At 37.6% G+C, this 72,089-nt stretch overlaps 3 protein-coding genes across 4 annotated transcripts; 1 reads left to right on the forward strand and 2 right to left on the reverse strand.

The window, feature by feature from the left end:
• Positions 1-27,645: 27,645 nt before the first annotated feature.
• LOC109241755 (classical arabinogalactan protein 5-like) lies at positions 27,646-28,408 on the reverse strand. Its single transcript, XM_019408528.1, has one exon. The coding sequence runs from the start codon at positions 28,272-28,274 to the stop codon at positions 27,876-27,878; it is 399 nt and encodes a 132-aa protein (XP_019264073.1). The 5' UTR covers positions 28,275-28,408; the 3' UTR covers positions 27,646-27,875.
• A 10,690-nt stretch (positions 28,409-39,098) lies between these two features.
• LOC109241756 (protein FAM91A1) lies at positions 39,099-54,949 on the reverse strand. Of its 2 annotated transcripts, XM_019408529.1 has the most exons (12): positions 54,685-54,949; positions 54,371-54,535; positions 52,702-52,819; positions 51,475-51,571; positions 50,209-50,315; positions 48,746-48,868; positions 48,498-48,651; positions 47,496-47,556; positions 47,018-47,400; positions 43,825-45,394; positions 40,883-41,291; positions 39,099-39,542 (listed from the first exon to the last, which is right to left on the reverse strand). In XM_019408529.1, exons 2-11 carry the CDS (start codon positions 54,496-54,498, stop codon positions 41,045-41,047), a joined length of 2,988 nt encoding a protein of 995 aa, XP_019264074.1. In that variant the 5' UTR covers positions 54,499-54,535; positions 54,685-54,949; the 3' UTR covers positions 39,099-39,542; positions 40,883-41,044. The 2 variants fall into 2 exon arrangements, with proteins under 2 accessions (XP_019264074.1, XP_019264075.1); XM_019408530.1 differs by lacking the exons at positions 54,371-54,535; positions 54,685-54,949 and having other exon boundaries at positions 52,749-52,820.
• Positions 54,950-60,407: 5,458 nt separating this feature from the next.
• On the forward strand, positions 60,408-69,872 carry LOC109241757 (queuine tRNA-ribosyltransferase catalytic subunit 1-like). Its single transcript, XM_019408532.1, has 16 exons — positions 60,408-60,563; positions 60,828-60,883; positions 61,568-61,661; positions 62,459-62,643; positions 62,918-62,968; positions 63,055-63,111; positions 63,482-63,602; positions 64,824-64,890; positions 64,980-65,021; positions 67,185-67,290; positions 67,408-67,518; positions 68,165-68,236; positions 68,322-68,423; positions 68,505-68,551; positions 68,679-68,706; positions 69,155-69,872. Exons 2-16 carry the CDS (start codon positions 60,866-60,868, stop codon positions 69,473-69,475), a joined length of 1,422 nt encoding a protein of 473 aa, XP_019264077.1. The 5' UTR covers positions 60,408-60,563; positions 60,828-60,865; the 3' UTR covers positions 69,476-69,872.
• The last annotated feature ends 2,217 nt before the right edge of the window (positions 69,873-72,089 follow it).

Below are 72,089 nucleotides of genomic sequence, written 5' to 3' on the forward strand. Positions count from 1 at the left end.
AGGGGCTAGATACATATATGAGTGATACTTTTCCCGAGGAGCTTGTTTTTATGAAATTACTATTTTCACTCTTCTTTGTACTGAGCCTCTATTGGGAAAATGTTGAAGAAATGGTTTTAACAACTTTCATTGAAACTAGAGTTTTTACTAGATGTTCAGAATTTGATTACTGATTGATCTTACTATTTCCACTGAGGTTCTTAGGTTATGATATGTATATGATTTAAATGCTCGTCACTGCACTCAGACTTTATTTATAATTGTTACTTACTGAGTTGGCGTACTCACGTTACTCCGTACACCTTGTGTGCAGATCCAGGTGCCAAAGCATCCGAGTGAGAGTCGTCCTTTGCCTTCAGAGCATTTCGGAGATCACAAGGTAGCTGCACGGAGTCCGCAGCCCTGCCTTTCTCCTTCCTATCTTCTAGTGTTTTTATTTATCAGACTCATTTTGTATTGAGTAGACGGTGTTGGATTGTATTCTAGTGGCATATGACTAGTGACACCGAGATCGGGCAGTGTTTGATATTTTTGCTTATTTGTTTCCGCTTCTTTTGAGATATTAAAACGACTGATTTGTGGTCATTTTTTATTAGTAAATGGATTAAGAAAAAGACCTTTATGTTATAAGTGTTGAATCGGCTGGCCTAGTACTGCGATAGGCGCCGTCACGACCGGGGTGGTTTGGGGTCGTGACAGGAACTCTGTCATTCTTGAACCATATAGTCCACATAGATTCAGCCGTCAATTTGGATTTTATCAGACCAGTCCTGGTATTTTGGAAAATGACCTTCGTAGAGCCTCATTTGAAGCAGGACTCTTATTTTGATGAATTTGTGTGTCACATAATTCCACCAACGCGAGGGAAACCTTTCCCCCAGCTATATCTACGGAAAAAAAGCTATTTTCGTCAGTGTACAGATCATGGTGGACAAGAGTACATGGGAAATTTCTTGAAGATCATTTAGAATCTTTGGTTACTTTTGTTGGGCCAATCACTGCTACGCCTTGAGATATCATACCTCAAGAGCATAACAAGGGGGACAAACCCCCTACTGTGAAACCCAAAGTGGTTGCACCACGAGACGTTAAGGGATCTTCATATAAAGAAGTTCTAAAAAGGAAGGGACCTTCTGAGGCTCACCAAGTGCATGAGGGTTCCTTTTCATTAGGCACTGTTGTCCCTACCTCCAACAAATGCCCATCCCAAAATGAGAGTGATAGTATTTATGGCGATCAAAACTTCAAGCGGGTGAAGCTAAATTCAAACAAACAAGGAGACACTGACTTGGGTGTTGTCGAGATTACCGACGGTATTAGCAGTGCTTCAAGGACCTTGACAGTCATTAAAGAGGTAATGCTTAAAACTTACATATTGTCTTATAACATATAGGTACTTCACTAACCGTCTATCTTTTTTCTTTATATGCAGCCAAACGGTGATCAGATTTCGATAGTGTCAAACCAATTCAAGCTAGAGGGTAGTAGTGAATCTGTGGCGAATCTGGACTCGAGGAAATCACATCCGATATCTAAGTCAGACCTAGAGGCTACTTCCATTCCTGATCTTGGAGCAAATCGGGGCCTAATTTTCACCAACGACATCTATATTTGACGGAAGAAAGGTTGTCTTGACTCTTCGCAAGGATTTCATCTTGAATGTTGTCACGACCCAAACCGATGGGCCGCGACGGGTGCCCGAATCCTACATGTCAAACATCCTTAAACATGCGTTTAAGACATAAACATTAATAACATATGTGAGGGAAACCTATCCAAAAGACATATGTACATATACATGCGGAATACAGTGGGCGAGTCGGCAAGGCTGCTATAGACAACTATATACCTAAAATTGGAAGCAGACAAGGCCACATACTATCCAACTATACATAACTGTCTACAGACCTCTAACAGAATATACAACTGTACAAGGACAGGACTGGGCCATGTCATACCCATATATGTATACAAGCATATCGTACCAAAACTTAAAGCAGCTCCGGATCAAGTGGAGCACGCCAACTCTCGCTGATCAAGGTTCCTAAGAAGGGGGACCGTCAGCTTGCCTACCTGCACCTGTGGGCATGAAACGCAGGCCCCGGGAAATAGGGCGTCAGTACGAAAAATGTACTGAGTATGTAAGGCATAAAAATCAGTACATAAGAGACACAGATGAAACATGGAATAAGGAATTCCGCCTGTAAGTCTAAATAACTTTGCAAATCCTGAAACAGTTATAATATTATGCACGTGCGTGTTAATGTGGTGTCATGAATAGGTATAGGTGTACATAACATCATCAAGCCTCTGAGGGCATCTCATCATATCATCTCGGCCACTGTGGGCAAAATCATCAACATATACCAACTTATCAGGTGGTGGTACGTATATAACGTCGTAACCTTTTCCTATATCCCATATACATATATATATATATACATATAAATACGCGTATATAACACTATCTGGTCATCGGTCAATGTACATGTATAAATGAATGAGATGCATGAAAATAGGTTAATAATATCAATATTCCATTCGGATAAACTATATCAACTGTGTATTATACAAAGACCCATGAATAGAAGATATAATAATACGTCACATGGGGAATAAAGAACATACCCCTAGTATTTCTATGAATAGAGCCGTTTATGAAAATCGTGCATTTGCTCGTTTCTTTTTGTATCATTTGGATCATGCCAAAAAGAAAGAAGGGATAGCCTTAACATGCCTTAGTTGTTCCTAAGAGCTCGAGAAAGTTGTAGATGAATCATTCAAACTTGGATAATTTTTGGCATGAATTCCGAAAGAACTATTCTTAACTAAGGTGTTGCACGCTTGTTAACTCATTCTCCATAACAAATGAAAAGAGAATGTTTATAGCCTTTCTATGAATGAGACCACACCAAATTAAAGGGGAATGTTATAATAGCCTTCAAGAATGAGAGCACAAGGTCATTTAAATGTTTGACTTCCACCTGGCCATGTATTGGCGGTGGAAGTCCTACATTTATAACATGTAGTGCTTACTAAGACAAAGGATATCTACCACATGCTTATCCCCACATTTAAGTACTTAATTTATATAAAATTTTGTTTACTTTATTATCCCATATTTAACCAATTAGCCACATAACAATTTCTACATCTCATTCCACTTAAATACTAGTATACTTCATATACCTTACTATTATGGTTATGTGGTATAGCACTAATCCCTAAATACGGGGTATTATAGCTTGGACCGTATTCTATCTCAAATTGACCGCCTTCAATGGAACTCATTTTCTTTGATATGTTTACACTTTCACCTTCACAAATTTACTTATCACTTGTTATAAATAGCATAAATGCTTATAAACTCAATATAATCTCATCCCCGAGTCTACATCGATTGATTGAAGACGAAACTTTAACGTGCGAAAACGCGAGACGTAACAAATGCCTGGACTAAACACCAAACTCTCTGACCTTACTACAGACAATGCTTCTTCTATTCAATTAAAGATCCAAGTGATTCTAGAGGAGATGGATGAAAAGGGTGTGGATATTTCTCCTCTAGAAGACCTATTGACGTCTTTATTTAAGCTTACCAATTCATATGACTAGGCACGAACAACTCTTTCTAATAAGGTTGGGGACGTTGAAAAAACAGAGCCATATTTAAATGCCAAGGAACATCTTGATCTTTTCTTAACTGAAAAGGGGAGAAGGTCGAGGAATTGTATGTCACTAGTCGATCTCTCAAAGAGGCCAAGGAGAAGGTGAAACAGTTAAGAGCTCTCCGAGATTCTGCCAAAAAAGAGGTCGAAGAGATTGAATCTAGAGTCTCATCTGCTAAAGAGGAGTACCGTAGATGTACTGAGGTTTCCTTGGCGACTGCTGATGACTTCGCCAATGTGGAGATGAAGAAACAACACTTACAGGCCACCCTTAAAGATTTGGACCATTGCAAGTTGTGTTTAGATTATCCTATATTGAGTATTTTATTTGCCTCTTTTTTTTCTTGCAATTAGTTAACTAGCGACTATCCCTGAAACTGAAAACTCCATCTGTTTTACTTTACATTGCGCGTTTCTATTAATATTCCGCCCTCTTTTTTTTTGGTCAGTATATATAGTTGCTTGCTTAGCATGATGCATTGACGTCTACGTAATAAATCTTGACTTTCCTTTAAACATCATTGCCTTTCATGTCTCGGGGTTCTCTATATTTGAAGATACATCCTTATTGTTCATCACCTTTGTAGCTTTGCGGTGGGAAGTACATATCTCAATGTGAGAACGTCAAAAATATGAGTCATTTGATTTCGTGGGAATTAAATTTTAAAATCTAACACATATTCGATATGAGCAATCAAGCATGTGCCGAATCGTCTTGGACAATATTTTGAAACCAACTTTATAATGCACCGCGCTGTCAATTCCAAATTTGCGCAGTCTCGCCAAAAAATTCATATCTTGGTGTAGAAACGTCGAAATTACGAACCGTTTAATTTCCTGAAAAATAGACTTCCAAATCCAGAACATATCCAAAATTATCAATCAAACAACTTCAAAATCATCCCAGATAATATTTTGAAATCAACTTTATATTGTGCCATGCTATCAATTTTAGAAATGTCAAAATTGCGAACCGTTTGATTTCTTAAAAATTAGACTTCAAAATCTAGAACATATCAAAAATTCTTAATCAAACAACTTCAGAAACGTTCCAGATAATATTTTGAAATTAACTTTATATTGCACCACGCTATCAATTTCAGCGCAGTCTCACCAAAACATTCATATCTTGGTGTAGAAATATCGAAATTGTGAACCGTTTGATTTATTGAAAACTAGACTTCGAAATCTCGAACGTATCTAAAATTCTCAATCAAACAACTTCAGAATCATCTCAGATAATATTTTGAAATCAACTTTATATTGCACCATGCTGTCAATTCTAGATTTGCGCAGTCTCACCAAAAAATTTATTTCTTGGTGTTGAAACGTTGAAATCACGAACTGTTTGATTTTTTGGAGACCAAACTTCAAACTTTAAACCATATCCAACATGTAAAATTTAATACATTAAGGATAGTTTCAGATAATATTTCAAAGTCAACGTAAAATTCTGACACGCTGACGATTTTAGATTTGTGCGACTTCGCCAAAACTTTTGTATCTTGATGTAGGAACATCGAAATTACGAACCATTTGATTTTTTTAAAACTAAACTTCAAAAACTAAAACATATCCAAAATATAAAATTTAATGCCTTAAGGACAGTTTCAGATAATATTTCAAAATTGACTTTAGTTGCAATAAATCGAAATTCAAGAGCTACATTCTCACAAATATCTTGGGTTCAAGTCTAACCGAGTACAAAGAATCCCTGGACTTCAATACAAATACTTCGCATCCTCCTAAAATCGTCCCATTGAAGGTACCAATTTACCATGGAGGGTTGCCCCCTTTAAATCAAATGAGATCCAAAGTTCAACAGGAGGATGGTGTTTCAGCTTGATTTTGCATTCCTTCATACTTCACTCGGACGATAATTGGGGCACTATGTATCTTTTGAAATCATGCGACTGAAATTAAAATGAAACTCTAAGCTGCCTATGTACCTCGGTGAAGAGGATCAAGTCATACCATAGTTCAAAATGGATAATATTTTTTTTGTGGGCCGTACACAGTTTAGACTCATGCGGGCCAGGAGTGTAGGAACATGCAGTTTAGGCTCATGCACCAAGGAGCATTGTAACTTCAAGGATAATACTTCTTCAAAAACTTTCCATTGATAGGGCCGATTATCATGCCATCTGCATCAACCAGCTTGTAAGCCACACTTGAGTAAGCTTCTTGTACAACATATGGCCCATCCCATTTTGAAGTGAACTTCCCTATAGGTTTATGGGAACTAATAATGGGTCTTTGTACAGCAAGGACTTGATCTCCTACTTGAAAGGATCTCGGGCGAACTCTTTTATTGAAGGCGCAAGACAATCGAGCTTGATAACATTCAAGACTCTGTTGAGCTTCCAACCTCTTATCATCAAGAGCCTCCAACTCTGCTATTCGAAGTCGAGCATTTTCTTCATCAGTGATCCCTTCTTGAATAGCTAATCGTAATGAAGGTATTTGACGCTCGAGTGGCAAGACGGCTTCGACTCCATAGACGAGTGAATAAGGGGTCGATTGCATTGGCGTGCGGTGAATTGTCCTATATGCCCACAGAGCTTCTTCCATATGGTCATGCCAATCTCGTTTGGATTTGGAGACGACTTTCTTTAACAAGTTTCATAGAGTCTTGGTGAAGGCCTCAGCTAGACCATTGGCGGCAGCATTGTACATAGAAGGTTACGTTGCTTGAAGCCAAAGAAATCACAAATCTTGTTCATCAACCTGTTGTCTAATGGCTTGCCATTATCCGTTATTATGTAACAAGGAATGCCAAAGCGATAAATTATGTTTACTCGGATGAAACTTGTAACATTTTCCTTCTTTACTTCCTTAAGAGCAACAACTTCTGCCTATTTTGAGAAGTAGTCAGTTGCAGCCAAGATGTATAGGTGCCTACCAGAGGACCTTGGCAGTTGTCCAACAACATCCAATCTCCAAGCGTCAAACGGCCAGGATGCAACACTTCAGGAGGATCATGGATAAAATTCGCATGGAATTGGCAAGCCTTGCATCTTCTAGCGTAGTCCAAGCAATCTTTTACCATCGTTGGCTAATAATATCAAATCCTTTTTATATGAAAGTGGAGCTTTGGTCCAGACTGGTGTGACCCACATACCCAGAATGTGCTTCTTCCAAAGCTTGGAGTGCTTCATCTTTTCCCAAGAATCGCAAGAGTACTCCTTAGAATGACCTTCTATATAGAGTATCTTTGTAGTAAAGGAAGCGAGGTGCACGATGATGAATTTCAGCCCTTCTCCTCGGATTTTCTGGAAGTATCCTATAGCTTAAGTAGTCGATGATGGGTTGTCCCCATTCTTCCTTCTCAGCTTCAGAAACGGCCACAAGATGCTCGAGTTCATTTTTTTCACTTTCACCCTCATTTGGCGGCGGTACTACCCATTTTTGGCAGATAGTAACTTGCGCTTGATTAGGCAGGGTTAGCAATGAAGCCAGGGCACCTAGAACATCAACCATCTTATTTTTTTCCTGGGCACATGTTGAAATCACATCCCCAGTCCATCTCATCAATTTCTTAGCATAATTATGATAAGGGCGTAGTTCATGTTTCTTTACCTCGTAACTACCTAAAAGTTGATTAACCAATAACTGAAAGTTAACCAAGTCCGACCTAAAGCGCCTTTGAGCTTGTTTAACAGGATGGGCGCCATTCTTGACTGAATGGTGATGGACTGCAACTTTAGGGTCCAAGCCAGGCATTTCTTTGTAACTCCAGGCAAAGACATCCCTAAACTCCTTGAGTAACTTAATATAAGTGCTTTTTTCATCAACTTCTAGTAAAGCACTTAGGTAGGTGGGTCTTGGTTCTTCATTAGTGCCAAGGTTAACTTCTTTTAAGGCATCAATCATTGCCTTCACCCCTTCTTCAAGTTTCAGCGGAGCATCTTTCGCATCTTCATCTTCTTGATGGTCCCGACCGTTAAAGTATATGTGATAACACAGTGAAACATCCTCCAATTTCTCGTCATCCTCCATTAGAGATGAAACACCGTGCTCACCTTGTACGGTAACATGATATGAAGAACCCACACTTTCTTCATCTTCATCACGTTCTTTAGTATAGACCATAGTGTATGACTTCACCTTTAGTACCTCATCACATGAAACCATGACTTTTGTTTGTCACCTCATTCTAGAAGGAACCAAACTTTGGAAATCCTTAGAGATCTTCTGAATTTTAGGCCAAGCGGGTGTTCTTGTATTTTGATAATTTCTCTAGAACTTATTCCCTTTCATTAATGGACCCAATTTCTCAAACACGCAAGTCCTCACAGTTGATTTTCCAAGTCGATCAAAGCTAGAAGGCTTTTTAGAAGTGGAAGATTCATCTTCTTTAGTAATATAATTGCTGCTCGCCCTTCTTATGGAGATGCGCATTGGTGTCGGTTGCTTGTATCCCAAATCTTCACGTGGTTGCCTCGTCGCAGCTTCTGATGGGAGCTTCCCTAACTTTGACGACTCATTGGGATTGTATCCAGTTTTTACAAATAGCCTGTAAGCGTTAGGATCAAAACCTTCATTTATTCGCTTTGTAAGGAGTGTCACATTCTGTAAACGATTTAGGGCCACAAACCCTGCAAGTGGCTTTGAGGAAAACATCATTGCCTCAATTCATATTAGTGGGAGAGTTAACTCCTTTAGCATGTTAGTTTAGAGATTAGGTTATTCACCTTCATCTTTCTTCCTTTTAGGGACATATTGGAGTGCAGGAGTTACTTTCTTGCCATAAGATGCAATATCCTCTCTATAACATTTATTCGAGTTAGGTTGTACCTCCTCAGTAACAGCTTTGACTCTACCGGCAGTCACCTCAGCTCTTTTAGTTATGGGCTCGTCATTCTTGCTTTTTATGACATCATCAGCTTTTAGCTCATTCACGATGTGCTTATTCAAGTAGAACTTTGCATCGGCGAAGTGTGACTCAGCCTCGGTGAATGGCTCATCAGCAGCAACTATCTTCTTCTCGACTTCACCCTCATAGTATTTCAAAAATTAATGGTAGGTAGATGGAACCACTTTATTCTTTTGTATCCAAGGTTTTCCAAGTAAGACATTGTATAAAGTCTTTGCATCGATCACATGCAGCCATGCACTGGATTGCATATCTTTAATAGTGATTCCCAGCCTGATTGCACCTATGGCTCTTTGCCTCCCTTAGTTGAATACTTGGATCATCACACGACTTTCCGAGAGTTCGTTCATAGGAATACCAAGTTCTTTCACAATGCGAATTGGCAAGATGTTGACTGATGATCCTCCATCAACCGAAATTCGATTTACCCTTTCATCATGCATATAGCCAACCAGGTACAACAGGCGGTTATGAAGAGTGTCACCTAGTAGAAGGTCGTCATTTGTGAACGTAACTTTTTCCTCGCATGCGTTAACTTCTTGAGGAATAGACTCGATGAGCTTTTCTGAAGATGGTGCCAATGATAGGTCATCACTCTTTTCTTCCCCTTTATCAGCATTGCAACAAGAGGCCTCAATACCAACACGGGAAATATTCATGCGGAACCAACATGGCAAGAAATCCTCCAAGGTCACTGGATGTCGTGGCTTTTGAGGGTGGTGCATCTCCACTTTTTCTTTCTTCAAACGCCTAACTGGATCCTGTTTCGTTGGTCTTTTTACCTAGATCTTCCTTATTGGTTGTTCTATTGATTCTTTTCGTGAGCTCCTTTTGTGGCGCCTACGACGAGTCACCAACGTCCAACCTTCATCATTATCAGGTTGATCGTCTTCAACTTTGTTGATCTCCAGTAATTCTTCATCTTTACATTCATTAAAACTACATAATTAATTTGGACTGAATGAGCCAAATGTGATAGAGACTTGGTTTGCGCTTGCTTTCTCATATCAAGCACGATCTTCTTTTTACGAGCCAAGTCCATAACATTGTCCTTGAAGACAAAGCACTTCTCCAGAGGGTGGCTCACAAGTTGATGATATTTGCAGTAATTTGGGTCATCAGTTTTCCCAGCTTCATTTGATCGCTTCATCTTCGGAAGCTCAATGAGTTTAACTCGAGAAGTTCTTCAAAAATGGCTGGCACATCAGAATCCAGAAATGGGTACTCTTTCTCTTGCATTTCTTTTAGAGTCAACTTTCCACTTGGCTTATCTTGAAAAGAAGTGGATTTCATACTTTGCTTCTTGCTCACCTTCATCGTGAACTTCACAGGTGATGTGTTGACATTCATAGATTCTTTGTTTTCGGACTTGGGTATGAACTTGCCCCATTTCCAGACTTCTTGCTTGTCGTTCCCTTTGCGAGGTTCATAGATGGGCAGCCTTTTATTTCTAGTGGAGACCATGCTCAATTCCATGTCATGGGCACGAGTTGCAAGTTTTTCAAATGTGCTAGGCTTGATACCCTGCAAGACGTAGCGCAATCCCCAATGCATTCCTTGGATGCACATCTCTATGCTAGAAGCTTCACTAAGCTTGTCTTTATAGTTGAGGCTTGCATTCCTCCAACGATTGATAAAGTTGATAACTAGTTCACTCTTCTGTTGACGCGTATTTGTGAGTTATACCATGCTCACAGTGCGCCTTGTGCTATAAAAACTATTGAGGAACTCTTGCTCTAGTTGATCCCAGATACCAATGGATCCCGGCTCGAGGTCTGTATACCAATCAAAAGCATTACCTATTAGCAAACGGATAAACTGCTTGACGAGGTAATCTCCATAAGTCCCAGCGTTGTTGCATGTCTCAACGAAGTGCACCACATGTTGCTTTGGATTGCCTTTTCCATCAAACTATTGGAACTTTGGAGGTTGATAGCCAGCAGGCATCTTCAACCTATCGATGAAGTGTACAGCTTTGCGTATGTAAGGGAGGACTTGGCAGCGACTTCATACGTATTCTTAATAGTTCCTTCAATGAACTCTTTCAGTTGATCGATGGGAATCATCCCTTTAGATGAGACAGGGATAGCCTTAGCGGATGCTACTCGTCTTGGGGGAGAATCAAACTATGGAACTTCTGGGAGCTTGCCAGGTGCATGGGTGGATTCTTCTTCCATCAAGATTCCCACCCTGTCTGTTAGCTTGTCAATTCTAACATCTTGATTTTGCATGCACTTGGTCAAGCCAGCAATTGCTTCCGTCAAGTTTGTCAACTGCTCTTCTACAAATGGAGTGTTTGTCACCATGGCTTGCTTGATTGTTCTAGATGATGGGGAGTAGCATGGATTGTCACATAGATTGATTCTCCAATAGCGTTGTGCGGTGTAAGTGGGGAGGATCCATCACTTGAAGCATCATCATCTTCCTTCACAACATAGCACTTGGATATGAAGAGGTCAAGTAGACCAAGAGTTTTCTTGATCTTTTCAGCAACATCGCTTCCTCCTTCGGGTGCGTTTGTGGAAGATCTTGCTCCTTTTAAGGATGAAGATCCGAAAATATGGGTTGATGCGGACGGCACTTGGAGTGCTTGTTGTCCTAAAGAGCTTGCCTTGCTCCTTGTAACTGGTCTAAAGCTTCCAAAGGTAACATCGAGAATGCTTTCCACATCAGCATAGAACCTGGAATTAGCAACCTTGGTAGAAGTTGATCCGAAGTTAATCTTTGGTGATTGAAAAGTTGAGATGAGAGGTAGAGATTGTCCCACTGGGCGTGCCAGAATTTGTAGACAATAAATTGCGTCGAGAAAATAAAATCAAGACCGAAAAATATCGCAACAATCGTAGTATTTGATTTCAAGTAATATGAGTGTATAATCTCTATGATTCCTCTAATTCTACTTTTTCAGTATAAATTCAAGGGCCTTTGAGCTTGATCTTGAATTTGAATTTGATTTATCCGTTGCGAACACTTCGATTGTTGCCACGAATTGTATCACGAACAAGTAGCCTTGATACTGAACACCTTGTATTTAATTTGACTTCGTTCTTGATCTTGAATACTTGAAATGTGTGTTTCAGTGCTTGAATGCTTGAACACTTGCAGTTTGAGAGAATTGTGGCCTTTGATCCACGAGCTCCCTTGTGTCTTCTTGTTATAATGTCTGGTGTCTTTTTTGAGTTATGAAGACCCCTATTTTTAGTTGTGGAAGGGAAGAGTTTATGATAAGAACAAACTCTTTCCGACCAATCAAATTGAAGTGTGACAAGGCCGCATTTGATTGGCCAGAACATGTCACTTGAGCACGTGGCGCGATTTCATTGGCCTTTTAATTTGTTTTGGCATTGCTTGTCATTTTGACATTGTGGCATGATCCTATTGGCTCTTTCATTTGACTTGGCGTGCCACATCATTTGACACGTGTCACCAAACTGGCATCTAGGAAGATGGCATATTGGGCCTAATGAAGTGGGCTCATCATTTGCAGCCCAACTAAATGGACTAGCCCGGTCAATATATGGGACTTAATTAATTAATCCAATTATATTAGCCCATAATGTTTATTTGGATTCAAAATATATTTAATTTGAGATTTAATCCAAATTTCTTATGGATTTTCATTCTAATTAAATTTTCATCGTCTACAAATATATATATATATATATATATATATATATATATATATATATATATATATATATATATATATATATATATATGTATATATATTGTATATTAATGTATGATATACATATAATGTTAAAATTTTATCGGCTATTTTTTTTTTTGGAATAGTTATATCGTGTAACTTTTTCCTAGTTTTTATATATTTGTCTAGCGAATATAATTATTTTTTACCGTCTGATTAAATTTGTAACTTACCAAAGAAAATAGGCTAAAATGTTGGGACAAAATCCGTAAATCGCATAGGTTCAATTATATATTTTGAGACTTCATTTCAATTTTGGCAACTGAAGTTTCAGTAATGGTGTGGTTCATGAAAAGCATGGGTTTGTTGCAAAAGATGGAGTAGAAATGACATCAGGTGACCACTCTAAAGGGGTGCTATTTAGGAACTAGCCAGTGCTTCCTAAATTTTAGTTTTTCAGTTCAAATTTTTAAGACAAAAATATCCTAAATTATCTTGAAGTTAAGATCTTTATTTTAAAATTTCAAGAAAAAAATAAGTATTGACTAATCTAAATAGTATCCCTGAGAATGGCTATATGTGCCCTTGCCTCAGAGATGGAGGACAGTGGCAGCTATGGATATGAAAGGGTGGTTTTGAAGGAAATAGAATAGGAGAATTGTAGAAAATTTTATGTGTATTACTTTCTTTGCAAGAAACTGTATATATACAAGTATATATCACTGAATATGAAAAATCTGATGTAAATAACTATAAAAGAAAATGATAAATCCTATACACTTGCTCTATTTCTATTGGCTAACTAATAACCTACAAAATAGAATAAGATTCTTCTACAGTGATATATCACACGTATGAAGCATGTGAATATCAGCTACACTTATTGATCTAGACGGCTCAGAATTGATCCATCAATTAAATCATCAACGTTCAAGATTGAGCCACCTGTTATGTATCTCATTCTTGTAAACTCCGAACTTAAGTTGTCTTTGTCGGAGACCCTAGAATAGTCATCTTCTTCATTGAGCTTTCTTCTTCATTCTTCTTCAGACTTTCTTCTTTAATCTTCTTCTGGGATGAAACATGAGAGTCTATTATCTCAACATCCACCCTCAAGTTGGAGGGGACGGAAGTAACACCCAACTTGCGAAGAGTAGAAATATCAGTTGGTCCTGAGAGAGATTTGGTGAAAAGATCGGCGAGCTGTGATGAGGAAGGAACATGTGAGAGTGAAATTAGACCGGAAAGGTACTGTTGCCGGACAAAATGACAATCTAATTCCACGTGCTTTGTCCTTTCGTGGAATACTGGATTTCGGGCAATATGAATCGCCGATTTGCTATCAGAGAGAACAGGAACATGTAAAGATGGAGGTACAGACAAATCCTCAAGTAATCGAGTTGACCATGTCAACTCAGCAACAACTTGGCGCATGGATCGATATTCTACTTCAGTGGAGGACAAAGAAATTGAGGCTTGTTTCTTGGATTTCCAGGAGATGAGTGATCTCCCTAGAGTGATATAGAAGCCACTGACAGAGCTTCGGGATTCAGGATAAGAAGCCCAGACGGCAAGTAACAAGCTTTAGAGATGGATCTGAGTTTAAAATGATCCCTTGTCCGGGATCTGAACGGAGGTACCTCAGAACTCGAATAGCTGCCATATAATGAGAAAGTCGGGGACTTTGGCTGAGCTTAAGGACAGCACAGGACAAGTCGGGCCATGTGAGAGTCAAGTAATTCAGCATCCCAACGAGATGCCGGTACACATTGGGATTGGAGACCAGAGGTCCTTCATCAGCACAGAGCTTTAAAGATGGTTCAAGAGGAGAAGAAACACAAGATGAAATGGAAACATCAAATTCACGCAATAAATCCAAGGTAAATTTCCTTTGACATACAATGATCACTTATGCTTCCCTGAGAATTTCCATTCCTAGGATATAATGCAGATTTCCCAAATCTCTGACTTTGAATTTTAAACTAAGGAAAGACTTAAGCGCTGAGATTTCTTGAGAATCATTACCACTAATGAGAATGTCGTCTACATACGCTGCGACAATAAAGGTCAGATTCTCAGTATGTCTAAAAAATAAGGAGTAGTCATTCATGGAGGAAGAATAACCTTTGAAACTTAATGCACCTGCAAGCCGATCATACCACTGCCGTGAAGCTTGCTTTAAGCCATAGAGAGACTTTCTGAGTAGCCAAACATGGTTAGGACTCCGGGAAGACATTCCAGAAGGAAATCTCATGTAGACTTCCTCTTGTAAGTCTCCATGTAGAAAAGCATTGCTCACATCTAATTGATAGATTGGACAGTCCTTCTTTGCTGCTATTGCCATTAAACATCTGATAGTGGTCATTTTGACCACTGGTGAAATTGTGTCTGTATAATCTATTCCTTCCATTTGAATGTCCCCCTAACTTATAATCTATCCTTGAGCCTCTCTATTGAGCCATCTAACTTGTGCTTGACTTTGTAAACCCATTTTCAAGGCAATGCCTTCTTCCCTTTAGGTAATAGCACCACATCCCAAGTATGGTTCTCTTGTAGAGCTGCAATTTCTAAGTCCATGGCCTTTTGCCAACCAGGATGCATAGAGTCTTGAGAATAACTTACAGGCTCTTGTACTTCTGAAATGGACTACATCATGTGTTGATTATGTGTTGATAAGGCCCCAAAAGAATAAACATTAGGTTTAGCAGGTTGTGCTAGACAAGAATCAGTAAACTGAGTGAGGAAGATGTCATTACAAATGTAATCCTTGAAATGGCTTGGCCATTGAGTTTCTCTACCAGATCTCCTAGGTACAGGTGGTGTCAAATCATGATCAGGAGAATTGCTCCTAGGTGAATGAGGGCTAGATGTAGAACTGTTTCTAGATGAATGTCCAATGTGAGGTGAATGGAAACTAGCTGGGATTGCAGAAGAAGGGAAACTCTGACTGTTGCTGCTAGAATTAGGTGACCTGAAGTTATGGGGTGAGTGATCACTAGTAGGAATTGGAGAGTCAAGAGAGTTTGCATTTAGTGAAGGGGAAATTGGTGGAGATATAGGACAAGTGGTATCTGTTGTAGAAGTGATGGGGAATATAGAATCTGAAGAGGAGGAAGTAGGATTAGAAGCAAAAGGATACTTATCCTCAAAGAAGTGAACTTCTCTAGATACTACAACCTTCCTAGTGTCTAATTCCAGCAGTTTGTATCCCTTTTGTCCTAGAGGATAACCCAAAAACACACAAGCTTTTGCTCTTGCGTCAAAGTTACTTCTTCCATTAGACAGGGTAGACACATAACATAAACAACCAAAACTCTTGAGATGATTATAGGATGTAGGTTGGTTAAACAACACAGAAAGGTGTCTTGCCTTTGAGAACTTTGGAAGGTAACCTGTTAATCAAATAAGTAGCTAAACATTCTCCCCAATAGGCAATAGGAACATGTGACTGAAACAATAGAGCTCTAGCAATTTCCAAAAGATGCATGTGTTTCCTTTCAACCACTCCATTTGTTGAGGGGTTGCTACACAACTTGTTTGATGAAGAATCCCCTGTGAGGAAAGGAAGGCAAATTCTCGACTGCCTCTTCCAAGCTCAAATGCATTGTCTGTTCTTAGCTTTTGTATTTTGACTCCAAACTGCCTTTCAATCATGACCAAGAAGTTTTTCAAAACCCCAAACGCATTGCTCTTTGTGCTTAATAGAAATGTCCAAGTTCCTCTGTTGTAATCATCCACAACAGTTAAAAAATACTTACACCCATTATAAGTAGGGACCTTGTAGGGACCCCAAACATCAATATGTATTAATTCAAATGCTCTTTTTGTTTTGATTTGACTTAAAGGAAATGGAGATCTAGTTTGTCTATCTTTAGGACAAACATCACAAAAACATGTAAAATTGGAGGAAAAAGAGATAACACTGAAGTATTTCATTGATGAAAAAGGCAGATGCCCCAATCTAATGTGCCAAAGGTTTACACCAGAGATAGCATTTGCAGAAAAAAGAAAGGGTACTGAAAATTGAACAGAATCACTATGCTTAAGAGATGAAAATATTTTCTTAAGTACTATTCCTAGAGTTGATAGCAGTAGGTTCCAATAGATATAATCCCTCTCTTGCTTCACCAAAAACTTGAGCACTCTTCATTAAAGAGGCCTGCAATAGATATTGATTAGAAGAGAATAAGATAATGCAAAGAAACCGTGAACAAAACCTATTAACAGATAACAAATTGTATCTGAAAGTAGGTACATAAAGAACTTTCTCCAGAACATAGTTAGGAAGAATGGATATCTTTCCTATGTGAGTGATTGTTATCCTAGAGGAATCAGAAAGGTTAATGTGTAGAGACACCGGGAGAGGGGTAAGTGAATAAAAGCAATTGAATCAAAAAACATATGTTCAGAGGCACCTGAATCTATTATCCAAGTGCTGGAATTAAAGACTGAAAAGCAAGATGCAGAGTATTTCACAATTGTACCAGCAACTGCATTTGCATTTACTTCTGAATTTGAACTCCCTAAATCTGAAACTTTGACCTGCTTGATTAAATGCATTAGTTGAGAGAACTGGTCCTTAGACAAATGTTGTTCCAATGCTTCATTGTAATTGTTGTTGGCGTCTTTTCCTTGTTCCTCTGAAAAAGCCCCATTACTCCTGATAGATCCTTGACCTGTCTTGCCATTTGTGAACTCAAAATTTTCAGGAAAGCCTATAATTATGTAGCAATATGCCACTGAGTGCCCTATTTTCTTACAGTAGGAGCAGGATACATTGGGATTAAACTTTGATTTCTTTGCCTTAGCAGTAGGTAGTTTTGGATTTTGATTCCCAGAACTCTGAAAACCATTTTGGTTCTTTTGAAACTGTGTTGTGAGTTTTTGCTTTCCATTTCTTTGTGGAAAACTATTTTTATTTGGAAAATTCCGTTGGTTTCCTACCATGAAAGCTGAAGAATTAGAAGATATCATAGGATTAGCATATATCTCTCTCTGATTCTCATCTTGAAGAATGAGTGAATAGGCATGGTTGATATTTGACAGAGGATTCATCAATAAGATGTTTCCTCAAGCATGACTATAGGCTTCATTCAATCCCATGAGGAATTGAATCAACCTTTCATCCTCTTGTGATTTTTCCAACAATTGCTTTCCATCACACACACAAGTGCAATTACATTTCATGTTTGATTTCAATGAATCCAGTTCATCCCATAGGCGTTTGAGTTTGGTGAAATAAGTTGCTGTGTCATTTGTTCCCTGTGATAATCCATGTAACTCCTTCTATAGGTGATATAATTTTGCACCATTGGACTGCCCAAATCTGTGTTCAAGACTAGTCCTCAGATCCATTGCAGATGTGGAATAAATGACACTATCTCCAATGTCTTTGGACAGTGAGTTGAGTAACCATGAGGTGACCATGTCATTACACCTACTCCATGGCTGATGGTCCTTCGAGGTTGCAGCAGGGCAACTTCCATTGATGAATCCCAGCTTATTCTTTGCTGAGAGAGCTATTAACACAGATCTCCTCCCGCCTTGGAAACCTCTGCCATCGAAGACTGCATTCACTAGACTTCCAGGTGCATCTGAGGAATCAAGGAAGTAGGGGTGATTTGGGTCAAGATTGACACCATTTCCTGCAGTAGCTGGAACTACTGAGGTTTCAGCAGTATCATGCATGGTTAAGCAGATGAATTAGTGACAGAAATTCAAGAAAAGAAGACTAAATTTTCCGGAATCGAGCTATTGCTCTGAAACCATGGAGGAAATGGAATAGGAGAATTGTAGATTTTTCTGTGTATTACTTTCTTTGCAAGACACTGTATATATACAAGTATGTACCACTGAATATCTAAAATCTGATGTAAATAAGCTATAAAAGAAAATGATAAATCCTATACACTTGTTCTATTTCTATTGGCTAACTAATAACCTACAAAACAGAAAAAGATTCTTCTACAGCGATATATCACACGTATGAAGCATGTGAATATCAGCTACACTTATTGATCTAGACGGCTCAGAATTGATCCATCAATTAAATTATCAACATTCAAGATTGAGCCACGTGTTATGTATCCCATTCTTGTAAACTCCGAACTTAAGTTGTCTTTATCGGAGACCCTAGAATTGTCATCTTCTTCATTGAGCTTTCTTCTTCATTCTTCTTCAAACTTTCTTCTTTAATCTTCTTCTGAGATGAACCATGAGAGTCTATTATCTCAATAGGTTCATGAAAGATAGACGGAGATAATGAAGTATGGTGGTGGCTATCACGGTGGTGAATTGAAGAAGACAAACATTAGGTGGTGAACGATAGCGGTCGTTATGAAACGAAGACGGCGAATGTTTTTAAAGTTATTTTCCATGTTTCAGTTATTAATTCATTTCTTGGTGTGAGAATCATGCACTTCATTTAATTGACACACTTTTAACTATATTCAAGTGTTTAATAGGTAAAGTTCTTAGATAAAGTGTCTAAGTGGAAAATCCAAACAAGTTGAAGGGCTAATAATTTTTTTTAATCTGCCCATTCATTTCAGTATAATACGTTATTAGCTTATACACTAACTGACTATTTCGCTCCTTTTTCTCCTCGAAAAAAAATTATTTTTTCATAGATAAGTCTGCTATATAAATTTAAAAAAGTTATAATTTTAAGGGAGTGAAAAAAAAAAAGACAGCTTGTTAATGTAAGAGGTCGTTTGGTAGAGTGCATTAGAGAAAATAACGCATGCATTAGCTTTGTGCATCGGTATTACCTTGTTTGGTATACTTTCTCAACCTATGTATAAATAATACAAGCATTAGCTATACACCCTATTTTATCCTATGTATAGCTAATACATAGCAAACCATGGTATTAGCAATACCAAGGGTATTAATGCATGCATTAGCATGATTAAAGATAAAATTATCCTCAACGTCCCTTAAAGCTAAAGAATATGGAGGCATATTTGTAAATAACTAATTTTCTTAAAAGTTATGCAATGCATTTTAATTTTTAATATACCACACCAAATAATAGATAAGAAATAATCTATGCATAACTAATGCTTGCATTACTAACCCATAAATTACTAATCTTTATATTACTAATACACCTTATTCAACACTATTTTTATACACCCTACCGAACGACCCCTTAGGTAAATTGGCAGGGAGAGTGTCAATACTTTAAAATTCAGGAGAAATTTTAATTTTTAAAATAAAATTAAAACGTGTAAAGGATTTTCACCCTAAACTAATACGGACTACGGAGTAGTATCAATATCATGTTAAGCATGGGACCACTTCCCCGCCCAAAGTCCGAGTTCGGAATCAAAATATGGTTCTTTTGGACTTAAAGAACAAAAATATGTGGAAAAAAATAGTGACCAAAATATATATATAGCGTCTTAACAAAAGACGCAATATTTATAATATAGATCGTCTTCTTCCTTCCCCCAAAACAGAATCGTAAACCCCCCCCCCCCTCCAATTTTAAAATCCAAGCGGTCACCCCCTCCATTTTCAATCAAAAAAAACTTGAGTGGAGCCCACCCGTCCCACAAAAAGTAAAGATTCTCGGTCCCACGTGCTAGCTAAGGCATTATCTCGGACATTGTTGCTTGTTTCGGTTCCAAATCACAAAATCTTCAACTTTCTAAAACCTTAAATCGAGGTATTCTGACTTAGTTTTTGTTAAAACTTGTATTAAAAATGAATATTGGTTATTTTTTATGTGCTCTATGTTATTTTGTGATTGTTTTGCGAGTTAACTAATTTGTTATTTTTTATCTAGACTATAGTATTAGTGTGCTAAAAATTCGTAAAATAGAGAAATTGTTATTAGTTGTTAAAAAAAATATTAATTAGTTACTTTTCAATGTGGTATATGTATTTTCGTGATTGTTTTCTGATTAAATTGATTTATTATTTTTATCCGGTTTAGATTATTTATTTGCTAAAAGACTAGTAAACTAGATAAATTGTTACTTTAGTTCCCTGTAGTGGTATCTTGTGGCCTAATGTGGTGCTCGTATTTGTAATGTAGTGACAATTTAGCATAGTAAAACGTAGTGCCCTTTAGCGTAGTATCCTTGTAGTTATAGAAATTAATCATTTAAGTATCTTTTATTCCCAAAAGTACGTCAAAAAGTTGGTAGTTCAAACACAAACTATCTCCAACTATAGTCAACAAACGTAAGAACATAAGAATTCAAGATACATTGGTGCTACTGGGCCTCAAATATTGTGTCCGGAACCAAAATATAAATATTTAATTTTTAAGTCTTGTATAGTTATAAAAATTAATTATTTAATTTTAGTATAGTAAAAAAATAAGTCAGTAACAAACAAACAAACATATAAAATAATAAAACTAATATATTAAATAATAAAACTAACATATACAATAATAAACTAACATATAAAATAACAGACCTGTTGAGTGATAAATCGAAAAAAAATTCTCATCATGAACATAAGAATTCAGGATATATTGGTGCTACTGGGCCTCAAATATTATGTCCGGAACCAAAATGTGAATATTTAATAATTAAATCTTGTATAGTTACGAAAATTGATTATTTAATTTTATTATAGTAAAAAAATAGGTGAATAACTAACAAACAAACATATAAAATAATAAACTAACATATAAAATAATAAAACTAACATATTAAAGCAACATATAAAAAATAAAATTATAATATTGAAAATGTATCGGCCTAATTAACAATATAGTAAAAATATCGAAAAAAATTTAATATTAAAGGTATTGCAATATATTTAAGCAATGATAAAGAAAAGTAATGTAATTAATTTTGTTCAATTTACAGTAGTCGTCATGGAGGTCCCGCCTTTGCATCCCGGACCTGCCTCGCTAGAGCTACTAATGCTACAGGCCGAGCATAGATCTTCCTACATATGGGATGGGCAGTTATTGGCCCAGACTTTTCGTGCTAGGAATGTAGACGATATGTGGGACTTTCTTAAGACCCGCCATCTCCATCCCTATATAGTCAGACGCCTGTAGGATACAGGTTTCTATAGGATTATCGAGATCGGCCGGCTACAGCTGGATTGGTCGTTGATCACGGCTTTGATAGAGCGGTGGCGACCAGAGACGCACACATTCCATTTGCCCATTGGCGAGGCCACTATCACGCTGAAGGACGTGGAGGTTCTGCATGGGTTGCCGGTTGATGGACTTCATGTTGCTTTGCCGCATGCCATGAGAGATTATACGAGAGATCGGTACCCGGAGACGTTGCAGCGGCTCACCAGTTTCCGGCAAGAGGATGAGGGTGCATTGGTTGGGGCTAGTCTTCTGGCGTTGACGCCCATCCGGCTGCATTTGGAGGCCATGCATGATAACATTACTCATGATACACCGGATCTTCATATTAAACGGTACACGAGGTTGCTGCTGCTGCTTATGTTTGGAGGCGTATTGTTCCCGAACACTTTGGGAAACCTAGTCAACTTGAGATTTCTTCATCATCTTGAGCGGCTTGATGATTTACATCAGTACAGCTGGGGTGCTACTGTTCTTGGTTACTTGTACAGGCAGAAGTGTCAGGAATGCATGGGCACCCAGCGAGACATTGCAGGATTTATGTTGTTGCTGCAGGTGAAAATATAGTCAAATGCTCTCTTCGTTATAACATACATCATAAAAATATACCTTAAATTTTACGTCCAAATTCTACATTAGGTTTGGGCCTGGGAGCGGTTCCTGCAGTTTCAGCCACCTCTACCACCCATAGCTCAAGATGCACCACCTCCACCGTTTCTCCCTTTAGCTAGGAGGTGGGTTGATAGGCGGGGATACGGACGCGTGTACGAGGCTCGACATAATCTTCCCTATTGCAGGGATTTGTTGGATTTGCTGGAGGCCGTGCAGGTACTTTTATACTTAAGTTTACTTGGCCTGGATTCATATGTATTGCGTATACTCACGGTTTGTGTTATTATGTAATAGTTCATTTGGAGGCCATACAGCGATGAGCTAATAGCTGATTTGCCCGATTATTGCTCGACCGGGGCGACTTATCTGGAGCTCTTCCGTCCCGTTGGTGTGTCTCGATATTGTCGAGCATCATGCCACCGAGCGATTCCTTTACCAATTTGGCCAACCACAGCATGTACCTCCACCGCCTGCTTGTCTTAGGACACATTACCAGCGGGATGATCGTTCGAGGGTTGACCAGGCATATGAGGCATGGCTAGAGTTACAGTTCGACACTTGGGACCAGCGGCGTGACCTGATTCTGCCACCCCCTCCATCCCATCTTATGGATGGTGAGCATGCGTATATCGGCTGGTACCGCAGCATTACCCGACTTTTTGTCGGGAATCCCGTTCATCGCACTGGCGGTTGGTTCGTTCCATACGCCGGGAGGCATGAGGCGCTGGTATGTTATTTGATATATATAGTTATAACGTTAACCTTACCATTTCGTAATTAATATTTTACATGTTGTGCAGCTTATTGGCCTACATCTGTTCCACCAGTTGGGACTGCAGATGCAGCAGCATACCAACGAGGGAGCGGCCGCTTTGCACGACTTTGGCCGGCAGGTTACAGATTTGGCTGCCTGGACATTACAGCGAGCCCGGGATGATGAGCGCTTAGAATATGAGGGTGATTATATGGCGCCAGAGCAGTACTATCATGGGCCAGCAGTGCATCCTGAACGTGGTCGACGTGGCAAGGGTGTGCCACAAGGTAGGAGTGTCCCACGAGATAGGGGTGTCCCACGAGGTCGTGGGGGTCGGCGAGGATGTGGTCCCCAGCGAGGGGGCGTTGAGGCACCTGTTGAGGATGTTAGAGTTGATCAGTCGGATGACCACCCTGATCCTAGTGATATCCCGTCATTTAGCCAGGGGCGTACTCTAGGGACATCGCAGGTGACCCCGTCAGCTCCATTGATGATCGTGGGCACGGCCTTTACTTCACATGACTAGGATGCGTATTTTCCTGACCCTCCATAGGCATCAACGGTTGCTGATGATCGTCCGGTACGAGCTGTGGATAGTGGGCGCCGACTTAGTTATTGCTCACCACCGAGGGATGCTGAGGATCTTCCACAGGATTTGGTTAGTTTGTATTACGGTTACTTATATTTGTGTTTATCTTATTGATTAGTCATAAATATCTAAAGTATTTTTTTTTGAAGCCATCATCCTCGCCCGGAACAACAGCTTTATCAAGTAGACAAGACAATACACATAACGTGGTATTTAACCGCGTTATACTTCGCGTGCTAATGATTCAAGAAAGTACACATAACGTGGTAACCGCGCTATGCTTCGCGTGATAATAATTATTTCGGGTATAAGAGAGCTTCTTAAACTGAACCAAGTCATATGTTTCTCAAAGACCTTTTGAATAAACATTACAACATTCATTAAAAAATGCCATTACGTGTATTAATGTTAAATATCAAAAAGATTGTTTTGAAGGTAGTTTTTTTTTAAATGGGTTTATGTTAAATTGTTGTACTGAAGTATTAATGTTAAATATCAAAAAGATTTAAGAGCAATGGAAACATAATTTTATTTCATACATTCTGCAAGATAAACAAGTACATGCACTTATTACAACTACATTACGGAAACAAAACATTACGTGTATCCTTGATAGTTGGGCACATTAGATGAACTTCCGCCATGAGCTAGATTACCACCACCACCCAAACCAGCTGAAGGACATTCACGACGGTCATGTCCTGTTTGCGAGCATATGCCACATATACGCACATAAACAGTATCACCAACATCCATTTGGTTCCGTATACGCGTTCTTTTTTGCACTTGTAGCTTATGCAAATACTCCTTGTTACACACCATTTTAAATGGTTCCGGCGGCCAATAATGCTCAGCACCCACTGGCTGAAACTGCCCACTATATGTGTTTACGTATGCAGCAACACTATATTCCTTATCAATGTACCGGGTTGCCGCAAAACCTATATGTTAAAAGCACTTCATGGCATGTGAGCACGGCATGTGGTAGATAGACCATTTCCCACAAGAACACCACCTTCTAGCTTCATTTACGGTGTGTGTATTATTCCCCAATTTCGATGGATACTTCAAAAATATTTCACTCGTTGCAATACTGTAAAAATGAACGCCAATGTGCTCGTCTCCTGTATTTCTCAAATCTTTTCATTGGTATTGGCATAAATTCGACACCCCTCTCTATCAATTCTGATGCACCTCTATGCCTTTCAACAAACCTCTCTGTCATCTATTTGAATGACATCCGCACCATGGCATTGACAGGCAATCCACGTGCAGACTTCAATAACCCGTTGAAAGACTCTGACACATTTGTAGTCAGGGTTCCTTATCGTCTGCCACTATCCGCTGCAATGTTCACTTGTCAAGCTCATGTCGTATCAACAAATGACAGGCTCTTTCGTCTTCCTACCTGATCGATTCCATGCGCCTCCTAAATTTGTACTCCTGGTGATCAGTTGCAGCCAACCACATCAAATCATGCAAGTCCTTGTTGGGATGTGCCTTCTGGAAATTGGCCTTCAAGTGCCTCACACAGTAATGGTGCTATGCATACGGTTCCTGCCATTCAGACAAATATTGTATAGAACTTAAAATACCACCATGTCGATCAGATATTAGATAAATACCTGAACGTTGTTTGACAACTTGCTCCTTCAAGTGGTTCAAAAATAGCGTCCACATCTCTTGGATTTTATTGGCACAAATAGCAAAAGCTAGGGGAATGTACCCCCATACCATCTACTGTAACGGCGATCAACAACTTAATATCATACTTTCCATAAACATGAGTGTCGTCTATGAATATTATCGGGCCGGCAATGCACAAAACCATCAATTGCTGGTTTGAAGTCCCAGAACACATATCTAAATATATGTTCTGGTATTCCAGGACTCCGCTCAAGCTTCCATTCAACAACAGTCTCGGGGTAAAAGTGTTGCAATGCGGCCATGTACCTGGGTAGAGATGCAAATGACTTATCCCAGTTACTATAAACAATTTCAATCGCACGTTTGCGCCCGAGAAATACCTTTCTTTTGGTAATGGTACACCTATATTCCTGGTGGACAGATGTAATACACTCTTTGATCTTGTACCTTATGGAGGCTTCAATGTGTGGAATCAAGACAAGAGAAATCAAGTCAACATCCAAGTTAAAGTGATTCCCATTGAATGTGTCCATTTCCCAATTGTGGGTGCCAATATATTTACCCACAACCCACATATTTGTTTTCTTCTTCCTCGCACACAGCATCTAATTACAACCCGTAAACCATCTATGGCAAACAACCTTGTATACATCCGGAGATGACTCCCATACCATCATCTCACGGCACTCTTTTATGCTGTACATTTTTACTGCCCTGATAAGGCACGCTTTATCAGGAAAAAGCATGCCCTTTGACAGCATCATTGGTCTAGATTCATTCCACATTGCTGTCCAAATTTTATCAATATCCCTTGTGAGGGCATCCACATCCGCCATAATTGGCAAATGATCAAGGTAGGGAATATGCCTTGAATGAAACGGCACGTGGGACTCGTACACTCTTGGTCTAACGGGAGGTGGAGCATGCTCCCTCATCAAATCAGGTTCATCATTCTCTTCATCCTCATCATCACCCTCGTCAGGGAAGGGTGTGTCATCTCCAGACTCATCGGCGTTGTTGTCATAATCACTATTCTCTTCCTGACTCTGCGTATCTGCCAGATCCAGATTAAATACGTCGTCTTCGGGCAATTGAGTAAGGACAGGACCATCAAGTAGCTCGTTTTCACTGCACAACCAAAGAAATAATGAGTTACTTAAATTGGTCCAAACAATACATATAAATTTATATATTCACTTACAAGTCATAATGTGTTGATATCTCATGATGCACATTATCTTGTTGATGTTACTCCCGGATAGACCACAATGATCCAACACACCAAAACTAGGCATATTCCAACTGGTCGTGGGTTCGTAAGTTGTAAAATTCATATCTGGTCGATACCCCTTGCGTAAAAAATGAGTGTTAATACAAGTGCAATACACAAAAATATACATCGTAATGCAAAGAAAAATTGAAGTTTACCACTCGGCTTGTGGATTATGTATACTAGGGGAGAAATTATTTCCTCGCTCCTCATTTGCCTGTGGAGATACATTTAGATCTGGCTAAACTCTTTCAGTCGAAACCTGTTCGGCTAAAACTGCTCCAAAATAACCACCCGATTATTGAGGTATTTCCCTACTTTGCGCAACCACATTATTGCGAACGTCTTCAGCCTTAACGTACATTTCCAACAGTTTTATCACAATAAATTCCTGGTATTCATCCGGAGTCCTCAAAAAATCTCTCAGAGTTTCATCTTCTTCGATGTTAAACTCAGCATAACAAGCAACCCCTTGTGCAGTCACAGAATATGGATATCTTCTGGTAACTTTAAGATTCACCGAACGTTTGCTCACAATCATCTCATTACATAACAACGATACCAATCTATGGTATTTCATTATAAGTGGCAACTTAATATAATGAAACCATAATTTCCCGCTCTTCAGACATTATGACAAAATGCAAAATAACTTAACGAAGAAAAATTTCACAAGACTTGGAGAATATTTCTAGATTTTTACAAAATCCTTAACGTCCTTAAATAAGGCAAAGACCAGTCAGGGGGGTGAATTATTTGAAGAATATCGTATTAGCTTAAGACACTATACCAAGTTGAATTATTGTTATGTCAGTTAAGCCCAGAAGAATTATTTATGGGCCCGCGTAATATATATAGCGTCTTAGTGAAAAACTTTATATATATAGCGTCTTTTTGAAAGACGCTACACTTAACTAGTCAAACGACCGTTATGATATAGCGTCTTTTAAAACGGCGCTATATATATTTTGGTCACTATATTTTTCTCTACACATTTTTGTCCTTTGAATCCAAAAGAACGACATTTTAGTTCGAAACTCCCCAAAGTCCTCTATGTCAGTTTACGGTCTGGCATTTGGCAGAAACAAAAGAAGAAAACGAAAACATCAATACTAAAGAACTAGGGTTTACACTCCTAGGTATAACGTGATTCCAACTTTATCGAGCTCTACCCCTCAAAAGCACATGGCCTTCTGTAACCGAAAGCACATGGACTTCTTTCTGTAACAAAAATAGGTTCTAAAAACAGCTGTCAAACCACGTGACGCCCAATTCCTCAACTATTTCCCAACTCAAACTCCAACTCTTTCCTCAAATAGTCCACTTCTTCGACACGTTACTAGACGACATTCTCCACCTCTCCCTAATCTCAACTCTGCAATTTCCTACTGCTTTCCAAGTGATTATAGTCTTGTTAACAAGATTAATTCCTAACAACGTATTCTTAACCTTGTTTATAATAAGGTTAATTCCTAACAATGTAAAGTTTATATGGAAATGAAAAAAATAAGAGAAAATCATAGTGCTCCATAAATAAACAAAGAATCCATAATAATAACAATGGTAGTAACAATAAACAATAACCATAGTAAAAATCAAATCAATAGAAAGTACGCGGTCACCACCGCCCACGAGTAAAAGTCACAAAAACGAATAAACATCAACGAGTAAGATGAACTAAAATAAATCCTAAAATCATAAACATCTCGTGAAATTCCAAAATGCAAACTCTCCTCAGATCTAAAACATCAAAGATGCAGCGAAGATCGCTACAACTGCAGATCCGGCGACGGCGACTCTGTTCAAGGAAGCAGCGTTAGGAGACGAGGTTGGAGAACCGGCGGGAGCAGCACCGATGGATGGAGGAAGAGCAACGCCGCCGTTAGGAGCAAATGCCGGAGTGTCAGCAGTTGGTGGAGCTGGTGGAGATGCCAATGGAGATTCAGAAGGAGATGCAGCAGTAGTAGGAGATTGTGATGGAGCGGATACCGGTGTAACAACAGCAGTTGGAGGTGATGCTACTGGTGCAACCGGTGCTGCCTTCGGTGAAGCTGCCGGAGAAGCTCCCGGAGCCTGAGCAAAAGCAGATCCGGCGACCAAAGCGAACACAAATGCGAACATCATCCTTGAGTAAGCCATTTCTTTCTCTCTCTAGAAGCTTTCGAAAACTCTGTTTTCAAGTGTTGAGCAGTTTTTAGAGAGAGAAAGTGTAAGTATTTTCTGTATGTTACTGGTAGAAAGAGAGTTGTAGAGACGAGGAACACCGCCACAGGGGAAGGAGTATATATAGGAGAGATTGAAAGTTGAATTTAGTCTGGTCACGTCTTTATTTCCGTGTCGAGAGTTATCTAGAACGTACACGTGTATAGTTGGATAATCGAACACCTCAGGTTTTGTGAAACGGTAGGATTCTACGGACCGTTGGATCATTTAATTATTATTAGCATAAATTATGGTTACCGTTATGATTGGCACGTTCTAAGGGAAAATTAAAAAGTTTGTTTTTGTGTTGGCCACCTGATTGGTGGGACCACATAACGGTGTGATGCAGAGTTGGAGTACTGATAATTGTTAATAGTGTAAAGAACTTTAATACTAATCAAATTACTTAAAATTTGATTATTTGTATCTGTCCCAAGTAAGTTTAAATTTTTGGTACTAGTATAACAGGCTAAATTGTTGTTAAGTGTAATTTTTTTTTTTGCGTAAGTACAGGCCAAATATGAGACTTAAGATGACTTCCAACGGAAAATTACAGATCACATATTCATGTGCAGTAGATTTAGTGTGTGCTGATTAAAAGTTACGTAATTATTAGCATAAACTTTCGTGAAAATTAATTAAGCATTTTGGAATTCGAAGATGCTCAGCGTTGCCCTTGCTCGTTCCAGTAGCTTTAATGCATTACTCAATGTTAGTCTTGTATTTTCTTATTATTAGATTTCTGGTATTACTTATTGTTTCTTTGCTTCAGTAAATGTTTGATTTACCGGTGCTGTTGCTTGCAGATACTCTTTTCTCTCTATCTTCTGAGCCGAGGGTCTACCGGAAACAGTAACTCTACTTTTTTAAAGTAATGGTAAGGTATGTGTATACTCTACCCTTCCCAAACCCCACTAATGAAATTATATTGGGCATATCGTTGTTGTTGTTATTAATTTTAAGCCCGTTTGGATTGGATTAAAAAAATGACTTTTCAACGGAAATAACTTTTAAACCAAAAAACAATAAAATTTGTGAAGTGCAAGAGAAGTTGGATTGTAAAGCGTGGCAAATGAAAGAAGAATGCAGGATAATGGGTTGGACAGTAAACAAAGACATTATGAATAGACACACTAATTGGAAAAAAGTCATTATTATTATATATTCAGTCTCAACAGAATAAATTTTACATTAATCAAAAGTTTTCTCGTATTTTGCTCAATTGCAATAGTCTTTATATATAATTATTTTCTCTCAATCACATCAAAGACGGAACCTTTTGGAAAAACAAGACAGGCGAGGGGACAGCTGTTATATATGGGAGTAAAGGAAAAAGAAAATTAAAATACCAGTTGTCTTTGTATACTAAACTAAAATTTGTGAAGTGGGGGCAGAACGTGCACCGCCCAGGTCCTTTCACGTCTCAGATTCTTTTTTAATTTCGGAAAAGGGCCAAATCTACCCCTGAATTATTGGAAATAGAATAATTATGCCCTCCGTTTGCATTTGGGTACAAAATTATCCTTGCCGTTAATAAAGTGATTTACTTATGTCCCTCCCCACTAACAGATTCCATATCACATATAAACTTATATAAAATAATACTTTTTTTGCTGAGTTGGAAAATCCATGTTGGAAAAAAAGTCTTCTCTGTTAAAAAAAAAAGTTTGTTCCATAAAAAAGTCATCTCGGAAAAAGAATGTCTTCCCAATCAGGGGAGGATTTACATGGACCCAAGCGGTGTTACGGGACACGGCTTTGTCGAATTATTTTACTATTTATATATATAAAAATAATAAGTAAAACAAAAATACAAGATAAAATCATTAAAAGTGACACTACTTGCAACAAAATAACTCAGTAGTCTAGTTTAAGTTTGATGTGACAGGTTTTGGATTTGAACACCCTTGGCTCCATAAAATATTTTTTGACTGTTACGGACTTCTTACTAAAAAAAAGTTACATCGCTCCATAAAATATTTTTTGATTGCTAACTACCATGAACAAAATCTCATTTTTCCACGATACATCCATTCATTCATCTGTTAACTAAAACCAGTAGTCCATTATTCTTCATCTCCGCCAAAGTATCTAACTTTACTGTTGCATCTCCACTGTACCGAACAAAATCCTCTTAAGATTCCTTTCTTCTAACTCTGCCACTATATGACCCAACACCGGCAAAAACACTTTCATTCTAGTCGTGCTTGACTTTTTTGGTGGGTCAATCCAAGAAGCATTAGATCTGAATTCAAACAAGTTTATAGGGAAGTCTTTGGATCCAACCAATCTTCCAATAGCTTGTGGAATATTATTGCAAAGACCACTGCCGATAAGCTCTCGAGCAGAAGTTGTGTATATTAGAGTTCTCACAACCATCACATTCATGAAACAAGAAGTCATCTTTTAAGCATAAATTATGAGGACTCGAGCAGACAGCAGTACTATTCTAAATTGAAGTAACAAATGCTTTTGTGAGCTTAAGGAGATCCTTCCTTCTAAATCGAACACCAACTTAGCTGGTAGGTTTACAGAGAAGACATTCTCTCCAACATGGATTTCCAACTCAGCAAAAAAAGTATTTATTTTATATGAGTTTATATGTGATGTGGAGAAGGGCATAAGTGAACCACTTTATTAACGGCAAGGACAATTTTGTATCCAAATACAAACGGAGGGCATAATTGTTCTATTTTCAATAGTTCAGGAACATATTTGGCCCTTTTCCGTTTTAATTTCCTAGTCGCATTTATGTACACTTTGGCCGGAAAAAACGGCTTCATTTTTTTTTTCTAATCTTGTTTCATTTTATTTTTCTAAAATACTTTCGTGGAAATAGCACCAAATATTCACTTTTAACTATGTTATTTAAAATATATTCACAATTTATAATGTAGTTAATGACTCACCCAAACTTCAGGACGCGACGTCTTGAAGTTTTAACTTTAAAGTTCACACTTATCGTGTTCTAAAGTTCGAAAATTGTGTCCAAAAATTTAAATCTTATGTTCTGAATTATAAAATAGCAGTTCAGAAATTCAGGACTATTCAGGATACTTAGTTCTAAATTTCAAATTTACACCTCAAAAATTCAGGACACTAAGTCTTGAAGCCCAAATTAAGGATATTTAGTCCTACAATTTAGATGAATTGGTTAATCTTTAAATATTGTAAATTGTTACTCCCTCTGTTCCAGTTTATGTGAACCTATTTCTTTTTTGGTCCGTTCCAAAAAGAATGACCCCTTTCTAAATTTGGTAACAATTTAGCTTAAACTTACAATTTAACCCTTAATAAGAAGCTTTTATAAGCACACGAAGATTATGGATTCCTTTTTGGCTTGTTTAGAACTACAGATTACAAAAATCTTCATTTTTTCTTAAACTCTATACCCAATCAAACATGTTCACATAAATTGGAACGGAGGAAGTAATATATTTTAAACAATGGGGCTAAAAGTGACTATTGGTGCACTTCGCCCAATGTTTCTGCTTCTAAATCTGATTTTTTTTTCTATATTAGTTTGTGTTTACAAGAAAGTTGGACGTGTTGACTGTTGTCCTTCGTATTCCTAAGTCATGCCAAGAAGAGTGATCTTGATCTTGTACGACACGTAATACGAAAATAACGATGTGCTTCCAACTTTGGGAAAAACGCGGATTAAGAAAAGTTCAATGTGGTGATTGAGAAATGTGATTTTATCATTTAACCAAGTTTCCTGGGTTGGTCAACAACGTCGTACACCGCGTATAATCGATCCGAAAAAGAAAAAAAAATGTTTTGTTTTCATTTCTTTCCTTTTGGTTTTACACAATACACAAAGATTGCTTGCTTGAGAGGAGTAGAGGCTACGCATTGTTCGATCAAAAAGTATGAGACTTTTTATTAAATTAATTAAATAAAAAGATAGATGGTAAATTCTAATTAAGGATAATTAATTCTAGATCTGATATGGATAGCATGAATAGAAAATATAGTTGAGTATAAATATTGGCAGTAATTATGGTCGGATCTAATAGTATGAAAAAAGATTATGCATTAAATAACATTGAATGGCAATAAAATGTAAATAAAGGAGAAGATTCACCCAATCTTGAGTGAGGTCGACCCTCTTTCATTTGATAAAGATGAATGATAGACAAATACAAGAATCTTAGGACCCTTTCTGATGAGAGTGTGGGATAACAGATAATCTAATCTCTTTAGAGAGATGAGTTTGTATTTATTCTAGAGAGACAGAGTCTGCTTTTCGAGAAGTCCTCTGTTCCAGTCCTTCCCCCCCCCCCCCCCCCCCCCCATCTTTTGCATTATCTCTCATACTCTTTATATGGGATATCCCAAGGAGCCCTAAACAGTACAATTAGAGAGAATATGTAGTAGAATATTTCTTTTGAAGATTCCAAAGCAAAACTAGACGTTACTTCTATCTATACTGCTCGACCTCGGCCTTGTTGTTGATCACTGCTCGACCTCGGCCTTGTTGATGATCACTGCTCGACCTCGACCTCGGCCTTATTGATCATTGCTCGACCTCAGCCAGATAGCTCAATTCGATTCGCAGGTTACTCATGACAATTGTCTCCGCATGTCGAATTTCTCTGATTTGATTTTGACCCATACAGTTAGTCCCTCCGCTTATCGAGGTCGTCTTTTGGTCGAGCTGGGTGAGTGGACTTCATTAACCGTAGTTCGTGAAATTCGAATGGGGAGGTCAACTAGTGAAGATCGCGGCTGAGGGTGCCGATCTTCAGGTCCAAGTGGTATCCCTGCGGGCTGAACTTGAGTAGAGTTCGACCGGGGCCAATGACTCGATTAATGAGTTGATTGAGAAGACGGTAGAGTTGGAGAAGGACGACGAGGCCAGGATGGCGGCATCGAAGGAGGTAGATTGCATCCTCAGATCTGGACGGGCGATTCGGCCCTTGTAAGATGCCTTTTCTGATACATCTTTTGATTTGGAATGCTACTTTTGCTGCTTATTTCTGATTTTATTTTTCTTTTTCTTGAACGTTTCCCTCGATTGATGGTTTTAAAAGAATCGTTGGTAGGCGTTCATTCGAACGTGACCGAATGTCTTTGATTAGTCCGAGCGAAGTCAAACGTTGCCATAATTAACTCGAACGAGGTTTAGCTGTGGATAAAGTTCGAGCTAGGTCGAAAGGAAGTTGAATTCGAGCGAGGTGGAATGTCACTCGACTAATTTGGACTGTCAAATGTGTCTTAATCAGTTCGAACGAGGTCGAATGTGAATTAATTCGAGCGAGGTCGAATGTAAGTTAATTCGAGCGAGGTCGAAGGTTAATTCGAGCGAGATCGAATGTGAGTTAATTCGAGCGAGGTCGAATGTTGGTTAATTCGAGCGAGGTCGAATGTGAGTTAATTCGAGCGTGGTCGAATTTTAATTCGAGCGAGGTCGAATGTTAGTTAATTCGAGCGAGGTCGAATGTGAGTTAATTCGAGCGAGGTCGAATGTTAGTTAATTCGAGCGAGGTCGAATGTGAGTTAATTCGAGCGAGGTCGAATGTGAGTTAATTCGAGCAAGGTCGAATGTTAGTTAATTCGAGCGAGGTCAAATGTTAGTTAATTCGAGCGAGGTCGAATGTTAGTTAATTCGAGCGAGGTCGAATGTGAGTTAATTCGAACAAGGTCAAATGTTAGTTAATTCGACCGAGGTCGAATGTAACCTTTGTTTGATAATGGTCGGGGGCGTATGGGTGTGAATTCGAACGAGGACGAATGTAACGCGTAGTTAATTCGAACGAGGTCGAATATAACTTGTTTAATTTATGCAGCGTCGCTTTGGCAAAAATATGGGTGAGCTTCATGCACTTATGCTTTGCCTACATATATCAGAGAGATTTACATGTTTTTCGGGTTGGCAATCCAGTCCCAATCATATGGTCTCTTGGCGTCTTCGAATTTTTTTTCTTCATGATGTTCAGTATCGATTTATTGGAGGATTCCGCTTGCCCGTTGCCTGCTGGGCGGTATGGTGTGGAGAGTATTCTTGTGATATGCTACTTCTCGGAGAATTCGGCGATCTCTTTATTGATGATTTGGGGTCCGTTGTCGCAACTGATCTTTTTGGGTAGGCCGAAGCGGTACACAATATTTTATTTATATGACGATGATCGTTCCTTGTTCGCGTATCTGGGAGAATGCTCCTGCTTCTATCCCACTTAGAAAACTAGTCAGTTAAAACCAAATGAAATTGTTCGTTACCTCGATTTGATCGGTCGACGAGTGGAGGGGAGTGACCACGTTCTATTCTCCGGTTATGCTTTTAGTGGCCGTTGGCAGGTTTGCAAGGCCGTCTGCTTTCTGTGCTCGAGGGATTTGGTCGAGCTAGCATTCATCGAACTCGGGTAACAGCTTGCAGACCTCAGCCTGGTATTTTTGCAGTCTTTGTTCCTTGATTTGGAAAGTCCCTATGACTTGATTGACAACGAGCTGAGAGTCGCACCGTAGGACGACTCGTTTTGCTCCGTACTCGAGTGCTAGCTTTAGACCTGCAATAACGGCCTTGTGCTCGGCTTCGTTGTTCGTCATATCTGGGCATTTTATGGACTAGCGAATTACTTCGCCTGTTAGGACCTCGAGTTCGAGTCCCAGTCCCGATCCCGACGCGTTAGAGGCGCCATCGGTATACAAAACCCATGGGTCGTGCATTTTGGGGGAAGTACGAGCGACTTCTGGCCGAGATCGACCTGCCCTTTCAACTTCAGGCATTATTTTTGTGCTGAAGTCGGTGATGCGGTCGACGAGCGCTAGCGACTTTATTGCCGTTCGCGGCTGATAGGTTATATCATGTTCGCTCAATTCTATAGCTCATTTGGCTAGCCTGGCCGACAGCTCGGGTTTGTGCAGAATATTCCTTAGGGGAAAAGTCGTGACCACCGTGATGGGTGATACTGAAAATAAGTCCTAAGCTTTCGTGAAGCTTCGACCAAAGCCGGGGCTAGTTTCTCGACACTGGAAATAAGGCCTAAGCTTTCACGTAGTATTATGATGTAATATGATCAAGGATTTAAATGAGTTTGATTTCTTTTTGGTAGACCGCGTACATCAAGCCTATTATAGAGTATTGTTTTACTCAAGAATGAAGGTGTACACAACGAAATATATAGTAGTACGTAATAAACATCTGGAAAAAAAAAGAGTAAGAGTATTGCATTGGCTTAAGGAAACATGAAAATCATTCGTACTCAATTACCTGCCATGTTAGCTTGGTGTACACAAGGAAGTGTTGTGTGTTTTGTTTTGTTATATATCCAGAAGAAACTAAAATTTTAACTAGAAAATTCCCATAGACGGTGCTAAATTGTTTGACCAAAAAGTATGAGACCTTTTGTTAAGCTAATTAAATAAGAAAATAAAGGGTAAATCCTAGTTAAGGATAATTAATTCTAGATCTGAGATGGATAACATGAATAGAAAAATATAGTTGAGTATAAATGCTGGCAGTAATTATGACCGGATCTAATAGTATGAAAAAAGACTAGATGAATTATTCAGTATAAATTTTGAACGTTACGGGGCCGTTTATCTCATGTCGTTTTGAACATTACGGGGCCGTTTAGCTCAAGGGGTTAGATGAATTATTCAGTATAAATTTTGGGATAAAGTTAATCCTATATTCGGTTTGGGGTACACCCAAATTTTATTTATCCCATATAATTAATAGTAAAATAAGTTATCGAGGTTATAGTGTATCTCAGGATTATAATTTTGAGATATCCTGATTCATTTGGAACTAAATGACCCTCGGGATTTGCTAGTGCTAGCAAATTTGTAACACAAGTTCTTTGTTATAAGGATACTTGTCATCTTCCAACATAACAGATCAGAACAACTTAAGCACCGAGACTCTTAGATAAATGGCAATAAATCATCTAACGATTTTTTATCTTTGCCTAGATTTAAATTTTGATATCCTAGTTTTCTCTCATTTCATTGACAGTTACGCCGCTCTTTTGGGTTGTAACACTTCAAACTTTAGACAGTGTCCCACATCGACAAAACAGAAGAGGGATTCTGGGTATATAGTTAACAAGTCATAGACCCAAGTGACACGTTTTAAATCCGTGAGGGCCCAGACCCAAAACGGATAATATCACTAGCGGGCTGGCCGTTACATGGGTGCATTTACATAACAAGTTAATAGTTTGATTGCCATTAAGAGAAGTTGCTTAGAGCTATCCAATCGACGCAATCTAACCTTGGACTGGCACGAGTCTTAAAAGATAAACCTTGACAGCACATTTTCTGGAATATGAAATTAAAAGTACATTTACTTTAGCCATAACCCATAAAGGCAAAATAATCTTAATTACCTTTACGTGTGGGCCAAAGTTACCTACAAATTCATGAAAGTCAAATATAGAACAGACCATAGTACCAAAATGCTTCCAAAAAGTTTGAATAATGAACCCATTCCCCCATGTTCTAAGAAAAAAAGAAAGACCAAGTAAAGGTAGCCAATTGCATAAACTTATATTTTAACCAAGCTTGTGCTTGACTTTACCTTCACATAAAAGGTTCCCAAAACCATGCCAGAAATATATCCCGTCATCTTCAACTTAAGAGGTTCACTAAATTAAGGGACTAATCTTGATGATTCAGTTCTGATATGGTCTTTGCGGAATACTCACTCGTCTCAAATTATCTGTAGTATTTCTCTTTAACACGGCCCTTAAAAAACATTAATTAGAAGGGTTTTTTTTTACTATTTTATCCTTATTTATGTCTTAACATATTATCTCTCTTTATTGAATATTTGTTCTATTTATGTGTTATCTCCATCTTCAAAAACAATTACTACTATGGGTAAAATAAGAAGAAAATAATAATAATTTTGTCTTGAACTTTTAAAATTAACAAATAATTTGAGATAACTAACGTCGTATAATTTGAGACAGAGAGAATAATAAATAAGCAAATAAAGGATAGTTCCAAAAAGCATCTTCATTTCTAGCTAATTCATGTCAGGCTCGAGTACTCCCATAATTAGCTAAATGTGTGGTACCGTATTTGCTCTTAGTTTTGGCAAAGACATACCCCTTGTACCATAAAGATAAATATTTAGTAATTGTAACAATTTCAGCCAATATGTAAACAATATAGGCATAGTACAAAAACAGGCAATAATGACGCATGCAAAAAGGATATAGTGTTCCAACATGGTCCAGCCAAAAAATAGTTGGCCTCGTTTGCCAATATCTATTGACACCACGAGTAGTATAATTTAGACAACTCCACTAGCCTAAGAAGCTGTATACAGAGAAACATTGAAACAATAAAGTCAAGGTATACCTGGTTTTTTAAATATTCAATAACGATCATTGGTTATAATTATATGAACACAGGTAAGGACTGAAATTAGGACAATTTGGGGCAAGAGAGGGGAGAAGTGAAAAGAAGAAACACATTTTTATGCTATTTTCTAATTATCAAATTGTGTCTCGCTTTAAAATTTAGAATATGAAGGTGCCTTTTTCGATAAGGAACTTTACATAATTTTTCCTATTTAATAAATTCTTGGGACCCCAGCATCTTAGCTAGCATGTTTCCACCTACTTTGTAGTGACAAGAAGAATGTGCAAAGCATGTGCAATCAGATGATCTGTGATTGATCCTAACATGCAATCCAACACAAATTCAACCTACATTATTGCCTCAGTTGCTTTCGGCTCGAATTATATATACATATTTAAAAAAAAATTAAACTGTATGCATTTAATAAAAATATACTTATTCTGAATCTGCTAACTTTAGATCCTGAATTCACCTCTGGCGTTGACCATTCACTAATCAACAATTTTACCATCTTTATTTTTTGATTATTAATCAGAGTTGTTGGCACTGTTCATTTAAGAATAATCAGAACAGATTGGCCTCACTTTATCTGTTTAATACGAGGTGTTTGTATTTTGTCCATAACTATCTCTATATGAACAAATTTAGTTCCCGAATTCTTTGACGGCTTGCTTCCATTCGGGCTTCAATAGCAGCCGGGTTCACGGAGCATTGAAGTAGCCACGACTTTAGTCGTAGTCAGTTTAAACCCATAAACCCAGTCCACTTGCAGCCATGTTGATCAAAATGACTAAGTTTAATGACTTGACCAGTCACTAGCCCTCGTATTATAAGATTCTCTCACCCTGTGGTCGACATTCCATTCCCCTTAGTCGTAGGTGCTCGTTCTATTTTGATTTGAATGGGCCGGGGCTCCCGAGGTACATATGGGTGCTTCTATCCCCTTACCGAATTCTCTGTCATTTTCTGTAATATTTAGTGTTGTAAGATGTTGTAATAAATGTTATAGTTGAAAGAAATTTGTGCTTCTTTCACCCTGCAGCACAAACACTATGGAGAGAGGGTTTCAACAACTTTTGCTTTATTTAGTTGCGATGTCTTTCCAATAAAAGCATGTTGTACATGGACGGGAAACATATCATGTTAAAGGCAATGTATTATTGAACTAGTTTGACTCTAGGACAGTTCAACCATTTTTGCAGAATGCCAAAAGTACAACAAATAGTGGTTACTATTACTTGATTTTCTTTTTCAGATCTTGGAGCTAATTACTTCTCAAAAGTAAAGGATAAAGATCACTTGGAGCTAAAAATACAATATTCTGTTCTCTAGAACAACCAACAATTGTAGTTTGTTTGCCGAGAACAATTGTTTCGTCTTCCATAAAACTAAACACCACAATTGTACATGTTTTCCATAAACAAACCAACATGGAAAAAGCAAAACTGTTTGCAATCTGAGCACTTTGAGCATTCAGAACTTTGTTTTGGCAATCTTCGAATATTCAAAAAAATTTCTAAATTACACCATTAGTTTCACCCAGCTCCTTTGAGCAAAAATGGAGCCTTAAATATCAATGATCAGCTGATATGTTCAGATAGCAGTAGATACAAATAGAAATAAAATGTGGCACATCAGCAACATCATTGTTTTTTCCTCAATATGCAAATGCCATAATTTCATATTACAGAATACAAACCTTGATATTTTTTACCTTCACTTTTAATTCATATCTTATGTGCAAAATTGGAATAGAAGGCTCTTTGTTGTTTGACTAGTTTGTGACCACAGCTCCATGTACGAGTAGACATGGTTTTCTCTTCTACAAAATAACAGAATTCCTCAGCATAATACTTGCATCTACCAAACTCGTGCAAATAGAAGCACCACCTGCAAGTGAAACACGAGGAAATAAGTCTCAGGAGGATTCTACACAGAGAATGTTCCACAAAGACACTTTTGCACACTGAAGCATAAGGATATCCTATTCTTTGATCCATTTCAAGATTAAGGAAAACAAGGTCCTATTTTTTTTTTTTTTTAACATCTACCAGCCATGTAAGAGTACAACATAAGGTAGAGTTTTGTACTCCATCCCAATCAAAACAGCTATTGACAAGGAAACAGACTCCCATTCCGTAAATCCCATCCTATTACAAAGAAAAGTCAAATCTTAGTTTTGAACATTAGCAAAGAATCAATGGAATGGACAGCAGATTACTTTGAACAAATCAATGAATCATAATCATGAAAGCTAAAGTGATTCAAATGTGGAAAAGATAACATAGAATAAATACTACTTAGGGTTTAAACACTTCTGAGAAAGGGCATTGTGAGGGGAGGCTTTCTTCCTCTCTCTCTCTCTCTCCATTTTTTTTTTTTTTTTTGTATGTGTGTGTGTGTAAGATAGCTCTCAGCTCTGGTAAGACTGGCTCAGTAAGCCTACAGAAACAAGTGAGCATCTGCAGGCAACTTTCAGCTTCACCTTAGATCTCACCAGCAATGACACTAAGTTTCTATAGTGATCGAAACTTTTAGGTTTAGGAAAATGAAAAACTTCCAACATGCAGCTCTTCAAATTCTTGAGAGCTCGTGAAACCTTATCGCAGGCCTAGAATGTAAGAGAAGGCAAAATGGGAAAAAGAGAAAAGGGGAGCGAAGAAAAAAACAAGAAAAACGGGGAATACTAAGCTTGGCAATATGCAGAATTTGGTCTCATATCCTAAACCCTTTACTTCCTTGACAGAAGGCTTATATGTTGCAAACCTAATGAATACATGGTAATAACAAGACATAAAGCACATAAAGCAACTTGTAGCTTTAAGATATAAAATAAGTAACTGGTAGCTTCATTCTCCAAAAAGCTTTCGAGCTTTTATTACTTCATTTGACCTAAAAAAAGTCCCCAGAAGGCACCTTCTCTGAATATGTGCACCTGACTGTGCACAACAACACTCTCTGTGTTAGTAAGAAGAAACAAATAAGTGCCTCATCTTATACAAATTCTAGTAGACCAGGAAGATCAAAAGATTCAACAAGAAAACAAAACAGATATTGTAGCTCAAATAGAGTGAAGAATAGACACATGTACAGTAAGGATATTGAGATTACATGTTTTTGGACCTATTATACTTGATTGTGAAGTAGTTAGCATTTATAAACGGTTGAGATTCACTTTTTAGTAAAAGCATAATTAAAACATAAGAAATTCACAAAATCTCTTTCATTACCTCAATACCTTCCCATATTGTCATCAATTCAATGTCGGGAACAATCTAGCCAACAAACCAGCAGCAGCAAAGCACGGGACGGTAGTCAACGATACTCTTGAAAAGCTGGCCATTAGAGCACTTCTTTCTTAAAATAAACATTGAAGATGTCTATCATTAACCCTATTTGATTGAAAAAATAGTAGATGCTGCAGACGCCTCTGCAACTAAAGAAACAGGTTGACGAGCCTGCAAACAAGCACCTATCTCGAATGGGCGCAGCTCAGATCCATCAAATAGAAGGTTTACACCAGGATAAATCTCTTCTTTATTCTCAGCATCATCTTTTTCAACCTTAGTAGTAGTTACTGAGGGAGATTCCTCAACTGGCCTGGTGGCAGCCTCGTAAACAGGCGTCAGAGCGTATGATCTGCAAGTTTATTTGAAAAGCATGATAACAGAACTTAGAAAGAAGAAACTATATGAGCATTTTCAGCAATGCATTTCTGCTTCAGAGACAAGGTTACATAAGCTTTCTAAAATGATCTCGCTACAGCACATTATCCTATGGATTGGTTTTACTACTAAACTACTGTTCTTCTTGTTAAAGAACCTTTGCTATCCATCCTCTTTTATTCAGGTGCAGTGAGTTATCCAGATCCTATAGAGGGCTATGTTGCAGAGTGCAGATTGCCATGAAGCATCAACACGGGAAAGCATCCAAAGTGAGGGATGTTGGACTTACTCAATATTCTAAAGAACTTAGGAGTCATATAAATGTTAAGCAACACAAGCCAAGTCTCAAGGTTAAAACAATTTTTTTTACATGCAACAGGTATCTACTCCCTCCTTTCCAAAAAGATTGGCACTATTTCCTTGTTAGTCCGTTTCAAGAAGATTGACACCTTTCAATATTTCCTTAATAGGAAGCATTTAGAGCCACACAAATGTTATGACAAATTTAAGACCTCAAGTTTCAAAAGTTTTACGGCCGCACAAATGCTATAGCTTATTTAAGACCACATATCTCAAAAGTCTTCCCTTCTTTATTAAAGTTTGTGCCAAGTCAAACTAGGACAATCGTTTTGAGACAGAGGGAGTAATTATCTTCACCAACTGCTCAGCATCCTTGAAAGTTAAATGCCGAAAAAGCAGGTTAGAAAGTTTAAATTCCTCTGTCGCCGTCAAACTGCAAAAAAACTACTCCCTCCGTTCCAATTTACGTGAACCTGTTTGACTGGGCACGGAGTTTAAGAAAAAATGAAGACATTTTGAATTTGTGGTCCTTAACAAGTCAAAAGGGGTCCAGAGTATTTGTGTGGTTATAAAAGCTTCTCATTAAGGGTAGAATTGGATGTTTAAGCTAAATTGTTTCCAAATTTAGAAAGGGGTCATTCTTTTTGGAAAGGACCAAAAAGGAAATAGGTTCACATAAACTGGAACGGAGGGAGTATATCGTATACCATTATCTCACATAGTCAAAGAAAAGTGTCGACGACTTCTCGAGACCTACAATAAAAAAGAAAAAAGACTCGGATATGCCATGACATCCAAGATTAGGGCACTATGTACCTATCATGTCTCACAGAAAATGCATATACAGTAACAGTTTCATATTTAGTTTGTTTTGAGTGACAACCACCGGTAAAATTTTTGTAACAGTGGATGTCAGTAATTTACTCAACTGGTAGGTCAATGTTCCATGTTTCAAGTCCAACATCAGAAGCCTTCTACCATATGTTACTTCGATATGAGTTATGTGCCAAGTTTCTTGTCCCTCTCTAAGCATGTTGAACACAAAATGTTAGCATCTTATATATATATATATATATATATATATATATATATATCAGGAAAACATGCTTTCCGCAACACCCTGGCTCTGCAAGCTTCCCAAGACAATATGTTCTATACCAAGCAACTTTACATCTCCAGATCCCACTAATGGTGGTCATATTACTCGATAATGATCATTAATGACTGTTTCTCCAGGTACATACTCTTCCAGGGCATCCTTTTCCTAAAAGGTCTCTGTCCTGATGAGATGAAATCCTTGGAAAGTATTTGTAGAACAAAAAGAGACAACCAGAAAGTTGACATCTTACGTCTCAGATGGACAAATCAGCATGGTTATCAGTTTCACAAGAGAGTTATTCCAGATTTTATGCTAATTATAAACTTTCCACCCGGAAACTAATGAATCCAGATTACTGAAACATGGAAAGGGACCAGTAATCTAGAACAACATTAAATAAGTCCTTCTTCACATCCTGGGGGTTTTGTTCAAGGTGTAAGAGGGCTCTGATTAGCAACAACCATTTCTTCTGCTCCTACTTCTTGTGTCATTCATTGCAGCAAGCAAGAAAACAAAAGATTATCAGATAATTCCCTTTTTGAGTAAGATTATTCAGATAATTCTTTTACTATTTTGACAGTCAAAAGGTTATTCAGAGAGATCTTTTATCATTTCCTTCAGAATATTAAGTTTGTTAAATGTTTTGTTTAATAAATTAATCTGCTGAAATATTTCACCAAATAAGAGACTCTTGTTACTTGTAAGCAATTTTATATAACTACTTCCGCCTTTACAGTTGCATTTTAGCTTTTGTAAAGAAGGTTAGAAGAATTTTTTTTTATGTCATTCAGAAGAAAGCTTTCGTGGTGTTCTCTTCCAAACTTGTGCAACAACTACCTTTCCACGAACCCCAGTACGACATGCAAGGCAAAAGTGAAATACAAGCTTTTCAAAATACTAGCCCTACAATCCCTTATTTAGAATCAAGACAGATGCATAAACTGGAAACATGCCCTTTGAGGACAGCACTTAAATTGTCCACAATACATATCCAGATATTAAACAGTAAAATCTTTAAGTGCAATATGTCAGAGATTCTAAAGATAACAATATAGTAAGAAAAGTATAATCAATCTATGAAATGTGAGAGAGATTGATCAAAACGCACCTCAGAATATTGCCATCAAAACTCAGAACTTCTGTTCTAGATCTCTGCCGATGAGCAAGTTTTAGTCTGTGGTGTTCGCTAGAGACACCAGAAATGGGAGAAGAAGGATCAACAATGGGGTTCCACCTTCCACTTGCATAGGTCATAAGATGCCGGGATGATTCCTTTGGCTGCTCTTTCTGGTAAAGGAGCTTTGCTGTTGGACCTGTGGCCTGATACTCAGTACAAACATCTCGCAATCTCTTTCTTAACTCTTGCATTGCATCATGGTGCTCTCCAAATAAATCTGTTTGGAGTAGTTGTGAAGAAACTAATCTCTTGCATATATTATTACACAATTTTGGACTAAACAGTGGAATACCAAATTCTACACTTAGTGGAACCCATTCATACTTCTCGTCATCAGGTGTGATATTATCTTGGACTCTATATTTGTAAAGTCTTAACAGGCGAATATAACCAATGGTCCAAAAATTAAGTTTGTTAGACAGAGAATCTAATAGCAAATTCAGATTGAAAGTTTCTTTGGAGGACAGTCCTAGTTCCTCCCCTACTTGAGCTGTTGAACCATCAGAATTCTTCAAGGGCAAGGGAATATCCAAAGTAACAACTCTTCCAGCCTCATCGAGATCATATCTGCTGAGGGGAAGCACAAGGACAGCAGACTGCTTGAGTAGTGAGTTTATACAATGTAAAAGTATACTTCCTTTTACCAAGTTCCCTTCAGACTTCCCCCCTAAACCTCCAATGGAAGATCCATCCCATGACCATAGAAGTGCTTTCTCACAGCCAGCTAATGGTGCAGGAAGCATTCTTAATAAGTGACCTTTCATCAGAACAACTGACAGAGGTCCACTAGCAGTAGCAGAATATAGCACCAATTTCATCCAGGGTGTCATAGATGAATGGGAGGGAGGTCCAAAATGAACAGGGCCTTTTGGTCCTGGCAAAACTGAAGAAGGAGGAAGGGGAACCATGGATACAACGATGTCATAGTCGCGCAGAAATAGACGATCTAAAGTAGCCGGTGAGAGAGCAGCCAAGCTTTCACAGCGGAGTATATCCACGCGGTATTTTCTTTGTTTCTTCAACTCTTTATCAGCATCTAAGATGTCAGCGGATACTGATTTCTCATCAGTCTCAGAACTGACCTCTGGTTTGATCTCCCAGTCCGATTGATTTGTTTCTTTAGATTTTGTTCCTGATAGAGGTTCTTCATCATTAGGCACTTGGGGTGTTTCAGAATGTGGCATATCTTCATTATCTAGCTCAGATTTGTCTGTTGGTGTATCTCCTGATTTTTCAGAAAGTGAAATATCCTTTGTCATTGAAGTAGCATCCTCACTTCTTGAAGACGTAATGCCAGTCTTTTCTATTTCTTCAGCTGGAACCCCACCTGATGTTAGACATTCCAGGATGCACCGAAGACTAAATGCATGATTGGCAAACTCTTGCAGTTCACCTTCAAATTTTGTCCCCTCGAGTGTGCCCAAATCTTTACAAAGATCTGCAATACTAGCATGACCTAGTTTTCCCGCTTCATACAATGTCACCGCGTGTGATTTTAGACCTGCAAAACGGTTACTTCAGAGTTCAAAACAGATTGCAGAGCAAAAAACTGAAGTTCTGATACTGCAAACACAGAAATTCGATGCACACCCACAATGACATCAGGATAACCAATGAACTTAAGATCCATCCATGAAATTTGTACAGTATCAAAAAGTGAAACACAAAATAAAGTTTTGGTGTACAGTTAGCATATGGAAACAGTTACACAACTTCAAAAATGCGCAATAGGGAAAAAATCAAGCAATAAGGTCCTTTACAACCTAATCAGGGAATAAGATTTTTGAGCTGCATAAGAAAGGTGCTCTAAGCTAGACAAGATGGATGTGCGGTCATACAAGACTAGACAGGATTAGCAATGACCACATTTGCTAGAAGGTTCAAGTAACATCCATCGAGGATAAAATGAGAAGGTCAGTTGAGATGGTATGGTCATGTCTAGCGTGGACCGCCTGATGCACCACTCGTGAAACCATAATGAGTGAAGGCATTAAAAGGGAACGAGGTGGACCTAAAATCACTTGGAATGAAGCTATATTGATGGACCTACAATTTCTTCGGAGTCATGCAGGCTTAGTGAAAGATAAGGCACAATGGAAGAAAAAGATCTACATAGGAGATGATATATATTAGTTGAAAATATGTTTAAGTCGTGTTAGACTTTTACTCTACGTCCTATACTTTTCTAGGAGTTGTTTCGCCTTTCAGAGATTTATGCATGGGTAGGAAATATAAAGAACTTCTCTCTCTCTCTCTCTCTCTCTCTCTCTCTATATATATATATATATATATATAGAGAGAGAGAGAGAGAGAGAGAGAGAGAGAGAGAGAAGTTCTTTATATTTCCTACCCATGTATAATGTGTGTGTATGTCTGTATATATTATATTTTTCTTTCTATTCTATATAATACTGACCTAAGATGAGTTTAAATGGAGCAACATGGTTAGTGAGGATTCCTACCGCCAACCCCAACTTGCTTGGGACTGAAGCGTAGTAGTTGTTGTTGCTATATAAGAAAGGTGCTTTAACACAGACAGACAATCTTGAGCTGCGGCACAAGATGCTATTCTCTAATTACATCACTATAACTTTTTGCTTTAACACAGACAGACAATCTTGAGCTGCGGCACAAGATGCTAATCTCTAATTACATCACTATAAATTTTTTGCTTTAACACAGACAGACAATCTTGAGCTGCGGCACAAGATGCTAATCTCTAATTACATCACTGTAACTTTTTGGGAAGATCTGTCATGTTTCCCAGGAACAGACCAAGCTTTTCTCCTCGTACTTGCAGGAAAACTGGCTTTCACACATAACTATTCTGTTCACTGGCAGTAACTCAGTAGAAGTTCATTCAAAAGGTAGGAGACTTCAAGAAAGATGAGTAGTTGCAGCTGACATAACACCATCCATAAAATCCACAACAGAAACTTCAGTAGGTTTATGTATCAGAAAACCCCAGTTCGTTTTGCAAGCACCAGTTGAAAAGTGCTTTTAATAATGCATTTGGTAATAATGAATGTAATTGAATTACCATTCCAGGACCTATTTTGTTTATAGTGTTTGTCACAATCGTGAGAATAAGGAACACAGAAATACATTTGAGAGAAGAGAAAACCTGGTGATACAGATCCCATCATAAGATAAGATGTTATATTAGCATCAACAAGAAAAGCAACCCGAGCATAACCAGAAGTCCTAATATTATTCTCTGTCCATGGAATGTCTACTTGCTGAAAAGCACTGCCATCAGAGGACACATTTGCAGAGCCCAAGATGGCATGAGAACCATCTTCCTCGTCACTAAGAAGGCTCTTAGGTGACCCTGGAACATTAGGATCTTGCAGAATAGATGCTGGGTCTATTAGTTTGACAGCCCATCCCAATCGGCAAGCAAAAGATGCAGCCGCTTGAAGTTGAGAAAGATCAGCCTGTAATGTTGCAGCCAATTCAGCAACAGTTGAATTCTCACTTGAGACCACAAAAACAGCATACAGCACCCTGGATAATGAAGGTGACATGTTATATATGGACCCCCCGTGTATACCATATGGAAATATGATATGAGATTCCTGTGTTAATGGAAAGTGCCTTACTCCTCAATTGGATCTTCATAGGACTGCTCCCGGTTAGAAACAAATCCTTCAAGCCTTGAAACTGCAATATTTTGTGTACGAACAACCTAAAGTCTCAGATGAAAGGATTCAACAGAGCATAAAAGTGCAAGAATGGGCAGAATTTATTTAAAATATACTAAAGAACAGTTAAACCACAGATATAAAAGAGTTTCATCTCTTCATTCAATTAATATTCCTGACTGAATCTCTAACAAAAGCTCAATGTCTAATTCAGCTAGACATGATGTCTTATCATATATGAAGAGCATAAAAAATCTAACAGTAAAAATTTGAGTTACGGCCAATAGGTCATGGCAAACATCCATATGAGCATGATGAATTAAGCAACAACTGCATTTTTTGGAATGAATACGCTCCGTTTGGAACTGTTTCCCTTCTTAGCATAAGTAGGCTCTATTTGGAACGTCAAAATATCATCTTATGTTTGTTTCCGTTTAATTGTCAAAGAGACTTGATAGTCTAAGTAAATATTTTCTCCAGAGTTGAGACTCGCAGCTCCAATAACCTGGAGTGCAAAAGAAATTCAGAAGTTCCTTGCATTAGACGCAAGTTATTATTTGGTTACATTTAGAAGGTTTAAGTAGACCTAACCGTAGATAGGAAATTTTAAGGTTAAATGAATATGATATATACATGCCATCACATTGTGGAGAAAGCAATCCGAACTCAAATGTAAATAGTCTACACAAGAAATTTGCTCGCGCCTGGATTCAATGATAGACCAACTAGATCCAAGCAACAGGTAAGTCAAAGCATACCAACTTCTTATTCTGCACTCTGCAGGTGGTTGGATTCGGAAAGAGGTCACATGAAAGTAAAATTGAGGTGCAATACCCATCACCTCCCAGGTAATTTACTAGATGGAGGTCAAAAAATAAAATGATGAAAGGTTAACCAAAAGAAGCAATTTGGTAGATTTATTCCAAAATATTACAAAAAGAAACATAAATGGTGTCTAACCTTTAAAACGATCATCAGGGTAGACCGGCACATCAAAATAGACTAGTCCTCGTCGATGAAGCCCCTTTATGATTTCAGGATCAAAAAGAATGAAAGCATTTGCTTCTTCCTTGCAGATTTTATCTATTGTTGCCGTTTCTTCTTCAGTCAATTTCTATGAAAAGGAGAATAACAACAAAAACAAATATTTCAATCGCCACGTCGGAAAGCCAGATATTTCTTTTCTTAGGATGGTGGTGTCAACTTGCCTTGAATTCCTCTAGGGTAAAATTGACAAGACAAACTCCCCACCATGGCTCAATAACAAAGTCCACCGGCTGTGTAGGCAATAGTTCTTTCGCTATTGATTTGTTTAGCTTCCACATAATTTTCTGTCAAGATCCAAAATAACTGAAATTACAATAGACAACATGACGAAAAGCCTAGGTTAGCCACAGAGCTCAGGACGGTGAGATTAATAGATCTTCCCTGAACCCTGACCAATTTGGGCAAAGGGACAAAGGTATTCAGCCAGCATCCTTCATTAATCTTTCCACACGAAACGGTGTATTATATTCTCTCGATGTTTTCCTCTTTTGCATTGCCCCCAAAAAAAGGAGACATTCACAAGCAGGAGGATATAGAAAACTTCTGGAAGGACTGGAATGCTGTCTGGAGAACTAAACCATTATGTTTTTTAGGGCAGTTTGCTTGTAATGAAAGAAATCGAAGATTGTTTCATGATATTGAAATGGATATAGCTAACTCCAAACGATTTTTGATTCATGTATTTTTTTCAATGTAAAGAGAAGATTCCCTTGTATAGATGACTGGAACAGTTTGTTAGCTAAGTGTAGTTAAGCCTGTTTTCAGCTCTGTACAGAATTTCAATACCATCATGTTGTGATGTCGATAAGATTCTGATTTATCACAAAGAGATCATGAAAGTGGGCATACTTGTGTATGGGGATTAACAGAATTGAAACTCAAGAATGATTACTGCTGGTGACCTCTAATGTTGGAGGGTCCGCCTTAGATGATCACCTTATTCAGTTAAAGGGTAACATTGGAGGGATGCACTAGTCTAATCACTTATATTGCAATTTCCGCTCCAAGTCATTTAAGCCATTTAAACCAAGACAAGGGGAGGAACTTACAACGTAATCCAGAAGCAGTGAAAAAATATGGGAAAGAATTTTCTTTTCCAACAGTAGGCCATGTACTAAAAAAGTCCGCGTCAAGGATAATAGAATTGCTAGTGAAATTGTAAGTGTAGTAGTTAACCTTGGTGCGGCAAGTAGTGGAGAAAACTAACAGCAAACGGAAATAGAGAAATAAAGATGGATTTTATTTTCCAAAAGAGATAACTTAAGCAGCAATGAGAACATTAATAATCTGCAAAATGGCAGCTTCTTTGTTAAAATAAAAGAATACATAAATAAATGGCTTAAACTTGCAAAGACCCTAATGTCGTGACAAAGTAAGACATCACAAAATACCCCTATTTTAAGTTGAAAATGCTGCTAACCTAAACCCTAACTGTAAACACAATAAAACAGCTTTAAACCTATATAAATCCTGCAAAAGCCTACCTAAAAGAACAAATTCCAGCAGGAATCTAATTTTCTATTTCTACTACTTGAAACTTATAAGTTTAACAAATCCTGCTTTCATGGAGCATCATGACCTTTACTTGCTATCTGTCACAATAAATACGAACACGAGACAATACCTTAGATCTGCACTTGTTCATGATGTCAATAAATTCATTTCTTCCAATTCCAGTAAGCCGTAAGGCATCTGCAGCACTAAAATTTGGGATGCTGTCATAGGGTTGCTCTGCATTCATGAGAAACAGAGAGTCAGAAACCCCATAAGACTGGTAGCAATTGCAAAGAACCTGAAATTTCTGTGAACAATCTAGTGATAGCTGAAGAAGTAAGGACACGTTAACATTTGCAATCTATAGAAATTATTGGTATCAATTGCAAAGAACCTGAAATTTCTTTGGACAATCTAAATGACCAGAGCAAGAAGTAAGGACACGTTAACATTTGCAATCCATAGAAATTATGACATTGAGAATCAACAGTCAAATGCAGAAAACTGTGAGGAAATCTTAGTATAAACAGTTGACAGCAAACACCGAATAATTCTTCTACAGCACATGCTAGATTGTTTTAATAAAAAGACCATATAGGGCAATCACTGCAGAAAAGATAGCACATCCGACACTACTATAGCATGCAAACAAATTAAAGATGAGTAAATACTCCATCCATGTCAATTTATGTCACATTCTATCTGTTTTGAAATGTCCAAAACAATATTATCTTACAACTTTCAAAAGTTTCAAGTGTCCATATATTTAACTATTCAGTCATTTGAACTGATGTATTTCTCCATCTAACTGACTACTGAACCACTGCTTTATTAGTGTTATGTTATCCACTACTACTAATATAATACACAAGTCAAACTAATATCTTAAACTACATTCCTAATCAAATGTTGTCAAACTGAGAAAGAGGACCACCTTTTAGCAGTGACAAAGACTGGGCAAAAGACTGTATACAAGAGGTACACATGAATGGACTTTAGAGAGAGAGAGAGAGAGAGAGAGAGAGAGAGAGAGAGAGAGAGAGAGAGAGAGAGAGAGAGAGGAATGCTGCTGAAATATTTGGTTCAGGATCCGCTCTTGTGTCAAAAGCACAATATAACTATTAAGCCGTCCAAAGAGTTCTCTTCCAGAAATAATAGCCTCGAATTAGTAACTAAAAGTGCAAGCATTTAAGCTGCATATAAACTTGCAGAAATGCCCAGTGGAAAGGTATCATTTTTTTTGTTGACAAGCGCAATCATCTTTAAGCAAAGAGAATTTAGGACATAATCTAAGTACGCTATACAGCATGTCAGCATCAGAATCTACTTAAAATTTGGAGCAAAGAAAATACACCCTCAATAGTCAATTCTGAACTAACATGATAGGAGGCTATACCATTTTTCATGACTTCAAAAATCATGTCGCAGTAGTATCTGAAAGGAGACACCCTCATGACACGGCAAACATACTCCGCAAGGTGATATGGAAAGAGCTGCAAGCAGAATATAATGACATTTAAGTTATTGTGCATTAGTCCCAACTCATTAGGTGCATATCCAAGATATAACTTTATTGGTCTTGAAGGTAATAAGAAATCAGCATTTGACTAATTTCTCATTATCTTCACCGGGACATCTTTTACTCTCACTTCTTTTCTCTTCTACTAATAATTTCTCTAATTGATTAATTGGGATGCCATCTTTATTATCAGGAGATTAAATAAATAAAATCTAATTGGGCAGAAAAAGTACCAAGTCTTTTTATAGAAATGTATGCTTCATAAACATTAAGGCATTAAAATTAAAATAGAGAACACATCGTTAAAAAAAAAACAAGATCAAAAGATGACCAAGTCTTTCGGTACATATGTACTTCTGTGCCAAAGGCAATGCCCTTACCTATGCCCAAATATTTAAATACGCATAATGCTTTTTAGTCCCCCCGCCCCACAAAAAAAGAAAAAAAAAAAGCAAAGAGACTATATAAAAGAGTTGCCATAAATCCTTTTCTTACTAATGTGAAAAAGAAGGAACTGCACTGATCAGGAGAAAGCTTTGTTTCTTTTTCAGTAAATGATGCTAAATTTTTTCTTTCGTCTAAGCCTTTCGATTAGCATGTCTCACAATAAAAACAAGCTTACTTTTATGGCTTCAATTGACTTTCTAATGACTTGCAACCAGTACATTGTAAAATTGAATAGATAATCCACGATAAACAAATTACATCTTTAATATTCATTAAAAACTTTGGAGCTATGCACACTCTTGTGTCAGGAAAAACATATGATGATCTAAGTTATGAATATATCACGTGAATACTGATTTCAAAAGGTAAAACATGTCATGTAAGAAATAAACGGATTGAAATGGTGGAAACTGGAAAGTGCATAGCTTCTTTAGTTGGAACTCTGTCCCCGTATTGATCAGAATGGGAAACCAAAACATGTCTTTTTCGTGAATAGAACAAGAAATTTTTGAAAGAAAAAAGTTTATATTAGTTAAAAACATCATTTTTTTTCCTTCTTTCATGTCACTACTTTTCTAAGCAGAACTGTTTTTCGAGTAAAATCTATAACAACTTTGTAGTACAAAGGATGAGAAAAAATTTCCACCCAATACACACCGCCAAGTTCCTTCGGAGATAGCGCAACATTTCTTCATAGTATTCACCTTCTTTACACACTTTACGAGCAAAGCAAGTGTTCCACAGGAGTCTCTTCTTTATGCAATGTTCAATTATCCTGCATAAACCCCAATCAGTAGAAAATATAAGCACAAGTAAACTACTAATTGCAAGAATAGCAGGTGATAGTCCATAAGCAAAAGAAAGATTTAAAATGAAATATTTACAAGTATCATATCATTGATCATCGTACACAACAAAAATACTAAATCTAACTCAAAACTTCACGAAACTAATATTAGTGAATCTTTTTTGTTTTTGATAAGGTAATAAATTTTATTGATAAATACTGGGCACAAAACCTGCATACAAGAGGTACACCAAAAAGTGGAGACCTGCATAATAATATGATTCTCTACGAATAGCACCCAATCTTCTATACAAAGAGGAACTGCATGGGTGCACCAAAAAGAAATAAGGGATATAAAAGATTATTTTCTATTAGAGTGTTGTATCTTGTCTTGCTACAATGCTAAATCCAATTAATCAACCGATCAACTACTCCTCAATCCCAAACTAGTTGGACTGGCGGTATGAATCCTCTAAATATCCCGCTCTATTAGGAGCCATTTAGGGGTTCTTGGGTTCTCTATATGTGAATTCACTTCTACGAGTTTCGCATAGCCGCTCCAAGTAAGGATAAAGGAAGAGGGTTGCAGTGGAGTCAACTTATAGCGAGTCCATGAGTCAAACCACAATAAATAAAAGTGGATCAATGATCACAAATGCACATTCTTGGGATCAAACTGTATCCTTAAAGTTCTAAAAAGAGTGTTCATGAAATGTTATAGCTGGTGGACCTCCTAAAATTGACGTCAGACAACAGAACATTCATGACAAACAGTTATAGACCTAGAAAAGGTTGCACTATCTCACCACTCACTACTGTTAACCATTCCACTTTTAAATGAACCTAGACTGTCCTAGTAAACACAGTATTCCCAACTCATTACACATCATTACAGGTTTGCTCAAGATTGATAGCCTTGTATACACCTGTTCGCTTCATACTTAATTGCAGAAGGTCAAACAAAAAGTTACAACCGAAGTTAATATATCCTACACAAGTTCAAATAGATTTGTGACATTGAACTTCAAGCATGCCAAAAATTTAACAGCACTGCGTTGTCCTAAACTCCACTACCGGACATGTATGCTTTCATTGAAATTGGTGAATAGTGTGACCACCTTTATTTACTCAATTATATCTTCAACCAATGCCATCATGTGCTAGCAAGCCTTGTTCTTTTTCATGGGTCAAGCACGCGATTTTTTTCTAACGAAGGATAGCGGTGAGATTTGAAACCGTAATCTAATACTACGTTGAAGTGTAACCACCTCAACTAAAAGTTTAAACAGTTTGATACGACACTTTTATTTTCTTAATTATGTCTTCAACGGAACATTTATAACCTTTCATCCTCTGTTTTGATATGAGACAAAAGAAAATCTTGAGTGAATCGAAGTGTCATACCTCACGAAGTAGCATAACCATGCTAAGTTGAATCGATGGAATTATTAATAATAGCTTCCAACCACAAAATTGGACGAAAGCAGTAGGCACCACCATAAACATGATTTGGAAAGAACTAAAAAAAGGAAAACAAACCTTCTGTGCCAATCTTCTTTGGAATTTACCGTGGCCTGAAGCCGCTTCGGAAGATTCTCCCAGGGACATTCTTCTTTGATTGCTTTAAGTATTAACTGTTCCTCAATTGTAGCCGGTATACGCTGCATTTTAATTTTCCTCACTCACTCTTCAACTGCCTAGACCCTGTAATTGATCTTAAACCTCATTGTTAAACAACATCTCCAATTCATCAACACCATAACTACAATAAATCACAGTAATTGATCACACATTTCCGACTATTGAATCTTCAATTTTACTGTGAATTAAAAGCAATGAGCTTAAGAACTCACATGAATTCGGATCAAGCGAAGCTAGGAGTCAGTTGATGAGCTGGACTGTAACCGGGTCGGATCCTGCTGGAATGATTCGGAGCTCTTTCAGAAGAGGAAAATTTGAAGATCTAAAAATGGTTGCTGTGAGGAGTAATTGCAGACAGGGAAACTTCAGAGCACGAAAGTGGGGCCCCTTTAACTCTTTCTTAATTAAATAAATATTGCTCCGGTTAGTCGCCGTTGGATTTTACCTGTAATTAGACGGCCGGTCATTTTGTGATGGGAAAATATAAATAAAAGAGAAAACCTTTAACATGCATCATGCATGTTTAAAAAAAGAAAAGAGCCTGTCTAAATCGAATAATTGCCTGACAAAATCAAGGGTAAAAAATAAAGCGAATAACTGTAGTTTTAATGTATCGTATTATATTTTTTTTTATACATATAGTATACAAATAAATTGTATCATTTGCTTTGATTTAATACATATTTAAACGGTATATTTTTAACAAATACTCATAAAATAATTAAAGATGACCTTTTCGTAATTTATCACCAATTGTCTCTTGTAAGTATACCATGTTCTTAAATTTGTGCAACTCCAATGAAAGTAGTTGAAAATATAATGATAATAAGATTACACTTTAAAATAAAATTCAAGTAATAGCTAAATATTCATGAGGGAAAATATAATTTTACATTGAAGACATTTAGTAGTTAAAAACAAAATATCAATATGTACTGAAAACTAACATTTTCACCTAAAGTCATTACATGTCTTTCAATTATGGGATTGCAACTTTCAGCCTACGCAAATTAAGTAGATGATCAATTTTATCTTTAGTTTTATGATTTTATGATATTTTTTTAAGTGCAATTGGTATTTATCATGAAAACTTCCATATAACTAATTTAAAATAATAATTAGTTGTGTTATACTATCATGAAATATATTATAACTTTTTATGCCATCATAAATAATTATCTTTTTCTTTGTTTTGAAATAGTAAAATTATCATTTTGTCACAACCCAAAATACGACCCGTCGTGATGGCGCCTATCGATGATACTAGGCCAGCCGACATTACCTAAACGCTTTCAACAATACCAGAAATAAATCAAGACTTTTAAAATAACTGAAATCTTTGCCATAAAACAGGGTGAACCCCAAAACATAAGTGCGGAAATAAAGCTCGACATCGAGGTATCGCTTGTCATGAGCATCTAACATAACCAATCCGAAAGTAACAAGACTAACATAGTTTGGAATCCAAAATACAAAAAATAAGGAAAGATAGGGAAGAAGAAAGCAGGGCTGCGAACGCCGGCAGCTACCTCGCGATCTCCAATAACCAGCTACGAGTACTATCAACAACCTCCGCGTCCAACAACTCTCGGATCTGCACACGAGGCGCAGAGAGTAACGTGAGTACACCAACTTAGTAAGTAACAATAATAAATAAGGAACCGAAGATAGTGACGAGCTACACAGTTTTAGTTCATTTTCAATAATTTCATAAAGGAAAATAGCCATGCTTCCCAAGTTCCGGTAATTCAAGTCAAATCAGTTTATTCTAGTCAAGTTCAAGTAAAACCATATAACAATATCTTTCAACAGTTTTCAAAACATGAATATAAGGCAATTTTGTGCATCAATAATGTAATCATATACTGCCTCTCAAGCAATCATCTCTCAGTCCTCCCGATCACTCCAACCTCACAATCACTCATTCGTCCCAGTCACTCATTCCTCACAATCACTCCTTACTTGGCACTCGGCACTCGCACTTAGTGGGTACCTGCGCTCACTGGGGGTGTGCAGACTCTGGAAGGGCTCCTTCAGCCCAAGCGCTATAACAAGCCAATCATGGCATAATCAATAAAACATGTTGCGGCGTGCAGCCCGATCCCATAAATATCCTCACAATCAGGCCTTCGGCCTCACTGAGTCATCAATCACACCAGTCTCTCGGGCACTCAGATATCAGGAAAATTAGCCCAAACAGCAGTAACATGATGCATCGAACTGAATAATAGAGTCTGAGATATGATATGCGAGAAAAAACTATGACTGAGTACAAATAGCATTTAACAGGCAATTCAGCAAGTAATCCGGCCCCTACAGGACCCAACATTGCCAGCATATAGCCTAAACATGGTTTCTAACATGATTTACAGTCAATCTTTCATAACACATAGGGAACATATAGCTAACAACATGTTGTTCAACTTTACAGTTCTACGGGACGGAACAAGTCACAATTCCCTTGGTGCACGCCCACGCGCCCGTCACCTAGCATGTGCGTCACCTCTAAAATAGTCACAAGACACAATGTACGGGGTTTCATACCCTCAGGACCAGATTTACAATTGTTACTTACCTCAATCCGAGCAAAATCCTACTCCGCGATGCCTTTGCCTCTCGAATCGGCCTCCAAACGTTCCTAATCTAGCCACAAGTAATACAACACAATCAATATATGCCAAAGGAACCAATTCCACAAGAAAAACTACTAAATTGGACTCAAATCCCGAAATTGGCTCAAACCCAGCCCCCGGGCCTACGTCTCGAAATTCGACAAAATTCACAAAACTAGAAAGCCAATTCACTCACGAGTCTAACCGTACCAACTTTACTCAAATACGACAACAAAATCACATCCAAAATCTCAAAAATCTAACTCAAGAGCTCTTCCATTTCCCCCCAAATTTTCCACCCCAAATCACCATTTAGATGATAAAAATCAAGATGTAATCATGGAATTTAACCAAAATCAAGTGAAGAACACTTACCCCAATCAACTCCTTGAATATCCCTTCAAATATTGCCCAAATCCGTGGTCTCTAGCTCAAAATATGAAAAATGGGCTCAAACCCCGATTTTGAATATAACACTGCCTGCCCAGATTTTCTTCTTCTTGAATGCGACAGCACTCTCGCATTCGCGTAGACCACTTGGACTGTGATCACGCCCAACTATGCCTTATAAAAAGGACAATGTGGTCGCTGCAAATATAAACCGGTTTACAAGTCCGGAGTCGATATCCCACAGAGAGTTAACCTATCAGTTGCAACCTTCAGACCCACCAAGTCTTCAGAATCAGCTTCCCAAATATTTAAATTCTCAATTGAGTGTTCTTTACTAACTAACTTTCAAGTAACTACAATGCTATAACTAATAAAAAGAATTGTAAACAATTATGAGAAAAAGCTAAGGCAATGATTTCCCCTATTGATGGAATCCCTTCTGTTTATGCTCATACAAATTCACCCACACACCTCTATCAATCATGAACCCTAATCTTACCGCAAATCTCTCCCGAGTAATCACAGTAATCTACTATTGCACTCTTCCGAGATACACTAGCTTGCTTTATTTAGCACAATTCACTTTAGATTGCACCCAAGGCTTCGTTATTCCTAATCCCGCCTTTAAACCCGCAATTATAGATTCCTCTAATAATCTAGGAGTGGTGTTGTTCAACAAAACCCTAAATATGCACTCTTTTCCAAGTTATGCACACTAAATAGGCACAGCTAATTGAGGATCCTGTCAATTAACTACAACGAACACGAAGTTGAACAAATAAAGATTAAACTAGCAATTTGTATTCACATAAACAAGAAGTTCATCACCCAATAGGTTCCATCAAAGCCTTAGACAAGAAATTTAGCTACTCATAGTTATGGGAGAATAAACTAAACTTGAATTCATCATAAAATCAAAAGAAAAAAAAGAAAGATGTTTAGAGTACTTTTTCACAACTGTTCTCCTTGCTAAGAAACCTAAAAAATCAATAACTGCCTCTCTTGGGCGAAGTCTAGTGTTTAAAATAGGGTTTAGGTCTAAAAATCCCGTGTTTTACACTTTGGTCCCCGAAGTTTCTGTGTCCACCGCGGGGTTCTACCGCGATCGCGGTAGAACCGCGGTAAAATACCCTCGCGGATCTTCAATTGTTCAGAGACTACCTTCCACCGCGGTTTCACCGCGGTCGCGGTGGAACCGCGGTAGACCCTGTATCCGGGCAATTTGGCCTGTTTTGAATGGGTCACTTGGGAAATGCAACAATTAGCTTTTTTTTTCATCAATAGTTGACTCCAAACTGCTCCTTAGCTTTCCTTACACCTATATCACCTGCAAATCATGAAAAGTACCAATAAGAGCATTTTGTTGTCATTTTTCCACATTAAAGTTCACAAGAAAGTGGTTATTCGGTGCGTGATTATAGTCAAATTCACCTATTATCAGACTGCCTCTTCAATTTACTCTTCGCGAACGCGACCACCCTTCTCTTCCCAGCTGCCTCTTCTCTTCTTCGCGAATGTGATACTCCTCTCGCGTTCGCGATGCACTCTACTCCAGAACCTTCACGAAACGCGTCCCTTCCTTCGCGAACGCGTAGAACAATCCCCCCTCGATCTCCAGATGCTCTTCGCGAATGCGAGACTTGCCTCGCGAACGAGTAAGAGAAAACCGGCAACAACAAAATACCAGCAGATCAGCTAACATCCTAAGGCCAAAAATGATCTGTTAACCACCTGAAACTCACCCGAGGCCCTCGGGACCTCAACCAAACATACCAACACATTCCATAACATCATACAAACTTAGTCGAACCTTCGAATCACTCAAAACAACATCAAAACACCAAATTGCACTCGGATTCAAGCCTAAGAACTTCTAAACTTCCGAATTCCACAAACGATGCCGAGACCCGCTAAACCACGTCCGAATGACCTCAAATTTTGCACACAAGTCAAAAATGACACCATGAACCTATTCCAACTTCCAGAATTCTATTCCAACCCTGATATCAAAATTTTCACTACCGACCAAAATTGCCAAAATTTTAACTTTCGTCAATTCAAGCCTAATTCTACCACGGGCCTCCAAATCACATTCCGAACGCACTCCCAAGTCCATAACCACCTAACAGAGCTAATAGAGCCATCAAAATTCAAATCCGAGATCGTTTACACATAAGTCAACATCCAATCAACTTTTCCAACTTAAACTTCCTCCTAAGAGACTAAGTGTCTCAATTACTCCAACACCACTCCGGACCCGAACCAACTGACCCGGTAAGACATAATACAGCTGAAGAACACAAATGAAGCAGAAAAATGGGGAACGAGGTTGTAACTCTTGAAACGACCGGTCGGGTCGGTACATTAGGCGAAATAAGATTATTAATTAATAATAAGTAAAGGTATAGTGAGAAAAGAAATAAGGCAACGCCATGATCACACCAAATCAGTCATTATATATACTAAACCTCTTCATTTTACATGACAATAAATTTAATAATACAATACAATATAGTTTAAGTAACAATTAACTAATAAATCTAAAAAATAATACAATACAATAGGGTTAGTTATGCCGTAAAAGCTCTAGTACTAATATAAACATGTATAGCTAAAACAACATTTGATTTATGATACAAAACTATGCATTGCCAATACTGCCACAATTTATTCGAAAATTTAAAGATCTCAATGTGAATTATTAATTATCTTTGATGAATAGGATCATCTAAATTTACAGATCATCATTCTAACAATTCATGATTATTATTCATAATTTACAAATAACAAATCTCTTATCATACACGGCATAATAAGTTTGTTTTTCATTATTTTCTTTTGTTAGTTGTTTGACCTCTTAAATTAGTAAAACTCTTTAGGGCAATCAATTTTATTCAAATAGGAAACACTCAGAAACTTCCATTCCCGTTAACTGTATTTAAACTTTAGAGCTTATGCTATATAGAGCAAAATTTGACTTTGGTCGGCGCCTTGTACCGTACCTCATACTACTCTATTTAGGGCACCCTCACACTGACAAACTCTGATTCTCCTTCCCGCCGCCGCCGCCGCTATATCCCCTGTTACCGGTCTAAATATTCACCCTCCATGCATTATTATTTGTATAACTAATACTAATTGCATGTATTAGACGTTAGCCATAAACTTATAATAGAATCTTCCATTATGTAGCAGAATTTGTACGCTTTTATATGATGGTGGTTTATTTGTTAGTCCTGAGCTACAATGCGGTTTTGCTTTAATAAAATTTTAGGTTTTGGAATTAAAGTTTGTGTTTTAGAGTTGAAGTTTTACTTTATTGAGCCTAAACGAAGTTTGTTTTGTGGTTTCAGTTATGAGCTATTGACCCTGGTGGAATACAGAGGCATTAATGGCACTTCGTTTCGAGGTGAATTTCTTTGAGTATTTTTATGCAAATAGAAGCTGCTAACAGCAGTTAGCATTTGCTAACTGTATTGTGCACTTATGAAATTGGATTCTTGAATATTCATAAATCGAGATACCTCTTAAAATAACAAACTATAGAGTATTGAAATGAAATGGGTAGGAGAGGATGGATAATGAGGATATATATAGCTTATCTCAACTTAGTTTGGGATTGAGGCGTAGGTGTTGTCATAGTAAGCTGATGTTGCTTGGTAATAGCAAGTAGCACAATAACATTATTACCGCTTCTATTGTAGTATAATAGTTTTTAATATGAGAATCTGGATCCATGGTACTCATCAAAACAACGAATCCCATCATTATGGATTGTTGAAAATTTCAAGTTGCAAATTTTTGACACAATAATAAGCTCAGTTAATGAAGGAGGACAAGGAATCTAGTTCGAGCGAAACAGCTTTGTCCGAGTATTTTAACCATTTCCTATGAATTTAGGAAAAGATTTATGGCAATGTTACAGATAAGATCAGCTGTAATTTTTAATTGCAGTTAATATGGCAAAGCGGTGTAACTAGTCTCCCTAACTTTTCTATCTTTTACAAAAATATAGTGAAGTTTTTCTCTTTTACAAAAAATTTAGTTGTTTCCTACTCCACTAAGGAATTGTGCGTAATCTTTCTGATGCCAGATACTTGGGAGATTCAATCGTGCTCGTGCAGCTCGGCTTATACTCCCTCACTATGAATGCCAGACACCTCTTTTCATGCCTGTTGGCACTCAAGGTAAGGGTATGTTAGGAGTTGATTGACAGGAAGATGCCTCTCTCTCTTTTGTTCAATACTAATCTTTTAATTGTTTTATCGAGTCTTTAGCCAATTTCCTTAAATATTTGATAAACCTTCAAATTAGAGCCAGCAGTCTGTTGATAGCTTTTGTTATAAGTACGTTGAAAGTGTAGAATTTGGTATTAGTCTGATTTGGTTGAAAACAACAGTGAAATTGTTTCATATATGGTCTGGTAGTTGTGTCAAGTCAAAATTATATCACTTGATTGGGTATTGGGAGCTGCATACTTGGGATTGCTGCATGTGGACATAAAGAAGTTAGTTAGATTTTGATTTCCTCTATGTTACGCTGCGGACAAGATTGATCGGTACTTTTGGTTGGAACAAGACAAGATTATATGATAATAATGGAATAGAAGATAAGGACAGAAATTTACATGGTTCTCCCAATACGCCTACGTCCCGATACTTGATATAATGAAATTGCTCTTCCTTGCCCGTGGATATAGGCATATTGGTCGAACCCCATTTATTTCTGTGTCTCTATCTTTTGTTGCCGTTATTATCAAATTTGTTTCCAATAAAAAGTATCAGTTGAATCTGTCCACGGCTTAAAACTCTATATATTGTACTCTGTAATATATAGGCTTACAGACATCATGTTTGACACTTTTTGTAGAGTACCTTCTATTTGTCATCATACTTGTAGAAATAGAAACTATTATTGGTCTTCATGTCATTGATGATATGCATTTTTTCTCATTGTCATCCGTTTGTATTTTTCATAATCACAGGCACTATAAAGGGTTTGACCACCTGCCAGCTTGAGGATATTGGTTGCCAAATAATCCTCGGAAACACATATCATTTGGCACTACGCCCTACCTCTGAGCTCATCGATGAGTTAGGGGGTGGGGGTCTACATAAGTTCATGAATTGGCCAAGGGCACTGCTTACTGACTCTGGGGGCTTTCAAATGGTAGTCTATCGCAGTTCTGCTTCCTCAATGTTCACTTAAGATTATCTTTTTTGAAACACTATAACCATCCGTATTCAAGATGTACTGAGCAAATGTTGATCAAAAAGCTATACGCCTTTGTGCCCTATTGTGTCGCCTTTATGCTTATGTATTTCACGCACGTTATCTAAAATTTGCAAAGCCAGTTGTTCGGTGGCTTATGAACAAACATGAAATGCTTTGTTCTATATGATGTGCTGTTTGACAAATGAGCTTAAAACCTTTCTGGTTGTAGGTCTCCTTGTTGCATTTGGCTGATATCACTGAGAAGGGTGTCACATTTCAGGTATTCTTTTTCTATTCTCTCTATTAATTTTCAGATGCTTACCTCTTATGTTTCATGTGGTTTAATTCGTCACTTCCTTTTTGCAGTCACCGGTGGATGGAAAGCCAATGCTCCTTACACCTGAAGAGTCAATACAGATCCAAGTAGGTACATTTAGGGGATGTAGATGTTCTGTTATTTATGGATCTTGTACTATACTATTTTTTATCTCAATGTCATACTCTAAGCAAGCAGGATGCTATAATAATTCCAGAAAGGATGACGCTAATATTTCAAAACTGGTGCAATCTTCACACACATGTAGATTAGTCATTACAAATTTGTGTCAAAATGTATGTGCTTTTATTCTATATCATCTAATCCCAATATTGCTGCTGATTAGTCATTAATTGCATCATATCTTTTCAATGGCCTGAGATTTCTCAGTCTCAAAAACTTTGTCAGTTTATGTTTCTTGAGAAGCCCTTTATAACTGATTCAGTTTCACTTGCTGACTTGCCCAACCCATTGCAGAACAGAATTGGTGCAGATATTATTATGGCTCTTGATGATGTCGTGAAAACTACCATCACAGGTCCGCGAATTGAAGAGGCTATGTATCGAACTCTGCGTTGGATAGATAGGTGCATAGCAGGTAATATGATTGAGCAGCCTGTACATTTCGATGTGGTTATTTATCTTACTGAACTTATGATTAATCACATTCAGTGGGCAAAATATAATCTCTATAGGATTTGGTTTCGGCCAGCTGTAATGTAGGGAATTTCTCTGCTTCTTGTTTTGATGTTTTGGACTATGTTTCTAGGATCCTCCAAAAATGCATTCCCACATATGTTGGATCCTCCAAAAATGCATTTCTTTTGGAGGATCTGACACACAACCGGCAGCAGTTTTGGAGGATCCGAGAAACGTAGGTTTTGCACCAAATTTCTTGCATTGGACACGTGTAACTGCTAAATTTGACTGAAATGAGCAACCTTATCCCTACTAATGGAGTTATCCGAGTTACACAGAAGATTTTTAAGCTCTTCTGTCAATGCCCTTTGTTCCATTCATGCTAGTTAAACCTCTCAAATAGGTTGCAAATGGACCGGATCCCGTAAAATTCTAGCAACCTTTGTTTGTGAACCTTCACCACCTTCTTACAAATCATACCACCGCCATTGGTTCGTAGGATGTCTGCAAACAGTAAGATTGCAAGGCCTAGGAGGAGAGTGGCATCTTTCAAAAGTTTTGGCCGGAAAAGTGGGAGGTTTTTGGAGGATGGGAAGCCCAGGAAAGAACAGAACATGAAGACAATGGAGCTCTTAGCTTTTGGTTAATTTGGCAGACTTCGATGATGAAAGGACTAAACTGGCTCGCATTTGATGGTAGATGCTATAAGTTAGGTGGTAGAGTTAGATGAAGTTATTATTGAATGTAAAATTGTCCTTCTAAAATATTGAGCCCCATTTGGCATGTTATGCTATCAACTAACAGTACTTAACAGGCTTAAGTCCAGCAAACAATTTATTGATAGATAGTTTGAGTAATGTTTATGTTATGGACTAGCAGTACTTAACAAGGGTTTATGCTATGAACTAGCAGTACTTATCAACAGTTAGGTCCAGTAAACACTATATTGACAGTAGTTTGAGTAAGGTTCTCGGTGGAAGTTTGATTTTTTGAAGTTTTTCTTTGTAGAAGTAGATGCCAACAACAGAAAAGACTGTATTAAGAGTTAAATTGTTTTTAAAGTTCGTCTCAGAATTTTTCTTTCTATTTGTTAAATATAGAGTTTCCAAACTAAACTTGCTGATGTACTTCTGCCAGACTCTCAGTTTGTGTTTTTCATGCATTCATTTGTTATTGGCAGCTCACAAGAGACCAGACGAGCAGAATCTATTTGGCATAGTCCAAGGTGGTTTAGATCCTGTATTAAGGTGAATCACATTGTAACATCCATGTTGCTTTATTGTTTACATAATTACATATCATTTGACGACTTTCTTGTTTTCTTTGTTGCTATCAGGGATATATGTGTCAGAGGTTTAGTGAAACGTAATTTGCCTGGGTATGTTCGTAGTTCTGAATATGTACGCTTTATCCTAAACGTTCATCACCTTGTATGTAGAAACCTCAAAGCGTATGTATATACATTCTTGTTCTAGTTTTGAAAGAATTTCCGACTGAAGAGATATGGCTTCATGTCTATCACATGGAGGGACGGGTGGGTGGGGATGTGCATAATAGCTTGTAATTTCCTATCTCAGTTCCAGTCAGGTAGTCAAACTACATATATTGAAGTGGTTAACTGTTTAGTACATGCAACTTATAAGGGTAATTTGGTGCCGGGATAAGGATTCGGATTAGGTGGGATAAATTTATTCTTTTATGCTGCCTAATTCCCAGTTTCGTACTCCTAGTAATAGGATGAGTTATCTGGAAAATTCTAACCATCTTATGCGTGGGCCAGGGGCAGTAGTTGGGTAGTTATCACGGATAACAAACCCTCTGTGTAAGAGCTAAAGATTAAAAGCCTTGATAATATAAGAAAATTCTATTTTTGGGGTTTGTTGTTTGGAATTTCGGTTTAGATCTGTAAGACTGTCCAGGGGGATTTTGGGACTGAAAATTAATTTGGTTGTTTTCAAGATCCATCATATCAAACAGAAACAAAGAGATTCAATTCTCAATCTAGTTCCCTCATACGATCCAATTGGAATCGAATTCCTCTAACCAAATTACCCTTGGTAGCTCAGTGAAGATTTAATTGACATGTTGGTTTGAGGTTCTAATTTTGCACCTGTAACTTTAATCTTTTTCTTCATTTTTTCGATGATGGTGGTGCTAGGTCCAGAGGCGGATGTAGTGTACTACCTACGGGTTCAACTGAACCCATAACTTTCGTCGCCGAGTAAAAATTTCTATGTAAAAATTCATTAAAATTGCAAAAATAGTAGATATGAACCCATAACTTTAAATATATAATGGGTTCAATGTTAAAAACCTTAAAATTGAACCCATAGAATTTAAATCCTGGATTCGCCTCTGGCTAGGTCCACCTTGACTATTCCACCAAATACTCGCATCCGTCTACTAGCATAGGTACCGAAAACTCTATCTACCAAGGCCTTAGCAAATAGGAAAGAATCATCTGGTTTTTTGGCCTCCATTGGGATTTGAACCCTGGTCTGTCATACTCTTCGTTCTAACTTCATTGACCGCTAGACCATACCCTTGGGTGCAATCTTTCTCATCATTTGCGAAAACTATTTTCTTCTGGAAAGGATCCTAAGAGACAGTGTTCCTGCCACCTCTTCTCAACTAAAGTTTTAGGTGCCTTGTCCCTTCTTTATTTGATCCAAAAGGTACCACTAGGAATTACCAAATGCCTTGCGATTCTGATACTGCATCCAATAGTGTTCTACTTTCCTCCAGCTCGTGAGTAGTTACCAAACAGCTCGATGAGTCAAAGAGTTCCCCAATAAGGACCAGCTCAATTTCTGATTCAATGTCGCAAATGGTCCTGCATTTCTTAGCATAGCCATATTGTATATTATTGTTCTCTTCTCCAGATTCCTCTTTTGGAGAATACTGATTTTCAAACAGCCTTACGGCCCTTACCAACAGTGGATCAAGTTGTGTGGCACCAATCTCGATTCAGCTGCATAACTGTTGCGCAGATCCCAGTCACTTTGCATTGTATATGGATGGGAGGGACTGTGGAGATGAATTTGCTATTCCGAGGCTGTTTTTGCATAGTGCTTATCGATATTTGTTCATATTGAATGGAAGCTTTCTTGGATGTTTTACTATTTATTTTTGTATATAAATCACATGACATTATACATTGGCCATTTGACGCCCTAGCTGCATCTTTGGTGAAGTTCTAAAAGAGAAAGAATATAAGTTTCTTACTAGAGCTCAGAACCTACCCTTTTTTGTCTCTTCCTTTTGTATTCTAGTTTGCTGGGTATGATGTGCTTTTAGAATAACAAATAAACTGATTTATGCTATGAAGTTCCTCAATAGAATAATAGCTGTTATATGCACTGATCATTTCAAATCCTTTCTCTGATAAAATTTCAACTTTTTCTAGTTGCTGATATTAAAAAAGAAAGAGGACCTCTTTTAACTTATTAAACTCAAAAGAAGCTTACCAGACAAACCGAACTAGGAGAATTGAGGTTCAATAATCAACTGAGTGAAATGACCGGGTTTACTTGTGTGACAGCTATGCTATTGGTGGTCTTGCAGGCGGTGAAGATAAAGACTCGTTTTGGCGTGTCGTGGCTCAGTGTACTGCTGCACTACCTGAGCATAAACCACGATATGTCATGGTATATGTCACTCTTATGATGTTCTTTGGTAGATTTAATATGATGCATCTATTTTCAATTTCTCTGTTTTTAGATGTGATGCCTTCTGGCTTCTGAATTTCGACTGCTGTACTCCAGGGGGTGGGTTACCCACTAGACATTGTGGTATGCAGTGCTTTAGGTGCTGACATGTATGATTGTGTCTATCCTACTCGTACCGCTCGCTTTGGCACAGCTCTTGTACCTGAGGTAGTTTTCTCTGCCCACTACCTCTAAATAGTCATCACTTAATTGGTTGTGGAGATCACACAGTAAGCATTCTTTTGAAATCAATAGAATACTATTTCTCATACTGCATGATAAGGAATCTATAACTGCTAATATTCTAACCCAACATCAATGTTTTGAGTATTCTTGATCAATAAACCTGTGGATCTAAAAAGTAGTCATATAGTTTATATTGTGCTGTGCTGCTAAAAAATACTATTCTGTTTGTGTACATACAATTAGTCTTTCCTTTTAGTAGTAAAACCATTTTGAGTTGTTTTTGTGCACGCTGCTCTTTTCATGCTACTTTGATTTCCCTCCTTCCATGTGATAAAGTATTCTTGACTATGCCTTATGTGTCTGTGTTCGTGGAGACTGGTAGTTCAATGATTTGAAAACTTTAGGATGTTTTAAGAAAATCGGTTTTTCCTCTAATTTATCATCTGACTTTATATTTCTCTTGTCGATTTAATTTTTGTTTTTATTTTCGTGAAATATGTTCCACAAATTTTCCTCGCCATGTGTCATAAACTTGGGCCCTGAAAACCAAACTAAACAATTTATGAAGAAAATATCATCCACCATTGATTTTGAAGTGGAATAATGCTTTTGCTTTGGCATGATGCAGGGAGTTCTAAAACTTAAACACAAGGCAATGGCAGATGATATGCGTCCTATTGATCCCACATGTGACTGTATGGTAAATTGAAATAGACGACGCTTGATTAGTAATGTTCTTATTTTCCATTTATACATTGTTTCAAATACCAGTCGTCTCTCGACAGGTCTGTAAAAAGTATACCAGGGCTTACATTCATTGCCTTGTAACTAAAGATGCCATGGGATCTCAACTTCTGTCATATCACAACTTATACTATATGATGAAGGTAACAAACACTGAGGTTTTAAAAGATATTTTCATTTGTCTATTAGCTCAGCCATGACCTTGAGGTATTCAATCTATGCAGCTTAGCAGAAACTTGCATTCCTCAATTGTTGAAGGACGTTTTCCGGAGTATGTTCACCTCTTGCTCTGAATAGATTTTCCCCTCACTATTATGTATCACTATCTGATGCTCATTTTCTGCCATCATGTCTAATGCTTCTATTTACCTGATCATTTTATTTGTTTAATTTTGCAGATTTGTTTGCCAGTTTCTGCAGAAAATGGTAATGAATAATCCCACTACATACAAAATGATTTCAATGACCATGCATTTCTCCTGGTATATCAAAAAAGCAATTGATGGGCACAAACTTCTCTTAGATTTTTTTTTTCCCGGTTTAAGGAAATAGTTCTCTTTTTATCACAAGTCTTCTTTCTAAACTTACTGAATGATTTTCTGTCACATATTCGTAAGGCACTTGGCTAAGTTTGATCTGATAGGATGTGAAGTTGTTTCTGTGTGTTGAAACTTCCTCAATTTGGGAAAGCAATTTCAATTGACACAAACTTGAGAACGTGCTCTAACTTTATCTCAAATCAAAAGAACAAATATTCTTTTGCAACGTATTATTATCATTACTGTTTTGTTACTGGTGTTGCTTGCATCTTATATTTGCTAATACAACTATTTATTTCTGCGGATTGTGATGACTTCTTAAATTTGACCTGTAGTTCCCCGAAGGTGACGTTCCTGAATGGGTCTGCAACGCCATGGAGGTTGCTGGCATTGACATTTCTTCATGTTGTGCTCCGTTTTCATCGCTCCCCAGTAAAGTAGAAGATACAGAGGTTGCTGGAATTGACATTTCTTCATGTTGTGCCCCACTTTCATCACTCCCCAGTGAAGTAGAAGATACAGAGGCTGCTGGGACTGACTCTTCTTCATGTTATTCTCCATTTTTGTCGCTCCCCAGTGAAGTAGAAGATACAGAGGTTACGGAGATTGACACATCTTCATGTTGTGCTCCATCTTCATCACTCCCGGTAAAGTAGAAGATACACAAACCCAGACGTGAAACAGTAATTAAAAACATTTCACAGAGTAGAAGAACATATATATACAGAATTGACGATAAGAGCAGCGTGCATTTTGTGGTAACATGCTGCTATGCTAGGAGTCACTCAAGCAAAATTTTGTAAAGTGTGACACAAAAGATGAGTTTTTTGTTAACTAGGTGTCATTCTTCATAGCTGAAAGAAATTATTCCTTATTATATGAAATGTTTTTCACGTCCTAGAATTTTTTTTATTGAGCTGTCTATCAAGGGAAATCCAAAAACATTTTCTTTAATGCCCCTTCCTGGCTATCATAATTGTTCCTATTTGAAGTATGAAAATCTGTTACATGGAATGTTGTGATTGATAGTATCTGAAAATGAGTTTGAAGCCATTCAGTAAGAGAAATTCATTCTCGGGGTTTTCAATATCAGTGATATGATTAGTTAGACTGTACATATTCTTCCATTATTACATAAAGTCCCTTGGGCTTTTTCCTGTCTTTGTTTTTTGGTCTCAACAGAGTTGCAAAACTGCTATGATATACTTGTCTTGAGCCGATAGTCTATTGAAAAGTCTTTTTATCTTCACAAGGTAGGAAGATTTGCGTACTCACTATTCTTTGGAGATCCTATTGTAGTATTATCTTAGGTATATTGTTGTTGGTCTTAACAAGTCCAAAGGAAATAGGAAACTTATTTTCTGACTAAGACGATAATGAAAAGCTCAAGTGATTGGGCAAAGTCCAAGGAAAATATTCTCTCCTGACTTTTCGACCTAATGCTTTGTACCGCACTCAGCTAAACAAAAGAACGAAAGCAAAAAGGTCATAAGCTGTGATTTGCTGTAAAGAAAAAAAAAGTGGACTAAAGAAGTTTTCTTAATATGGTCTCCTACCACAAAAACATTTTCCAAAAAATGAGCTTCTCCGAGTTAACTTTAGATATGAGGCCAAGTAATTACTTTAGTGTACTCAAAGATAACAAAGGAAAAAATAAAAAAAAGAAGTACAATTGATTTACATGTCTTTACCTTTTCTGAATATCGCAATCTATGTCACTAAGAAGTTTGCTTTACAGTCGTAACTGGAGTTTAGAAAAGTATTGGTATAAAGGTCTAGAACGAAAGGTGATCTAAATAAGGTCTTATGAGGCCACCACCCAATTTTCTGTACGTGTCTTTTGATTTCTTCTCCTCTATCTTTCCCACTTACTCTGATTGCTACCAAGACGCTCAATAATTTAATGAGTGAAATAAATTTTCTCTCGTTTGGTGAAAATGTTTCCTGCATAAAAAATATTTTCTGATAATCAAATACCAAAAAATAACTTACTTTCCGAAATCATGTGTCTATCTGTAACACTCCAGACTTTAGACAATTCCACATAGACAAAACACAAAAGGGATGCCGGGTATATAAGTTAAATAAGCCTTAGACCCTAGTGACCAGGGGCGGATGCACGCTTACCGAAGCGGTGTCACGCGACACCGTTTCATCGGAAAATTTTACTAAATATATATATTAATACCTCCTCGGAAAATTTTACTAAATATATGTATTAATACCGTACGGAAACAGATAAGTAGAAAAAAATGACACCACTTAACATAAATTATATTGTGGTATGTTGGTTATGTGTTTGATTTTGCTCTAAAAGGTCAAAGTTTCAAACCTCAACTAGCACATTTTTCTTTTGCAAATATTTGAGAGAGAATTTGTGGTTAAAAATTGTAATGAGGTAGAATTGAACTTAGGACCTTTTCTAACTTAAGACTCAACAAAATCAATATACTAAGGCTATTTCTTGTCTAAAAGTATGATAATCAAAGTTATATTCCGGTTCTTCTATATATCTCGACAACGCTTACAAAAATTCATGCGTACGCCCTTGCTAGTGACGCATTTTAAACTCGTGAACGCCTAGTCCCAGAGCGGACAATATCACTAACGGGCTGAGCTGTTACACTAATAAGTATTTTCGTTGCACTAAAGTGAAAATCAAGAATGGTATTTGTGGCAGCACATCTCTCAGGAATAATGGCCGGTGGTTGTATATTAAACATGTTCAATTTTTCATATGGTGTTGAAAACGCCAGTTTCTAGTGCTAAAAGCAACATGAACGACAAAACATCACTTTCTTTAATTTCTACATCATTATTATTTTATTCAACTATTTCTGGATATTACGTGCAAGTATGTCTTATTCCTTTAATGCTATATTTGACTAATAATGTGATCAACTGCAACCATTTGTTGCTTCTAAAGATTAATTTGATGACTATATGTTTACCAGGAGTCTAGCTAGAAGTAGTATTAAATACGGTTTAAATTGCAAGTTGAACATTATTATTATGTTTTCAAGATTTAATTTATTAAGAGCATAGTTCGAACACTTTCTTAATTCATAGTGGATTTATTTTGTCAATCAGTTTGTTAACATGGCTTATTAAATAGATTACCGAAAACATGAATTTGCAAATAAATTTCGGTTAATGATATTTTACCAAACATGACGTTAAGTATTTAACAACAAAAGTCCCAAGACGATTAAGTTAATTGTGAAGTGAAAATTAGAAATTGAGGTAATGACCAAACCTAACTAAATATCG

This window comes from Nicotiana attenuata, unplaced genomic scaffold, assembly GCF_001879085.1.
Source record: "Nicotiana attenuata strain UT unplaced genomic scaffold, NIATTr2, whole genome shotgun sequence".
NCBI lineage: Eukaryota > Viridiplantae > Streptophyta > Magnoliopsida > Solanales > Solanaceae > Nicotiana > Nicotiana attenuata.

What these genes read in the sequence shown, in the direction of transcription:
- LOC109241755 (XM_019408528.1), bottom strand. Translation starts at nt 28,274, where the DNA reads ATGGCTTACTCAAGGATGATGTTCGCATTTGTGTTCGCTTTGGTCGCC.
- LOC109241756 (XM_019408529.1), bottom strand. Translation starts at nt 54,498, where the DNA reads ATGCAGCGTATACCGGCTACAATTGAGGAACAGTTAATACTTAAAGCA. An exon ending in TTTTGAAGTCATGAAAAATG is followed by an intron (nt 50,316 to 51,474) that starts GTATAGCCTCCT and finishes TCATGAATGCAG; the next exon opens with AGCAACCCTATGACAGCATC. An exon ending in CCCTGATGATCGTTTTAAAG is followed by an intron (nt 47,557 to 48,497) that starts GTTAGACACCAT and finishes AAAATATTGCAG; the next exon opens with TTTCAAGGCTTGAAGGATTT.
- LOC109241757 (XM_019408532.1), top strand. An exon ending in ACTCTGGGGGCTTTCAAATG is followed by an intron (nt 62,644 to 62,917) that starts GTAGTCTATCGC and finishes TTCTGGTTGTAG; the next exon opens with GTCTCCTTGTTGCATTTGGC. An exon ending in GGTTTAGATCCTGTATTAAG is followed by an intron (nt 64,891 to 64,979) that starts GTGAATCACATT and finishes TGTTGCTATCAG; the next exon opens with GGATATATGTGTCAGAGGTT.